Source organism: Drechmeria coniospora, assembly GCF_001625195.1.
Source record: "Drechmeria coniospora strain ARSEF 6962 chromosome Unknown scf7180000000099, whole genome shotgun sequence".
Taxonomy (NCBI): Eukaryota; Fungi; Ascomycota; class Sordariomycetes; order Hypocreales; family Ophiocordycipitaceae; genus Drechmeria; species Drechmeria coniospora.
Window position 1 is genome coordinate 28054 of NW_024467500.1, and position 72089 is coordinate 100142.

Sequence of the window (72089 nt, forward strand, 5' to 3'; positions counted from 1 at the left end):
CTGTATGTTGGGATTCCTTGGATAGGTGTATGTTCGGGCTCTATTTTGTCGAGGCGTTTTTGAATTGGTATAATGGTGTTGTTTAATTGTTCCGTAAGTTAGTTGAACCGATTGGAAAGATCATCATACTGCAGTTATTGCCTTTGAATAATTGCCTTAAGTTCCGATATAATAGGTGTTTTAGTAGCCTGACCTTCCTTGGTGGAATCCATTTTGAAAATACAAACACAATCTAGTTAGTAACTAGATTTTCGGTTTACCTTTCTACTAGTAGTACTAGTAGTTACAATAAGTAGTACTTGTTGTATTAGCAGCTAGATACTGCAGTTAAATTGATTTCCTGGAATTGCTGTAAGTAGTACTTACAGCAGAAGTGCTTTAGGAAGTACAACAAGTAGTACTTGTTGTGTTGGCAGCTGGATGCTGCAGTTGAATCGATTTCCTGGAATTACCGTAAGTAGTACTTACCGCAGAAGTGCGTTAGGAAGTACAACAAGTAGTACTTGTTGTATTGGCAGCTGGATGCTGCAGTTGAATCGATTTCCTGGAATTGCCGTAAGTAGTACTTATCGCAGAAGTGCGTCAGGAAGTACAACAAGTAGTACTTGTTGTATTAGCAGCTGGATGCTGCAGTTGAATCGATTTCCTGGAATTACCGTAAGTAGTACTTACCGCAGAAGTGCGTTAGGAAGTACAATAAGTAGTACTTGTTGTGTTGGCAGCTGGATCGATTGTTCCGGAGGATTTTGGTGTAGTCCTTCCGGGCTTATAACCTCTTAAAATAAAAAAGGGAATTACCTCTTGGAATAAAGGGGTAAAATAGGAAGGGTGTACAGTAGAAGTTCAGTTGCACGGACTATCCAAAATGGATATCAATCGAGGCTGTTAGTAACAGCAGGAAGTGCACCAGTTAGTAACTGGGCAAGGAATACAGATTTAAACAAGTCAAATAGGAGTGCCAAGGGACAATTCAGAAAAGAAAGACTGTTGTATTTCTTGTACTTGCTTGCGCGCGTGCGTGTGTTTTTAGCGTGTGCTTCTTGTGTGTATGTACCTTACTATCTAAGAGTATAGGAAAGGGAGGACTATTTTATACCTAAGAGGTAGTACCTCAATCAGTGCAATATGCACGTATTGGAATTCTGTCTGATTCCATACAATGCATCTCCGAACAATCTGCTTGCATTCAATGCAGCTCCAAATACTCTGGTTAAGTCATACTGCCAGTTGGTTGCAACTAGCAGGGTTGATTAGTATTAGGGTTCGGTTGTAACAGTACAGCAGTAGTACTGCAGTAGTCGAGCGGGCCAGTAGTAGTACTACTGGCAAGCAACTGCTAATTGCAGTTGGGTGGGTCCTCCCGCGCAATAGTAGTACTGTTGGCAGGCAACTACTAGTAGTAGTTGGGAGCGCGTCAATTAACGGCCCGATTAATGATCTTGCTTAGTCGACTAAGTACCACTTTGCACGTAACGTGCAACAGTAGTAAATTGGCTGGGTAGTAGTACTGCTATCAATTGTACCAAGTCGGAGCGAGGAGAATTTGCATAGCAAGTGCAATTCGTCAACTCGATATACTACCTATACGTGCAGTACAGTAGTAGTATATGGGCAAGCAGTAGTACTGCTGCCCGGTATTGCAAATGGCAACACATAGGATAGTATCCTATTTGGGTAGTCTTACTAGTATAAATACCAGTAATTTTAACAGTTACTAGCCTAAGAACTACTAATAACGTAAATAATATAATAGGTATATAAATTACCTATATTGGGCTACTTAAGTCGAAATAAAATATTCCGGGTACTTTAGTAGAACTTCTACTAGGATAGTATATTACAGGACGTAGTATAATATATTTAGAATTACTACTACTACTAAAGCTATAAGAGCTATCTATAAAGATAGGGACTCCTATAATTAATCCCCCCGCTAAACCGTTATTGGAAGTTGTTAAAATTACTGGTATTTATACTAGTAAGACTACCCAAATAGGATACTATCCTATGTGTTGTTATTTGCAACACCGGGCAGCAGTACTACTGCTTGCCCATATACTACCACTGTACTGCACGTACAGGTAGTATATCGAGTTAACGAATTGCACTTGCTATGTAAATTCTCCTCGCTCCGACTTGGTACAATTGATGGCAGTACTACTGCCCAGCCAATTTACTACTATCGCACGTCACGTACAAAGTAGTACTTGGTCGACCAAGCAAGATTATTGATCGGGCCGTCAATTGACGCGCTCCCAACTACTACTAGTAGTTGCCCACCAACAGTACTACTATTGCGCGGGAGGACCCACCCAACTGTAACTAGCAGTTGCTTGCCAGCAGTACTACTACTGGCCCACTCGACTACTGCAGTACTGCTGCTGTACTGTTGCGACCGAACCCTAATACTGATCAACCCTACTAGTTGCAACCAACTTACAGTATAACTCAACCAGAGTATTTAGAGCTGCATTAAATGCAAGCAGATTATTCGGAGATGCATTGTATGGAATCAGACAGAATTCCAACACGTACACATTGCACTAATTGAGGTACTACCTCTTAGGTATAAAATGGTCCTCCCTTTCCTACACTCTTAGATAGTTAGGTATACACACACAAGACGTACGCTGTAAATACACACGCACGCGTGCAAGCAAGCACAAGAAACACAACAGTCTTTCTTTTCTGAATTGTCCCTTGGCACTCCTATTTGACTTATTCAAATCTGTATTCCTTGCCCAGTTACTAACTGGTGCACTTCCTGCTGTTACTAACAGCCTCGATTGATATCCATTTTGGATAGTCCGTGCAACTGAACTTCCACTGCGCACCCTTCCTATTTTACCCCTTTATTCCAAGAGGTAATTCCCCTTTTATTTTAAGAGAAGTAGATATTAATTAACTTTATAACCGACCTACTAGTATAGAACAATAAGGACCCCTAATTCTTAATAGTTATTATAAACCGCCTTTCTAAATTTATTTAACTAAAGGCAATAACTACAATAAGTATAGAGGCTTATATAAAACGGTTTAAGACCTATTAATAGCAATTTAGGGGTTTTCCTACCTAGGTTATAATAAATTAGGGATTAAACTAGCTTAGTATGTTCTAGATATCCCTATACTCCCTTATTGGTATAGAATAACTCTTATTAATATTATACTACCCCTAGACGGATAGGGGTACTAAGAGGGTAAATTAAGAAATTTAAGCTACCCTACGGATCCTAATCTTATTTAAGCAATTTAACTAACCGGCCTACCTAACCGCCTACTAGCTTACCCTAAACAATAAGGAGTCTTTAGTTATAGGAGTTAGCCTAAATAAGCTACTATTAGGCTATAAAATCGGTATAATACTTAGGGTAAAGAATAACTAAGTAAGTATAATAATACCAAAAGGGAGGGCTATTACTTTCCTATAATACCTAAGGGAAGGAATAAAAATTATATAAGCAGCTATTACCTTTATATAATAATACTTATATAAGTCGGTAGTAGCTTTAGGTTACTTAATAAAGAAGTTCTAAGTAGGTAATAAGATTTAGCTTAGCCTTAAATATATTAAAACCAACAGGCTATATAGGAAGCTAAACTAAATAGCTTTTAAGTTTATAGTACTAGCAATACTAATACTACTTATAGTAATACTAAATATTCCTTAGGGCTTATACCCTACCTTCTATATAGACCTTATCGAAAGGGTAGTAAATAACCCCTTACTTAGTTAGGTAGTATAGGATTTAAAGCTAGGCCTACTACTAGTTTAAAATAAGGATAGTACCTTATAAGAGGAATACTAAGTTAAATATATTCTTACAATAAAGGGGGCCTAAGGCTAAAGGGGATAATGCAATACCCTTATAAAATAGCTAGGTTATAAATAACTAACCTAAGAACTAATAGAGGCTTTAGTACAAACGGAAGCCCTAAAGGAATTTATATAGTAATAGGGAGATCCCTATATAAATGGTAGAGCGTAGGTAAGCCGTAAAATAAAACGTAAAATTTTAACTATACTAAAGAAAAAAACTAACCCTAGAGCGCTCCTAATAAGGGCCCGACCTAATACTACTACTATAGATATACGCTAGCTATACTATTTAGACTTATTAGTCTTTATATCCTCCTTACTCTTATTCTTCTTAGTATCCTCCTTAGGGAGGGTCTTAAAACTATTCGTTATGGTACTTAGGTAGGGGCAGGACGTTATTAAGGGGGGCGGGGGTAGGGGTATAAAACGGAAGTACTAAGTAACTTAAGTAATATAAGGGGCGGAGGTAACGGGGTAGCGCAATAGAGTTATATTATTTATATAGGATGGGCGCAACCTACTACTATTATAGGTAATATAGGGAGTAGAGGGGGTAGGATAGTACAATAAGGGGGAACTATCCGTATAAGACTTATATAACTTATAGATATTACAGTATATCTTGGCTAAGGTAGCTACTAACTTAGTACTAATACCCTCCTGCGCCTGCTAATAGCGGGCGAGACTGTATACGTTACTCTAGATGCCCGTTAGGGCTCGGGCTATACCCTAAGTAAATACGCCGAGCTGTACGCTTAGTACGCTACCGGAACGGCTACCGGCCCTAGTTAGGGTTAAGGCATTAGCGGTAAGGACGAGGGTATAGTTTGGGTCGTTATTATTAGCGGTAGTAGGGGGGGAGATAATACCTAGTACGGGGGTAAGGGTATAGGTAGGGCGTATAGGGGCGGGCTTTATTTCGGCTAGGGCTAGGGTGTAAGCCTAAACCCGGCCTAGGGCTAGAAATTCGAGCAAAAGGATAGTATAAGTACCCGGTATAGTTCTAACCTTAGGGTAGGCCTCGACTAGGATATAGACGTTACGCTAAGCGTAAGTATAAAGGTTGCATAGGGCGCAATATAACTAAGGGCGTATAGTAAATAAATACAGTACCTAAATGCATTTAGCGTATATATATATATACGTACGGCAACTAGTACTACGGCCTGGTATATAGTTATTGTAGCCGCTAGTAATAAGGCGATTAACGTAAGGGAAGTATATCCCGTATACCTCCTCTAGAGGTACGAACTCCTTATTGGAGGAATTACCCTCTATTAAGTATTCGCTTAGGGCGTAGCGACGGTCCGACTTATCGGTATAATAGCCGTAATGCGGGCCTAAACTATATCCAGGGGGGGGGGGGGAGTACCTATAGCGGTAGATATAATAGTAGTAGTAGTAGTAACGGAAAGGTAAATAAGTCCTTTATAAGGGAGGAGCAATAGCAGTAAGAGTAGGATTAATAGTTCCTATTATTACTAGCTTATTAGCTAATGGCCCGAAGGATATACAGAACGGCCCTAATAAGGAAGCAGTAACCTACCTTACGGGGAAGGAATAATAGTAATAAAGGAGTAAGCGCAATAGGAGGCAGTAAAGGAATTAATAACAAATTGTACGGTAAGAAGCTAGAAAATAAGTAGGTATAATAATTAAAGGAAAGAGGAATAATAAAGCGTAATAAGAAGGGAACGAAAAGAGCAATACAAAGGGAGTAGTAAGGGGGAAAAGTAAGGTAATACTAAGCGCCTTAGGTACCTAAGGAATACCTAAGGAGGGAACAAAGTAAGGTAAAGTTAGTTACCTTAGGTACTTAGTAAATACCTAGGGAGGGGCTAAGGTAGGGAGGAGTTAGTCGCTCCGGGCAACTATTAAGCTCCTAATAGGGGATAACGCAGGGAGGAGGCTGTATATACTTAGTACCTAACGAATACCTAGGGAAAAAAAAACAAATATTTTTTAGGGGGAACTATAGATTAGGAAGCCAGCCTAGGGAAGGGTAGGTTAGCTATAGCTACAGCTAGACTTTCCTTCGAACAGGTAGAGCGAGATAGTATATTATAGTATTGGGCTTAGCCCGATATAGGAGAACGGAGGGAACCAAGGGACCTACTAAGAGAAACATATACAACTAGAAGCCCTAGTTACTAAGTAGTTTCCTACCCTTTAAGTCTTTTAATAAATATTATTAAGAGTCCTAGAGCAGCCGCCTAGCGACTCCGTAACAAAGTCTTATATAAAGGTATAAAGGGTTTATAGGTAAATAGACTATAAGGAACTAAAGGAATTAAAAGATTAAATTTAAAAAGATTATATTAAGAATAAATAAACTATTCTTTCTTATTACTATACTTATAAATTCTATAAGATTCCTTAATATTTAAATTAATAATAGCTATAACTACTATAGGGCTATTAGTAAAAGAATAGCTTAATACCTATAACTTAAGCTTATTCCTTTTTTAATAAAATAATTACTTTAAATAGCTATTATAATATTTTAGCAAAATATAGGTAATACCCTTACCTACCCTATAATAATTAATATAGTCTATATAATAATTAATATAAATAGCTAAAAGAGCCTAGTATTCCTATATATTATTTTAGGCCTAAGTTAAAATACTATACTAAGTTTATTATAAATAGAATACTAATAGGTTGCCTTAAATATAATAAATTAAACCCTTATAATTAGGGCAATAGGTAACTAAATTATATAAGTAAATAATATTTATTATTTTAATAGGTCCTAAAAGGTATACCTTATATTAGTATAAACCTTTTTATAAAAATAATAGGAAGTACTAATAGTAATAAGCCTATAAGAAATAGTAATAAAACTATAAGAAATAGTACTATAAGTACTTAAAAGTATAAATATAATAATAATAGCTCTACTTATACTTTTAGTAGCCCTTTAGGACTATATTAATCTTTTTAATAAGGGATAAGCTTTAAGCTTATTACTATACTAAGGCTCTTAGGACTATTATATCTAACTATAATAAAATAATAAAGGAGAAATACTATAGCTACTCTAAGGCCTATTATATAATATACTATAAGACTAACTACTTAAAGTCTATAAATAGATTATAAACCTATTAAATAAAGGATAAATATAAGTAAGCTTATTAACTATAATAGTACTAATACTACTTACTAAGAAAAAAAATAAAAGATAAAGGCTATATATAAACTATGAAGCCTTAAATAAGATTATATAATAAAATTACTACTTATTCCTATTAGTTAAAAAAATACTTTACTTACTCTTAGGGGTATATTAGTTTACTAAACTAAATATATAGGTAATATTCTATAAGTTATATATAGTACTAAAGGATAAACTACTTATAGTATTGTATATATAATTCGGCCTATTTAAATAGTTAGTTTACCCCTTTAGCTTAGTTAAAGTACTAGCTTTATTCTAAAAATATATTAATAAAATATTATAGGATAAATTAAAGAAGTAAGTTATAGCCTACCTAAATAATATTTTAATTTATACCTTCAGATTAAAGGCTAATTACCTTATTAAGGTTAGGGAAATCCTTAAGTAACTTTAGCTAACTAGCCTATACCTTAATCTTAAAAGGTATATATTTATAATAATAAAAGTTAAATACCTAGGGTTTATTATTTAAGTAGGTATAAAGGTTAGGCCTAACTTAGTAAAAATTACTATAATTTAAGAGTAGTAACTACCTATTAAGGTAAGGGGGATTAAAAGCTTCCTAGGGTTTATAAACTTTTACTATAAATTTATCCTTAATTTTATAAGTCTTATAGAATTACTTATAGCCCTTATAGGAAAAGGTATACTATTTTACTAAGGACCTAAGGAAAATATAGCCTTTTAATCCCTTAAGTATACCTTTTTATTATATTTAATCTTAGTATAATAAGACCTAAATAGAAAGACTTTAGTAAAGACTAATTACTTAAGTAAGGTATTAAGTAAATACCTCTTATAATTTAATAGTAAGGGGGTCCTATTAAAATACTAGTATTTATACTAGTAAGACTACCCAAATAGGATACTATCCTATTATTACTAGTAGTACTACTACTAGTAAAGATACTATACTATACTGTAAGTATTAGTAAGCATACCGAGTTAACTAATAGTATACAATATACTACTTCTCCGAACTACTACCGGCCAACTTACTACTACAATACAACTTATATACGTAGTAGCCAGTCGACTACAGGAGCCAATTAATTAGAATAATAATTACCGCTCTCCTAGTCGCTACTAGCTATTACCAGCCTACAGTACTACTACAGGTAATTAAACTATTATACAACCGAAACGGCAATTAAACTATTGTACGACTAAATAGGCAATTAAACTATTATACAACCAAACGGGCGATTAAACTATAGTATAACTATATAGCTACAATCTGGACCTATACGGTACTACTCTATAGGTATAAATAGCCGTACTTCCCTTGTACATTAGGTAGAAGAATAATTATATTTATTTATATAATTCGGTACTACTAATTGTATACTGTTGCCTAGTTACTAACTGGTATCCCTTATGCTATTACTAATAGCTTAATTAATTCCCTAATCCGTACAATATATTTCTACTACCCTTACTTCTTACGCATACAAATTGCAAGAGGTTATAAGCCCGGAAGGACTACAATTAATCCTCCGGAATTAATCTATGCAACTAACTAAGTCGCCTACTAGTACTACTAGTAAATCGTCCGGATCGATCTCTGTAACTTACTAAGTTACCTACTAGTACTACTAGTAACAATTAATCGAATCCTATAACTTACTAAGTTACCTACTAGTACAACTAGTAACTCTTAGTCGAATCTGTAACTTACTAAGTTACCTACTAGCACGACTAGTAACTCTTAGTCGAATCTATAACTTACTAAGTTGCCTACTAGTACTACTAGTAATCCTTAGTTACTAAACTATAGCTCTTCTAACTACTAGTACTACTAGTACGTTACCTACCAGTACTACTAGTAACTCTTGGTTACTAAACTACGGCTCTCCTAACCACTAGTACTACTAGTACGTTACCTACCAGTACTACTAGTAACGCTTAGTCTCCAAGCTACGGCTTCTTTCCCTACTAGTACTAATAGTAGGAGACCTAATTGCTAGTACTACTAGCTAGGTAAGCAAGGTAAGATTTAAATCTAGTTACTAACTAGAAAATAGATCCTACTAACTAAGGTTAGAAGATCAACCTATTAGAGATTAAAAAATATCTACGGGTACAATAAATACAGATTAACAAACTATTATAGTAACTTAATATTATTATCCTATAGATATAAGAATAACTAAATATTATTAAGTTAATACTTAGTACTAGTACTACTATTACTAAGACAAAGGATACCTACTCTAACTATACCCTAAATAAAAAGGCATTTTAATTCCCGGAATATATAAAACTTAAAGGTACTAAGAACTATAAGTTATAGGAGCAATCCCTATTAATTTAACTCTAAGCTCTTAACCTAAAAGGCTTTCTAGATAAGCCCTTAATTGCTTTTAGCTTTTTAAGCAGAAATTAGGCCAATTTACTTATATTACTACGGGATAGTTACTTAAAAGAAATCTTAAAATTAACTATATATATTAAAATTCCAGCCAATATTTTCTTACTATTGAAAAAGCATTACTCCAAAGGTTATAAAGCTAAACGCTCCAACCTATATAAGGCCTACTATAACCTTATATTTAAGGGGTATAAAGGAATACTTAATGCATTTAATACCGAATTTAACAATTAACTTACTAGGCTATAACTAGCTAGCGTAACAATTAATCTATTAAATTAAACTAACTGTTACCTTATAATAGTTAAACCTATATTTCTATAATAGGTTGCTATATAGAATAGTACCCTTATATCTTCTCGAGCCCTAGGACTCTAAACGGATATCCTTAACCTATAATATCTTATAGCTAACCTACTACAAGAAAACTCTAGTACTACTAAATTGAATATATTTAGTTACTAGGTATCCTAAGTACCTAAGAAAAAGAAGAAAGGAAATAGATCTACTAGATCCAGTTAACCCAGTTAATCCAAAACAAGCCAATCCAGCTAAACAAGCCAATCCAATAAATCCAACCAATCGACTAAGTAACTAAAGGATACTATTAGTTTCCTGGTTAGTACCTATAGCCTAACAGCTAGCTGTATGGACTTACCTAATTCCTATTAAGAATTAAATACTAATTCTAACTCTATATAAGAATTGGAAATATTACCTAACTTAGGTAATATTAGTATACTATATAGTATTACTAACACTAATATATACTATATAGGCCTATTTTACAATACTAGCTTAACCTACTATTTAGTAAATAATCGGTCTAAGTTTATAACTTTTTAACTAATTGCAAAATCCTAAGCAAAACCAATTACTACTAGAGGTAGCCCAATATACCCTAGTAGATTAGAACTATAGAATTTATAGTATTAATTAATACTAATCTACTAACCTATAGTACTCTTATACTATAAGAGGTACTATATATTCCGAAACTGGAAGTTAATATTATTAGTAGGATATAATACTATGGATTAGGGGGAACGCTTATTAAGCAGTCCCTATATAACTTAAACCGAAAAATATATAGCCTACTTAACTTCTAGAGGTATAGCTTCTTCCTACAATAAGAAGGCCTAGATACGCCCTATCTAAGAAAACTAGACTTAGCCTACTTAAGCTACTATAGTAGCTATAGAATAGTAGTAGAAATTTCCTTGCAGTAACCTTCCTAGGCTAATAAGGCAAAAGACTAGTCGGTACCTAGATCGGTACCCCAGTCGGTACCTAGATCGGTACCTAGGTCGGCACCTAATCGGTACCTAGGTCAGTACCTAGATCGGTACCTAGGTCGGTACCTAGATCGGTACCTAGGTCGGCACCTAGATCGGTACCTAGGTCGGTACCTAAATCGGTACCTAGGTCGGTACCCAGTCCAGTACCGTAACCGGGACCTAGACCAGGACTAGGTCCTAGCCCAACTACTAGTTCGGCTAACCCAAGGGACTTTACTAAGGCTACCCTATACAAAGACCCTATAGAGGACCCAATCCCTATAGAGGCAATAGACCTACTAGTAGTCCATACTGCTAGTACTAAGGAATAGGCTATTCCGACTACTAGTATGGAATTTAGCAACCAGTCTTACCAAAGACTACTATAATAAGTAGGTATCTAGTATATTAGACTAGGATATATTAGTCTGCTACTATTAAAAAAGACTAGTAAGATTACTAGTAAGTTACCTAACTTTTTATCTATTAAGGTTACCGATTTTCAATACCTTACCTATATACGGGCAAAATCTACTAGACGCTAGTTAAGGGATCTAATTAAGGATCTAGACTATATACTTAACTCAATCGAAGGGGATATATTTAGAATTAAACCTATATCCTATAATCCAAAGTCCACTAAATTAATCCTTATCGATTGTAAATCCTAATTCCATTAGGTATATATCCTACCTAATAAGGAAGGACCAATAATTCTCTAGGCTATAAAGAACTTCTTTTAAAGCCTAAAAACATACTATAGCCGTTACCTAAAAAGGATATTTTATAATAGAGGACCTAAAATTAATATACTGCTTTAGGACTAGTTAGGTACTAAAGGAATACTATTCAAAATATCTTGCCTATATACCCCTAAACAAAATAGACTTACCGAACGATTGTTATAGAGTCGCTAGGCGACTGCTCTAGGACTCTTAATAATATTTATTAAAAGACTTTGTTATAGATTTACTAGTACTACTAGTATTTAGTAGTCGGAAATAGTTATTAAGAAATCTATAGAATACTAACCTAAGTACTAGGCATTAGAGTACTTATACTCTAATACCTACTTAGGTATAGAGTATAGAGTTACATACAGTAGTACGTAACTCTATCCTAAGACATAGCTCTATTAGGTAAAGCCTAATATTATAATATACCCCCCTCCTTCCTTAATTCCTCCTATAGTCCGACTAACGCTATACGCCTATAATAGTACCCTTTAGTAATCCAGTAATGCCTATATAGTAACTTACCTAAATTAATTTAAAAAAAATTTTTGAAATAATAAGAAGTTATTATTTCTTTCCTAGTTATAGGTAGTTACTGTTATAGTATCGGGCTTAGCCCGATATAAGAGAATAAAGGGAACTAAGGGACCTACTAGGAGGAATACATACAACTAGAAGCCCTAGTTATTAAGTAGCTTTCCCTCCTTTAAGTCTTTTAATAAATATTATTAAGAGTCCTAAAGTAGTTACTTAGTAACTCCATAATATTTAAAAGACTTTACTTATACCGGTTAGGAGGAAGGAAAAGCCTAACTATTATAAGTTAAAATAAATAAGGGGAAGCCCAAAAAAATTAACCTCCAGTAAGTTATAGAGACCTTTATAGCAAAAGTCTATATAAAGTTTAGCTAAATATACGCCTAAATAGAAATATACTCTATATAAAATTTAGCTCTATAGAAGAATAAGTAGTAATAGGTACAGTAGGACCTAAAGTACTTATTGGCCTAGCCAATAGATACCTTAACAATTAACCTCTAGTAGGAACAAACTAAGGATAAGTTAGGTACACTATAGGCCTATATTAAACGCAAACCGATTCCAGTCGGGGACCCGTATAATAGTAACAAAAGTACCTTTATAGCCTAGAAGTTCTATATAGACCGTAAGCTCTAGGTAGATAGGGACTTTATTAAGTCCGCCTAAGACTAATAGATCTTTATTTAGTAAACCTTTTTAGCTAAAGTCTAGCAATAAGTTATAACGTACTTTAAGGAAGGCTCCTGCATTAGTTACAACCCGTTTTAATTTCTAACGTACCTTAAATCGGCTTATAGTAACCCCTACCGCTAGTAACTAATAGTTATTAAACTAAAGGACATTAGGCAAAGGATATTAAAGTTATTCCTAGCATTCCTTATACGCTTTAAAGAGAAGCTTATACTAGCAAGAGGGATATATTAGACTAGTAAGGTAAAACTTATAAAGCTCTATATTAGGCTAACTAAGAGAATAAGAAACTATATCCTTTAGCAGGGGACTATAATAAATAACTATAATAAAGCGGTTAATATATATAAATAAATTGCATCCGAAATAGAATTACAATATATAGAGGATAAAATTAAGGACTAAGATAGGCCCGGCTAAGGGACGGTTAGGGTAACCCCCTAACCCAATAAGAACAATAATACCCTAATATTAGGGGTTAATACGGCGGGCTCTAGAGCTATAGCTAGGCCTAAAGTAGCTATAACTAAACCAATAATAAAAATAAACTAGGGCTAAGACGGGCCCTAATAGTAAGCAAAATAGGTTATATAGGAAGAGAGAGATAAGCATAGGGCGGCCGGTATATATATCCGCTATAGGGAGAAAGGCTACTATATCCAATAATACCTATAATAAGCTACAATCTTATATACCCTAGGGATAAGTATTTAGGCTACTTAGGGAAAAGAATATATTTATAAGGAATTAAAAACTAAAAAAGAAAAGGGAAATAAAGCGCTTTTAAGCTAAGTCTTATATAAAGGTATAAAGGGTTTATAAATAAGCAGACTATAAGGAACTAAGGGAATTAGGAAATTAAGTTTAAAAAGATTATACTAAGGATAAATAAACTACCCTTCCTTATTACTATACTTATAAATTCTATAAGATTCCTTAATATTTAAATTAATAGTAGCTATAACTACTATAGGGCTATTAGCAAAAGGATAACCTAATACCTATAACTTAAGCTTATCCTTCTTCTAATAAAACAACTACTCTAAACGGCTATTATAATATCTTAGTAAAATATAAACAATACCCTTACCTACCCTATAATAACTAATATAATTTGTACAATAATTAATATAAATAGCTAGAAAAGCCTAGTACTCCTATACGTTATCCTAAGCCTAAGTCGAAATACTATATTAGGTCTACTATAGATAGAATACTAATAGGTTACCCTAAACGCAACAGATCAGACCCTTATAATTAGGGCAGTAGGTAACTAAATTGTATAAGCAAACAATATCCGCCCTTCCAATAGGTCCTAGGAGGTATACCTTATACTAGTATAAACCTTTATACAAAAATAATAGGAAGTACTAGTAGTAATAAGCTTATAAGAAATAGCAATAAAACTATAAGAAATAGTACTATAAGTACCCAAAAGTATAAATACAATAGTAATAGCCCTACCTATTCTTCCGGTAGCCCTCTAAGACTATACTAATCTCTTTAATAAGGAATAGGCCTTAGGCCTACTACTATACTAAGGCTCCTAGAACTAGTATATCTAACTATAATAAAACAATAAGGGAGAAATACTATAGCTACCCTAGGGCCTACTATATAATTTACTATAAGACTAACTACTTAAAGTCCGTAAATAAATTACAAACCTACTAAATAAGGGATAGATATAGGTAAGTTTATTAGTAGTAGTAGTACTAATACTACTTACTAAGAAAGAAAATAAAAAATAAAAGCTATATATAGACTACTAAGCCCTAAATAAAATTATACAATAGGATTACTACTTACTCCTACTAGTTAAAGAAACGCTATACTTACTCTTAGGGGTATACTAGTTTACTAAACTAAACGTATAAGTAGTATTCTATAAGTTATATATAGCGCTAGGAGATAAACCGCTTATAGTATTCCATATATAATTTAGTCTATTCGAATAGTTAGTCTACCCCTTTAGTCTAGCTAAAGCACTAGCTTTATTCTAAAGATATATTAATAGGGTATTGCAGAATAAATTAGGGAAGTAAGTTATAACCTATCTAAACAATATCCTAATCTATACCTTTAGATCGAAGGCTAACTACCTTACTAAGGTTAGGGAAATCCTTAAGTAGCTTTAGGCAGCCGGTCTATACCTAGATCTCAATAAGTATATATTTACAATAATAGAAGTTAAATACCTTAGGTTTATTATCTAAGCAGGCATTAAGGTTAGGCGCAACCTAGCAAAAATCGCTATAATTTAAGAATAGTAACTACCTACTAAGGTAAGGGGGATTAAAAGCTTCCTAGGTTTTGCAAACTTCTACTATAAATTTATTCCTAATTTTACAAGCCTTACAAAACTACTTACAGCCTTTATAGGGAGGGGTATATTATTTTACTAAGGACCTAAAGAAAATATAGCCTTCTAATCCCTTAAGTATACCTTTTCGTTATACCTAATCTTAGTACAATAAGACCTAAATAGGAAGACTCTTATTAAAACCAATTGCTTAGGTAAGGTACTAAGCGGATACCTTTTACAAATTAATAGTAAGGGGGTCCTATAACTAGTAGCCTACTACTTAGCTAAACTTATACTAGTAGAAAGGAATTATATAATCTATAATAAGGAACTCCTAATAGTTATTAACTATCTTAAGGTATAATCGGTAGACCTATAAGGCGTTACGGAACTATTTACTATTCTAACGGACTATAAGAACCTTAAATACTTTACTAAACTATAGGAGATATCGGAACAATAGGTACAGTAGGCGGAAGTCCTTACAAACTTTAATTACTTACTATAGTATAGACTAGGCTTATAAGTACAACGACTAAATATACTCTTATATTAGGAATAGGATAAGGAGGATATATTACGCCTAAAATAAATACTTTAGCCGGTATTAATCTCTATACTATAGAAGGCACCTAAAGGCTAACCCGTATAAGAAGGTCCTAACGCCTAGGACACCTAGGATATAGTAATTACAAATACAAAAACAAATCGAGCAAATACAGGAATAAACTAGGCCTAAACCGGCTATAAAGTACTAAGTGCCTAAGATATAATAGCTATAAATATAGGGGCAGAGTAGGCCTATCTAGAGACAAAAGGGGGATAAAAAGCTATTAATATATCCTAATTACTCTTAGTAGTATAGGGATAGATAAGGAAAAAGATACTATTTTTATAGAATATACTAGCCGGTTAATTACTCTTCCCAAAACCCTACCTATAGGAGTTATAGGACTAGGCGTTATAAAACAATATAATATATAAAGCCTAACAATAAACAGTTACAATAAGCGTACGGAAATTCCTAGTAGAAGCAAAAATAAAAGAACAAATAGCTAATTATACTATTAGTACCTATAGCGCAATATACTATAAGGGACGCCTATAGTTACTAGCCTAGGAACTACTAATAATATAAATAATATAATAAGTATATAAATTACCTATATCGGGCCACCTAAGTTAAAACGGAATATTCTAAGTACTTTAGTAGGACTTCTACTAAAATAGTATATTATAGGATATAATATAGTATATTTAGAATTACTACTACTACTAAAGCCGTAAGAGCTATCTATAGAGATAGAGACTCCTATAACTAATCCCCTTACTAAACTATTATTAGAAGTAAATATCAATCGACTGTATAACTAACCTACTAGTATAAAATAATAAGAACCCCTAATTCTTAATAGTTATTATAGACTACCTCTCTAAATTTATTTAACTAAAGGCAATAACTATAATAATATTACGGAGTCGCTAGGCGACTGCTCTAGGACTCTCAATAATGTTTATTAAAAGACTTAAAGGAGGGAAAACTACCTAACAACTAGGGCTTCTAGTTGTGTGCGTTCCTCCTAGTGGGTCCCTTGGTTCCCTTCGTTCTCCTATATCGGGCTAAGCCCGATACTATAACATACCGTCTCGCTCCACCCGTTCGAAGTAAAGTCTTAGCTGTAGCCGTAGCCAAACCGCCCTTCCCAAGGCTGGTTTTCCCAATCCGTAGCTCCCCCGAATTTTTTTTTTTTTATTTTTTTTTTTCGGGTATTCGTCGGGTGCTTGGTGTGTATAGTCTCCTCCCTGCATCGTCCCCTATTTAGGGTTTGCTGGTTACCCGGGGCAACTAATTCCACCCCGTTCTGTCCCCTCCTTGGGTGTTTACCGGGTGCTTGCCGGGTGCCTAAGGCGCCTGGCGTTACCCTGCTTTTCCCCCTCGCTACTCCCTCTATATTGCCTTCTCCGTTCCCGTTCTGTTGCGCTTCTTGTTCCTCTTTCCTTTAACCATCGTGCCTGCCCGTTTTTCAGCTTCTCGCCGCACGATTATTATTAACTCCTTTGCCGCCTCCTGTTGCGCCTGCTCCCCTATTGCTGTCGTTCCTCCCCCGTAAGGTAGGTTGCTGCTTCCTTGTCGGGGCCGTTCCGTATGTCCTTCGGGCCGTTGGCTGATAAGCTGGTAACGATAGGAACTGTTGATCCCATTCTTGCTGCCGTTGCTCCTCCCTCGTAGAGGACTTGTTTACCTTTTCGTTACCGCCGCCGCTGCTATTATGTCTGCCGCCGCGGGTGCTCCTCCCCCCCCTCCCGGACGCGGTTCGGGCCCTCGTTATGGCCACTATACCGATAAGTCGGACCGCCGTTGCGCCCTGGGCGAATACCTGGTGGAGGGTGACTCCTCCGACGAGGAGTTCGCACCTCCTCCGGAGGTGCGCGGAATATGCCTCCCCTGCGTTAATCGCCTCGTTACTAGCGGCCGTGACGACTGCGTGCCGGGCCGTGGTGCTGGCTGCCGTACGTGCGCGCGCGCGCACGCCAAATGCGTCTAGGTGCCGCATTTGTTCGCCGCGCGCCCTTAATTGCGTCGCGCCCTGCGCGACCTTCGTACTTGCGCCCAGCGCAACGTCTACATCCTGGTCGAGGCCCGCCCTAAGGTCGGGGCCGTACCGGGCGCTTGCGCCGTCCTGTCGCCCGAGTTTCTGGCCCTAGGCCGGGTTTGGGCTTGCACCCTGGCTCTAGCCGAGATGGAGCCTGCTCCCGTGCGCCCCGCCTACACCCTCGCCCCCGTGCCGGGTGTTGTCTCTCCCCCCGCTGCCGCCGACAACAATAACGACCCGAACCGCACCCTCGTCCTCGCCGCCAACGCCTTAACCCCGACTCAAGCGGGTGGCCGTTCCGGCGCTGTGCCGAGTATGCAGCTCGGCGTATTTGCCTAGGGCGTGGCTCGGGCCCTGACGGGCATCCAGAGTGACGTGCGCGGCCTTGCCCGCCGTCAGCAGGCGCAGGAGGGCGTCAGTGCCGAGTTGGTGGCCACTTTGGCCGAGATGCGCCGCGATATCTGCGAGTTGCGCGAGTCTTGCGCTGGCGGTTCCCCCTCGGTGCGCCGTCCCGCCCCCTCTACTCCCCGCGTCGCCCGCAATTGCAGTAGGTCGCGCTCGTCCCGCATAGCCGACGCAACTCTATCGCGCCGCCCCGTCGCCTCCGCCCCTCACATCGCCCAAGTCGCCCGGCGCCTTCGTTTTATGCCCCCGCCCCCGCCCCCCTCGGTTACGTCCCGCCCCCGCCCAAGTGCTGCAATGGATAGTTTCGAGACCCTCCCCGAGGAGGATACCGAGGAGGACAAGAGTAAGGAGGATACAAAGACCAACGAGTCTGAGTAGTACGGCTAGCGTATATCCGTAGTGGTAGTATCGGGTCGGGCCCTTGTCGGGGGCGCTCCGGGGCCGATTCTTTCCTTCGGTATAGTCGAAATTTTACGTCTCGTTTTGCGGCTTGCCTGCGCTCCGCCGTTCGTATAGGGATCTCCCTATTGCTGCATAAATTCCTCTAGGGCTTCCGTTTGTACTAGAGCCTCTATCGGTTCCTAGGTTGGTTGTTCGTAACCTAGCTATTTTACAAGGGTATTGCGTTGTCCCCCTCGGCCTTGGGCCCCCCTTGTAGTAAGGATGCATTCGACTTAGTATTCCTCTTGTAAGGTACCGTCCTCGTCTTGGACTAGTAGTAGGCCTGGCTCCGAATCCCGTACTACTTGACTGGGCAAGGGGTTGTTTGCTGCCCTTTCGATAAGGTCTATATAGAAGGTAGGGTGTAAGCCCTAAGGAACATCTAGTGTTACTGTAAGTGGTGTTAGTACTGCTAGTACCGTAAACTTAGAAGCAACCCAGTCTAGCTTCCTGCATGGCCTATTGGTTTTAATATGTCTGAGGCTAAGCTAGACCTTATCGCCTACCTGGAACTTTTCTGCTGGGCGACCTAAAGCTACTGCTGACTTATGTAAGCGTTGTTGTATAAAGGCAATAGCCGCTTATATAATTTCTATTCCTTCCCTTAGGTATTGTAGGAAAGCAATAGCCCTCCCTTTTGGTATTGTTACGCTTGCCTGGTCGTCCTTTACCCTCGGTATTGTACCGATTTCGTAGCCTAACAATAGCTTGTTTGGGCTAACTCCTGTAACTAAAGACTCCCTATTGTTTAGGGCCAGCTGGTAGGCGGCTAGGTGGGCCGGCTAGTCGAACTGCTTAAACGAGATTAGGATCCTTAGGGTAGCTTGAATTTCCTAATTTGCCCTCTCGGTACTACTATCCGTCTGGGGGTGGTGTGAAGTTAATAGGAGTTACTTTGTACCAATAAGGGAGCATAGGGATGTCCAGAACTTACTAAGCCAGTCTGATCCCCGATCTGTTATAATCTGGGCGGGAAAACCCCTAAATCGCTACCAATAGGTCTTGAACCGTTCCGCACAAGCCTCTGCGCTTATTGTAGTTATTGCCTTAAGTTGGATGAATTTGGAGAGGCGGTCTGTAATAACTATTAAGAATTAGGGGTCCTTGTCGTTCTGTACTAGTAGGTTGGTTATAAAGTCGATCGATATCTGCTTCTAGTAACGGTCTGGCGGGGGGATTGGCTGTAGGAGTTCCTGTCTCTGTAGACGGCTCTTGCGGCTCCGGTAGCAGTAGTAATTCCAAACATACCGCGCTACGTCCTGTAATATACTATCCTAGTGGAAGTCCCGCTAAAGTGCGCGGAATGTTCCGTTACGACTAGGGTGGCCCGATATAGGTAATTCGTATACCTGTTGTATTATTTGCGTTGTTAGTAGTTCCCAGGTAGGTACCTATAGGCGTCCCCTATAGTATATTGCGCTGTAGGTACTAATGGTATAATCGGCCGTTTGTTCTTTTATCTTTGCTTCTGCCGGGAATTTCCGCGCGCCTGTTGCTACTGCTTGTCGTTGAGCTTCGTATATTGTATCGTTTTGTAACGCTTGGTCCTACAATTCCTGTAGGTAGGGTTCCGGGAAGAGCAGTCGGCCGGCTAGCGTATCCTGTAGAAATAGCGTCTCCCTCCCTGTTGGTCCCTGTATTGCTGGGAGCAGTCCCTATACTGCTGGGAGTAGTTAGGATGTATCGATAGCTCCCTGTCCCCCTTCTGTCTCTGGACGGGCCCAGTCCGCCCTTGTGTTTATAGCTATTGTATCTTGGGTACTTAGTACTTTGCAGCCGGCCCGGGCCCGGTCTGTCCCTGTATTCGCCCGATCTGTGCCTGTGTTTGTAATTACTGTATCCTGGGTGTCCTGGGCGTTGGGACCTTCTTGTACGGGTTGGCCTTTAGGCGCCTCCTGTAGTGTAGAGATTGATACCGGCCGAAGTATTTGTCCTAGGCGTAGCGCGTCCTCCTTGTCCTATTCCCGACGCGAGAGTGTATCCGGCCGTTGTACTTGCGAGCCCGGTCTGTACTGTAGCGAGTAATTGAAGTTTGCAAGGACTTCCGCCTATTGTGCCTGTCGTTCCGATATCTCCTGCGGTTTGGTAAAGTATTCGAGGTTCTTATAGTCCGTTAGAATAGTAAATGGTTCCGTAACGCCTTGTAGGTCTGCCGACTATGCCTTAAGACAGTTGATAACTGCTAGGAGTTCCTTATTGTAGATTGTATAATTCCTTTCTGCTAGTGTAAGTTTGGCTAAGTGGTAGGCTACTGGTCGTAGGACCCCCTTGCTGTCGATTTGCAAGAGGCATCCGCCTAGTGCCTTGCCTAAGCAATTGGTCTTAACAAGAGTCTTCCTGTCTGGGTCCTATTGTACTAGGATCGGGTATAACGAAAAGGTACGCTTAAGGGATTGGAAGGCTATATCTTCTTCGGGTCCCTAGCGAAATAGTATACCCCTCCCTGTAAGGGCTGTAAGTGGTTCTGTAAGGCTTGCAAAATTGGGAATAAATTTGCGGTAGAAGTTTGCGAAGCCTAGGAAGCTCCTAATCCCCCTTACCTTGGTAGGTAGTTACTATTCTTAAATTGCAGCGATTTTCGCTGGGTTAGGCCTAACCTCGACGCCTGCTTGGATAATAAACCCAAGGTATTTAACTTCTGTTGTTGCGAATGCGTACTTATTGAGATCCAGGTAAAGACCGGCTGCCCGGAGCCGCTTGAGGATTTCCCTAACCTTAGTAATGTAGTCGGCCTTCGATCCGGAGGTATAAATTAGGATATCGTCTAGATAGGCTGTAACCTACTCCCCTAATTTGTCCTGTAATACCCCGTTGATGTATCTCTGGAATGAAGCCGGTGCTCCGGCTAGGCCGAAGGGATAGACTAACTATTCGAATAGACCAAATTGTATGCGGAATACCGTAAGCGGTTCGTCTCCTGGCGCTATACGTAACTTGTGGAATGCTACTCGTACGTTTAGTTTGGTAAACTAACGTACCCCTGAGAGTAAGCGGAGCGTTTCTTTAACCAGCGGGAGTGGGTAATGGTCCTGTTGTGTAATCTTGTTTAGGGCCCGGTAGTCTATATATAGCCTTTATCCTCCGTTTTCTTTCTTAGTAAGTAGTATTAGTGCTGCCGCTGCTAACGAACTTGCCCGTATCCATCCCTTATCCAGTAGGTCTGTAATTTGCTTGCGGACTTTGAGTAGTTGGTCTCGTGGCATATTGTACAGTGGACCCCAGGGTAGTTGCGGCGTTTCTCCCTTGTTGTTTTGTTATAGTCGGATGTAGTGGTCTTGGGAGCCCCGGTGTAGTAGTAGGCCTAAGGCCTGTTCCTTATCGAAAAGGTTAGCGTAGTCCTAAAGGGCTACCGGGAGAGTAGGTAGGGCTATTGTTGTTGTATTTATGCTTCCGGGTGCTTGTAGTACTGTTTCTTGTAGTTTTGTTGCTATTTCTCGCAAGCTTGTTACTACTAGTACTCCCTGTTGTTTCCGTAAAAAGGTTTGTACTAGCGTAAGGTGTACCTCCTGGGATCCGTCGGGAGGGCGGATGTCGTTTGCTTGTACGATTTGGTTACCTACCGCCCCGATTGTAAGAGTCCGATCTGTTGCGTTTAGGGTTACCCGTCGGTGTTCTATCTATGGTAGGCCTAGAATAGCGTCTCGACTTAGGCCTGGGATAACGTATAGTAGTACTGGACTCTTCTAGCTATCTATATCGATTGTCGTACGGACTATATTGGTTATTGTAGGGTAGGCGAGGGTGTTGCCTGTATTCCGCCGAGATGTTGTAATAGCCGTTTGGAGTAGCCGTTTTGTTAGGAGAGGGATAAGCTCGAGTTGCAGGCATTAGGCTATCCTTTTGCTAATGGCCCTATAGCAGTTGCAGCTACTATCGATTTAAACATTAAGGAACCTTATAGAATTTACAAGTGTAGTAATAAGAAAGGGTGGTCTATCTATCCTTGGTGTAATCTTTTTAAACTTAGTCTCCCAATTCCCTTGGTTCCTTGTAGTCCGCTTGCCTATAAACCCTTGGTGCCTCCGAGCGAGACTTAGCTTGGAGGCGCCTTGTTTCCCTCCTTTTCCTCGGTCTCTAATTCCTTGCGAATATATTCTTCCCCCCAAGCGGCCTAAATGCTTGTCCCTAGGGTATGTGGGATTGCGGCTTGTTGTGGGTATTATTGGATGTAGTGGCCTCCCTCCCCGCAGCGGATATATATACCGGCCGCCCTACGCCTGTCTCTCTCTTCCCGTGTAACCTATTTCGCTTGCTGTTGGGGCCCGCCTTGGCCTCGGTTCGTTTTTGTTGTCGGTCTGGTTGTAGCCGCCCTGGGCCCGGCCGTGGCCCTAGAGCCTGCCGTATTGACCCCTGATATTGGGGTGTTGCCGTCCTTGTCGGGTCGGGGGGTCGCCCTGGCCGTCCCCTGGCCGGGCCCGCCCCGGTCCCTGATTTTATCCTCTATGCGTTGCAATTCCATTTCGGACGCAATTCGTTTATATGCGTCGACCGCCTCGTCGTAGTCGTTTATTATAGTCCCCCGCCAGAGGATACAGTCCCTCATTCTCTTAGTTAGCCCAATACGGAGCTTTATAAGTTTTACCTCGTTAGGCTAATGCATTCCTCCTGCTAGTGTAAGCTTTTCTTCGAAGCGTATAAGGAACGCTAGGAACGACTCCGACGTCCCTTGCCTAATGTCCTCTAGTTCGACAACCGCTAGTCGCTGGCGGTAAGGGTCGCTGTAAGCCGATTCGAGGTACGTTAGGAATTGGAACGGGTCGTAACCGATGCGGGAGCCTTCTTTGAAGTACGTTGTAACTTATTGCTGGACTTTGGCCGAGAGGTTTTGCTAAACGAAGATCCATTGGTCTTAGGCGGACCCGATAAAGTCCTTATCCACTTAGAGCTTGCGGTCTATGCAGAACTTCCAGGCTGCAAAGGTGCCCTTGTTGCCGTCGTACGGGTCCCCGACCGGAATCGGTTTGCGTTTGATACGGGCCCGTGGTATGCCCGACTCGTCCCCGGTCCGCTCCTGTTGGGGGTCGATTGTTGAGGTGTCCATTGGCTGGGCCGACGAATGCCCTAGGTCCTACTGTACCTGTTGCTGCCTATTCTTCTGCAGAGCTGAGATTTGTACAGAGTACGTTTCCATTTGGGCGTGCATTCGGCCAAACTCCGTGTGGACTTTTGCCATAAAGTCCTCTATGACTTGCTGGAGGTTAATTTCTTCGGGCTTCCCCTTATCCATTTTGACTTACGATAGTTAGGCTTTTCCTTCCTCCTAACCGGTATAAGTAAAGTCTTTTAAATGTTACGGAGTTGCTAGGCGACTGCTCTAGGACTCTTAATGATGTTTATTAAAAGACTTAAAGGAGGGAAAACTACCTAACAACTAGGGCTTCTAGTTGTGTGCGTTCCTCCTAGTGGGTCCCTTGGTTCCCTTCGTTCTCCTATATCGGGCTAAGCCCGATACCATAACAAATAAGTATAAAGGCTTATGCAAAACGGTTTAAGACCTATTAGTAGTAATTTAGGGGTTTTCCTACCTAAATTATAATAGATCGAGGATTAAACTAGCTTAGTAAGTTTTAAATATCCCTATACTCCCTTATTAGTATAAAATAACTCTTATTAACGTTTTACTACCCCTAAACGGATAGGGGTACTAAAAGGGTAAATTAGGAAATTTAAGCTACCCTACAGATCCTAATCTTATTTAAGCAATTTAACTAGCCGGCCTACCTAGCCGCCTACCAGCTTACCCTAAATAATAGGGAGTCTTTAGTTATAGGAGTTAGCCTAAACAAACTATTATTAGGCTATAAAATTAATATAATACCTAAGGTAAAGGATAACTAAGTAAGCGTAATAATACCAAAAGGGAGGGCTATTACTTTCCTACAATACCTAAGGGAAGGAATAGAAATTATATAAGCAGCTATTACTTTTATACAATAACGCTTATATAAGTTAGTAATAGCTTTAGGTCGCCTAGCAGAAAAGTTCTAAGTAAGTAATAAGGTCTAGCTTAGCCTTAGATATATTAAACCTAATAAGCTATACAAAAAGCTAGACTAAGTAGCTTTTAAGTTTATAGTACTAATAGTACTAATACTACTTATAGTAATACTAAATATTCCTTAGGGCTTATACCCTACCTTCTATATAGACCTTATCGAAAGGGCAGCAAACGACCCCTTACCTAATTAAGTAGTATGGGATTTAAAGCTAGGCCTACTATTAGTCTAAGATAAAAATAGTACCTTACAAAAGGAATACTAAGTTAAACGCATCCTTATAATAAGGGGGGCCTAAGGCTAAGGGGGATAATATAATACCCTTATAAAATAATTAGGTTATAAATAACTAACCTAGGAATTAATAAAGGCTTTAGTATAAACGGAAGCCCTAAAGGAATTTACGTAATAATAGGAAGATCCCTATATAAACAGTAGAGTATAAGTAAGCTATAAAATAAAACGTAAAATTTTAACTATACTAAAGGAAAAAACTAACCCTAAAGCACCCCCAATAAGGGCCTAACCTAATACTACTACTACGGATATATACTAACCGTACTACTTAGACTTATTAGTCTCTATATCCTTCTTACTCTTATCCTCCTTAGTATCCTCCTTAGGGAGGGTCTTAAAACTATCCGTTATAGTACTTAGGTAGGGGTAGGATATAACTAAGGGTAGTAAGGGTAGAGGTATAAAACGAAAGCGCTAAGTAACTTAAGTAATATAAGGGGTAAAGGCAATAGGGTAACGCAACGGAAATGCACTATCTATATAAAATAAGTACAACCTACTACTATTACGGGTAATATAGGGAGTAAAGGGGGTAGAATAGTATACTAAGGGGGAACCGTTTATATAAGACTTACGCAACTTATAAATATTACAGTATATTTCGGCTAAGGTAGCTACTAACTTAGCACTAACGCCCTCCTATACCTACTAACAGTAGGTAAGGCTATATATATTACTCTAGATACCCGTTAGGGCCCAAGCTACGCCCTAGGTAAATATACCAAGCTATATACTCGGTATAGTACTAAAACGGCTATCTACTTAAGTCGGGGTTAAGGCGTTAGCAGTAAGGATAAAGGTACAGTTCGGGTCGTTATTATTATCGGCAGTAGTAAGGGGAGAAGCAACACCCGGTATAAGGGTAAGGGTATAGGCAGGGCATATAAGGGCAGGCTCTATCTCGGCTAAAGCTAAAGTACAGGCCTAAACCCGGCCTAGGGCTAGAAATTTAGGCAAGAGGATAGTATAAGCGCCCAGTACAGTTCCGACCTTAGGGCAGGCCTTAACCAGAATATAAACATTACACTAAGCGCAAGCATAAAGGTCGCACAAGGCGCAATATAGCTAAGGGCATATAGTAAATAAATACAGTACCTAAACGCATTTAGTATACGTATATATATACATACAGCAACTAGCACTACGGCCCAGCACGCAATTATTACAGTTACTAATAATAAGGCGGTTAACGCAAGGGAGGTATATTCCGTATATCTCCTCTAAAGGTATAAACTCCTTATTAAAGGAATCGCCCTCCACTAAGTATTTACCTAAGGCGTAGTAACGGTCCAACTTATCGGTATAATAGCCGTAATACAGGCCTAAACTACATCCAAAGGGGGGGGGGGAAGTACCTATAGCAATAGATATAATAGTAATAGCAGTAGTAACAAAAAGGTAAATAAGTCCTCTATAAGGGAGGAGCAATAGCAATAAGAGTAAGATTAATAGTTTCTATTGTTACTAGCTTATTAGCTAACGGCCCAAAGGATACAAAACGGCCCTAATATAAAAGCAGTAACCTACCTTATAGGGGAGAAATAATAGTAATAAAGGAGTAAGCGCAATAGGAAATAGTAAAGGAGTTAATAATAAATCGTATAGTAAGAAGCTAAAAGAATAAGTAAGTACAATAGTTAAGGAAAGAGGAATAATAAAATATAATAGGAAGGGAACAAAAAGGGTAATATAGAGGGAGCGGTAAGGGGGAAAAGTAAGGTAACGCTAGGTACCTTAGGTACCTAAGGAATACCTAGGGAATACCTAAAAAGGGGATAGAGCGGGGTAGGGTTAATTACCCTAAGTAACCAGCAAACTCTAAACAGGGAACAATACAGGGGGGAGACTATATACGTTAAGCACCTAATAAATACCTAGAAAAAAAAATTAAGGGAGCTATGGATTAGGAAAACTAGCCTAAGGAAGGGCGGTTCGGCTACGGCTATAGCTAAACTTCACTTCGAACAGGTAGAGTAAGACAGTATATTATAGTATTGGGCTTAGCCCGATATAGGAAAATAAAGGGAACTAAGGGACTTACTAAAAGGAACGCATATAACTAGAAGCCCTAGTTATTAAGTAGCTTTCCCTCCTTTAAGTCTTTTAATAAACATTATTAAGAGTCCTAAAGCAGTCGCCTAGCAACTCCATAACAGTTACCGGGTGCATTTATTAGTACTTCTGTAGTTAAGGTATTGTTATAGCCCTATTGTACTGCCCTACTATATTCCTTATATATTTATCAGGTTATTATTTCTTCCTATTTATAGGTAGTTACCAGGCGCTTATATTAATACTTCTATAGCTAAGGTTCTATTATAGGCCTATTGTACTGCCCTTTTGTATTTCTTATATATTTATTGCAAGTAAGTTATATTTTTCCTCTTTTCTCCTTTATAATTACTACTTTCCTTAATACCGCTATTATAATTTCTTACCTCCTCCTATACTCCTACCTTCCTTACTATACGTACTGTACTAGGGTTCCTACTACTGCTTATTGCTAATTGCTTATATTAGTTTATTATACTTATTTATCCCTTACTGTATTGCTATATCTACTACTACTAATACTCCTCCTTCCCCCCCAATAATAATAATAGCCCTAGACGTAGCTATACTTTGGATAAGTTATTAGCCGTTTAGTTAATAGGCGGTTTTACTATTTAGGGAAACTCCTTAGATAAAGAGTATAACGTCCCTACCGCTAAGGCTTAGATATATTTACCCTATATCGAACGTTTAGTCCGTACTAGCGCTACCTACTATAAATATAGTAGCGGTAATAGTTATACTACTTATGCTTTAGCTTAATATAAGTACAAATAGATTCTATACCTACTAATACTATATCTATACCTTTACTATATTATCTATAAGCTTATTTGTACTTCTACTAAAGGTAACTATATTGTTTCGGCCGCCTGTATTAAGACGGCCGAATTGCCTGGCTACTGTATTTACCTTTCTGCCTTATTTCGCTAGCTTAGTAATACCTAGCGTAAGCTTTATAATACTATAAGGACGACTCCTGCCAATATTATTCCTACTACTCCCCTTACCCCCGCCGGTAGTACTACCCGCAGTACTACCGCTATAGTACTACTATTAACTTCCAGCAACCCTATAGGTACCTTAGTACTTACCTTATAGGCCCTAACGCTATTGCACAGTAGCAATATATAGTAGTAGCAGCTATAGATACTAATATATAGTTTTGCTAGCGCTATATAAGGCTTGCGTAACTATTAGGGCGCATAGGACGCCTACCTTAATAGTTTTAAGCTAGTATAGCAATAGTAGTCGGGCCTTATAGCCGCAATTTACAAGGAGCTAGTTACTACCTACCGTACCTATAAGGTAAGCGTATTGCATTTACCTTACCCCCCCCCGTTAGGGACCTTAATCACCCTCCTCTCCTTATTGCACTACTACTAATTGCTTTAGCCCGTCTCGCCTTACTACCGCCTTACCCTCTACCGCCCCTAGTAGTACTTATACTGTAATACATATGGGGAGGTGTACCTATATGGACAATAGACCAGTTAACCGTTCGACCAAATGGCCAAACTGTTAAAAGATCCGCCAGTATCCGCACTTAGTGCGGGTACTGTACCTCACATTCGCTTATAAGGCCTATACGCCTGTAGCGCGCCTTACAACTATCCCCTCTCCTAACAATGCGGTCCCTCGCATTGCTAGGTACCTTAGTTGGCCGATGTTAAGGGTCTAACGAATGCGAACCCCTAGGTTCTTAGGCAAATAAGCCGCGGCCCGGCTAGCGCGCCTATACCTTCCTCGTTCCTATAAGCCTAACGTAGAGCCCGTTGCTGTAGAGTTCTTTTTGGTATTGTAGCAGCGCTCTGGCTCAAACCTACAACCCTCGCTTATATGCGCACGCGACCCAGAAGACCTACTAAGTGCAGATACAATTATAATACATATAGGGAGGTGTGCCCATATAGACAATAGACCAGTTAACCGTTCGACCAAATGGCCAAACTGTCAAAAGATCCGCCAGTATCCGCACTTAGTACGGGTACTGCACTTCACATTCGCTTATAAGGCCTATACGCCTGTAGCGCGCCTTACATATACTTACTACATCTTATTTACGGACAGCCTCCTAGCGCTAACTTAACCCCTTTACCTTTTGTCCTTAGTTAAGGATAACTTAAGTAAGCTACTACCCCCCCCCTAGCCGTTAAGAGCCTAATACTTACGTACTATAGCGCTAGAATTTCATTTTATTATAGTACTTTAATTTAGGGCTAGAAATTTATTAGGGCCGGTTTAGGTCCTTTATCTTAAGACGTTCCAATTTAGGACGGAGGAGTTATTTACGCCCCTTTCGGGCTAAGTAAATACAAGCCGTATTAATACTATTATTATAGGGAGACTAGTCCGTTATAGGTAAGTATACTACCCTATTTTTCCTTATAGTCTACTAGTACTTTAGTCTCCTATAGGTTTTCTAGTAGTTCCTATATAGGTTAATTATACTTAGCCTATTTAACTAGAATATTACAGTACTTACCTTACCCTTATATATTCTTTATAGCTAAGATTTCCTTTACAATATATTTATCCTATAGTACTTTATCCGTATCCTCTACTAATAGTAGCCTTAGTTTAGTATTTATTAGTACTTAACTAGGTAGTAGATCTATTGCGGCCCGCTTTACTAAGTCTATATAAAAGGTAGAGTATATACCTTAAGGGATATTTAGTATAATAGTTAGGGGGGTTAGTATAGCTATAACTATATACCTTACTATTATTTAGTTTAGTTTCTTAAATAGGCGTAAAGACTTTATATAGTATAGGCTTAACTATACCTTATCCCCTACCTAGAACTACTTTACCGGGCATTAGTAAGAATTTAATTCTTCCTCTAGGTATTACTATATAAATACAATTACTGCTTAGGTTAGCTTAGTACCTTTGCGTAGGTACTATATAAACGCTACTACCTACCCCTTACCTATAGTTATACTTAGGGTAGGGGCTTTTACCTATTGTATTGCATTAACCTTATATCGTAATAGAAGGTTATTCGGACTTATACCTATAATAAAAGAGTCTCTACTATTTAGCGCTAGCTAGTATACCGCTAAATAGTCCGGCTAGTTAAACTAATTAAATACTATAAAGGTACATAAGAAGGTAATAAATATAATTATAAACTATAACTAAGTTATTATAATTTATAGCTATAAGTACTACTACTTATACTTAAAAGAGTTAGTAAATATAAGCTAATTTTAGGGAGCTAAAAGCTATATACTTAAGAGTAAGTAGTATATTACTTATTATACTATTAGTAATAGGAGGACTAAACTATAGAATAAGTATAGTTAGTTAAAAAAACCTAGGGCTCTTTTAGTTTAAACTACTTATAGGTAATAATTATAGTATAAAAATATACTATATACTAAAGGTAAGAATTCTATACTATAATACTATAGAAGGGTTATACTTAAATATAGAATTAGTATTAATAAGAAGTTACTAGCTCTTTAGCTCTTCCTATAAAAGGGCTATCCTTAGAGACTAATCTTATACCTTTAACCTTATCCGTATTATTTAGCGGAGCCTAACCTTTCTTAGTATTATTCCTAAGACTAGCCCTCTTAACTATACTAGCCCTATTTATAGTAGAACTCCTACTACCTATAGGTAGGCTATATTTTAAGTAAAAGGCTACTAATTTAGCTTTACCTACTAACTCCTTAAATAAGAGGAGAGGGGAAAAAGAAAGGAAAAAGAAAAATAAAAGGAAAAAAAAAACTAAATAAACTTAAGGGAAAGGTAAAAGGGGAGTAAAGAGGAATATAAAGCTACTATAGGCTACTTACCTTTATTAACCTATTAAGGAGTTAGTATATTATTAATACTACCTATATTACTATTATTATTTCTTAAAATAAAAGGGGAATTACCTCTTGGAATAAAGGGGTAAAATAGGAAGGGTGCGCAGTGGAAGTTTAGTTGCACGGACTATCCAAAATAAATATTAATCGAGGCTATTAGTAATAGCAGGAAGGGCACCAGTTAGTAACTGGGCAGGGAATACAGATTTGAATAAGTTAAATAGTAGTGCTAAGGGACGATTTAGAAAAGAAAGACTGTTGTATTTCTTGTACTTTACTTGCGCGCGTGCATATGTTTTTAGCGTGTGCATCTTATATATTCTCTTAACTATCTAAGAGTGTAGGAAAGGGAGGACTATTTTATATCTAAGAGGTAGTACCTTAATTAGTACAATGTATACGTATTGGAATTCTGTCTAATTCTATATAATGTATCTCCGAACAATCTGCTTGTATTTAATGCAGCTCTAAATACTCTGGTTGAGTTATACTGCTAGTTGGTTGCAACTAGCAGGGTTAATTAGTATTAGGGTTCGGTCGCGATAGTACAGCAGTAGTACTGCAGTAGTTAAGCGGGCCAGTAGTAGTACTACTGGTAAGTAACTGCTAGTTGCAGTTAGGTAGGTCCTTCCGCGCAATAGTAGTACTGTTGGTAGGTAACTACTAGTAGTAGTTGGGAGCGCATTAATTAACGGCCCGATTAATAATCTTGCTTGGTCGACCAAGTACTACTTTGTACGTAACGTGCGATAGTAGTAAATTGGCTGGGTAGTAGTACTGCTATTAATTGTACTAAGTCGGAGCGAGGAGAATTTGCATAGTAAGTGCAATTCGTTAACTCAATATACTACCTATACGTATAGTACAGTAGTAGTATATAGGCAAGTAGTAGTACTGCTGCCCGGTATTGCAAATAGTAATATATAGGATAGTATCCTATTTGGGTAGTCTTACTAGTATAAATACTAGTAATTTTAATACCCCCTCTATTTAGCTAGTAAGAGTACTGCTAAATAGGAATCCTTTAAAGACCTAGTAGGCCAAGGTATTGTTGGAAGAGATTAGTAGTAAGGGCCTTAGTAAGACCGTCGGTAGGTATTGACTTAGTATCCAGATAGCTAATTTTAGCCAAGCCGCTTGTTGCTTCTTACCGAATATACCGAAACTTTAGTAAGGTATATTTAGTACGAGAGTGCTAATTTGGGTTGTTGGCGTTAGAGATAGATCTATTGTTATCGTACAGGAATAGAATGGGTTTTTAAAGAGTTTTACCTATTTCTGTAAATAGACCGTCCAGCTATTTGAGTTCCCGAATTGCTTCTAATAGGGTATCGGATTCTACCTCTATAGTTAAAAGAGTAATTGTACTTACCCTTTTTGACTTCCAGTAGATTGGTCTACCTACTAGGGTAAAGAGGTACCTATAGGTAGACTTAGAGGAATCTAAGTTACCTGCAAAGTTGCTGTCTGAAAATCCAGATAGGCTAGGTACTGGGGACTTAGACTAATAGTAAACAGCTAAGTCTATAGTTCCTTTTAGATATCGAAGAAGGTTCTTACCAATTAATAGTTAGAGACTAGTAGCCTAATGCATATACCGAGATAGCTATTGGATTGCAAAGGCTATATCTGGTCGGGTTAATAGTATTAGGTATATTAGGGTTCTAACTATCTGTTGGTATACTAATTAATCGGTTGTAGGTAAGGGAGGAAGAGGTATTGTTGTAGCTTGTTTAAGTACACCTAGCTGTAACGGTATTGCTACCGCCTTAGCCCCCTCTAGCCTAAATTGCAATAGTGCTTCTTTAATATACCCCTTTTGACTAAGGGTAATACCCTTGGTCGTTTGGCTAATCTGTATGCCTAAGAAGAACGCAGTCTGCCTGCAATCTTTAATTGGGTAAACCTTGTATAGTTTTTGTTTTAACTTGTTAATGTACATAAGGTTCGGCCCAATAAGCAAATAGTTGTTAATATAGCTAACTATATAGGTACTAGTAGTACTACTATAGTAGACAGCTGGATCGGATATAAGAGGTCGATATCCGTATTAATAGAGCAGTTTGGAAAGTGCATCTTGCTACTCTTTAGGTTCTTATTTAAGACTATAGAGTGCTTTCTTTAAAAGAATGCCTTGTTTAACTGCTAGGTTGTAGCCTAGCTTAGCTAGTTGCTTACCTATATTATTAGTCTTGTTAAGACTAATAAATACTTCCAGTCCATTAGGTATTTTAAGGAAATTAACTTTAGGTAGCTTACTGTTAAGGAAAGTACCAATAAAGTCGATTTGTTTAATGTACTAATTGTTCTGGGCAGTAAGAGCTAGTAGTATCCTCTAGGTAGGTGGAATACTTATAGCTGTAAAGGTCTCTAGGTAGTTAAGACCTTCGATCTGTATAAATCCTTTGGCTACTAAACGTACCTTAAATTTAATAGGATTGTTTTACTAGTCCTTTTTAACTTATAGGATAAGACGGCTTTTAAGGAGTCGTCTACTAGTTAGTATTTCTTAAAGTGGGATAAAATAGAATACCCCTACTAGGATAAGTTGCTGAAATTTAGAGAATATAGTACTTATCTACTGGTCTTTATTATCGGATTTAAGTACCTGCTTCCAGCTAGTAATCTTACTACTAACTAGTAGTTGCTTTGCCTTAGCTTAATAGCATAGGTTCTTAATCTAGTATACTAGGTTGAAATCCACTAAATTAGAATTGTCTTCTAATTTAGGTTCATCTGGAAGAGAGGTATCTGGTAGATCCTCTGTTGGTTGGGCTAGGACCCCCTCTGTAGTACTAGTCCTAGTAGGACTAGTCGGTCCGTTGGCCTCTTGCAACCTACTAGTCCTACTAGGACTAGTAGGTCTACTAGTCCTACTAGGACTAGTAGGTCTACTGGTCCTAGTAGGGCTAGTAGCCCCCTCTGTCTCCCTAGGTGTTAGGGGACTGGAGTTGCTTTGCGAGATAGTAGTAGTTGAATCTACTATCTCAATTTCCCCCTCTGACTCTAGTCCTTTAATACTAGGACTTAGTAGTCGGGGAAGCCCTTAGGAGATAGGGCCAATACCTTCTAGGATTTTTAGGAAGGTAGTTTTTGTAACCGACCTCCTAGAAGGTATATATATAAGGTATGTTTTTGAACCTAGCGTGGCTAGTAGCCTTGCTGGTTTTGTTCGGGATGCCAGTTTGGTACTTTGAATCCGTTTCTGATAAGGAATTAGGACTTTGCAATATGCACTAATAGCCTTATAGGCCGTAAGATTTAGTGGTATTTTTAGTCCCTGTAATTCCTGCTTTAGTAATTGGTAGGGACTTAAATTCCGGTTCGAAATTGCAGTATAGTTAATAAGATTAACTATAGTAGGAAGAACGGTAGACTAAAGGAAAAATAGAAGACCTGCCTAGATTATTGTTGTACGTAGTCGGTTTAGGATAACTCGTATAGACCGTTTGGTAAGTCCGTTCTGTTCGGGCGTATACGGGCAAGATGTATCGAATAGAATTCCTTTCTTACCCAACTAAGTCTGGAGCAATATGTTAATTTCTGTACCCTTGTCGAAAAATAACTATTTTGGGTAATAGTTATACTATCGTTTAAGGCTTTTAAAGAGATTCCGAATAGCCTAGAGAATAGTTAATCCCTCCTTGTTAGGTAAGATTAATACCCAACGGAAGCGGGATTTTCGATTAATTAGTATAAGACCTACAGACTTACGATTATAGGATACTGGTCGAATCCCAAATATATTACCTGTAATTGAATTAAGAACGTGGTCTGGATCGTTAATGGGATCCCTAGACTAGCGTTTAGTGGATTTGGCCTGAATATAGGTAAGGTATTAGAAATCGGCAGCCTGAATAGTCGAAAAGTCAGGCAACCCAGTAGTAATACTACTGGTCTTTTTCAAGAGTGGGAGACTAATGTATTCTAGTCGAATGTACTAAATGCCCGCTTGTTGTAATAGTCTTTAGTAAGACTGGTTATTGGATTCCGAATAAGTAGTTAGAAGAACTTATTCCCTAAGACTAGCAGTTGGGACTACTAGTTGGTCTGTTGCCTCTATAGGGATTGGGTCTTCTATAGGGTCTTTGAACAGGGTAGCCTTAGTAAGGTCCCTTGGTATAGCCGAACTAACAGTTGGGCTAGGTACCGATCTGGGTACCGACCGAGGTACTATAGAAGGTGCCGACCGAGGTACTGGGGAAGGTGCCGACCGAGGCACCGATAAAGGTACCGACCGAGGTACCGTTGAAGGTGCCGACCGAGGCACCGATGAAGGTACCGACCGAGGCACCGATAAAGGTGCCGACTAATCCTCTGCTTTGGTAGCCCAGGGGGGGGGGGTTGGGAGGGAATTTCGACTGTAATTCCATAGCTACTGTAGTAGCTAGAGTGGGAAGTATTTAATTTCGTTAGATAGGGCGTTTGTTGACCTTACTGTTGTAGGAAGAAGCCGTATTTCTGAAAGTTAAGGAGTCCGCATAACTATCGATTTAAGTTGTATAGATGTTCCTTAATAAGTATTCCTCTAGACGTATAGTAGCGAATTCTACTAATAATACTAACCTCCAATTTCGGAATGTATAGTGCTTCTTGTAAAACAAGAGTACCGTAGACAAATGGATTGGTGCAAATTAGTACATTAAATTCAGTACAGCCAATACCTTTGGGATAAATTGGACTACCTCCTGTTGTAATTGGTTTTGCTTGGGATTTTGCAATAGGTCGGAAAGTCGTAAACTTAAGCCGGTTGTTAACCAAATGATAGGTTGAGCCAGTATCGTAAAGTAGGCCCATTCGGTACGTATCGTTATTATTAATACGATATGTTATACTAATATTCCCTAAATCGGGTAATAGTACCAATTCTTGTTCGGAATTAGAGTTAGTATCTGATTCCTAATAGGAATTAGGTAACCCTATATAGCCAGTTGATAGGCTATAGTTACCAGTTAGAAAACTAGTAGTACCCTTATTTAGTATATAGTTTTTGGTTCAATTGTATTGTTTGGGTCGGTTGGGTCGATTGGGTGAATTGGGTTAATTGGGTTGGTTGGGTCGATTGGGTCGGTTGGGTCGGTTGGGTCGACTAGGTTTAGTAGACCTATTGTCTGGTGTTTTGGGTAGTTGAGTTATCCTGTAACTGAATGCTTGGAAACTAGGACTATTAGGATTTTAATGTTCTTCTAGTAAGTTAGTCTAAAAGTATTGCAGGTTGAGGGATACTGTATTAATCCCTAAGATAGTATTGGTTTGGAGATTATTGCGTTATATTGCAGCCCATTGTAAGAAAACAGGACCAATAGTTATAAGGTATCGATTTGCCTGATCCAAAGGGTTAATACTTACTCTAGTAAGTTAAAGTCGGGTAAGGCAGCTGTTGAATTCTAAATTAAACGCCTTAAGTATTCCTTTGTACCCTTTAAGTGTAAGGTTATAGTAGGAATTATAGAGATTGCAATATTGGGCTGCCTGGCCCTTTAAGTACTGTTGTTTTAGCAATAGATAGGCATTTGTTAGGTTGTAAATCTATGCAATTAATACTTGCAGGCCCTTAGAATAGCTATCCCGAAGTAGTATAAGTAGGGAGTATTGATTGTAATGTAAGTAACTAATAGCAATTAATAGGTTTTTTAGAAATTCCTCTAGGCGAAGGGAACTAAGTTGGATGGAAAGTAATTGTTCCTATAAGTTAAAGTTCTTGGTATCTTTGAGCTTAGCATACTCTGGGAATAAGAATACCTTCTTAAATAGCTCAATATTGGAGCTTAAATCAGTTACCTTAGTAGTAGTAGTACTACTACTATATGTTGGGATTCCTTGGATAGGTGTATGTTCGGGCTCTATTTTGTTGAGGCGTTTTTGAATTAGTATAATAGTATTGTTTAATTGTTCCGTAAGTTAGTTAAACCGATTGGAAAGATTATTATACTGTAGTTGTTGCCTTTAAATGATTGCCTTAAGTTCCGACATAATAGGTATTTTAGTAGCCTGACCTTCCTTAGTGGAATCCATTTTGAAAACACAGATACAATCTAGTTATTAACTAGATTTTTGGTTTACCTTTCTACTAGTAGTACTAGTAGTTGCAACAAGTAGTACTTATTGTATTGGCAGCTGGATGCTGCAGTTAAATTAATTTCCTGGAATTACCGTAAGTAGTACTTACAGCAGAAGTGCTTTAGGAAGTACAACAAGTAGTACTTATTGTATTGGTAGCTAGGTCGATTGTTCCGGAGGATTTTAGTGTAGTCCTTCCGGGCTTATAACCTCTTAAAATAAAAGGGGAATTACCTCTTGGAATAAAGGGGTAAAATAGGAAGGGTGCGCAGTAGAAGTTCAGTTGCACGGACTATCCAAAATGGATATCAATCGAGGCTGTTAGTAATAGCAGGAAGGGCACTAGTTAGTAACTGGGTAGGGAATACAGATTTAAACAAGTTAAATAGTAGTACTAAGGGACGATTTAGAAAAGAAAGACTATTATGTTTCTTGTGCTTTACTTACGCGCGTATATATGTTTTTAGCGTATGCATCTTGTGTGTTCTCCTAACTATCTAAGAGTGTAGGAAAGGGAGGACTATTTTATACCTAAGAGGTAGTACCTCAATTAGTGCAATATGCACGTGTTGGAATTCTATCTAATTCTATACAATGCATCTCCGAATAATCTACTTGCATTTAATGCAGCTCCAAATACTCTGGTTGAGTCATACTGCCAGTTGGTTGCAACTAGCAGGGTTAATTAGTATTAGGGTTCGGTCGCGACAGTACAGCAGTAGTACTGCAGTAGTCGAGCGGGCCAGTAGTAGTACTACTAGCAAGCAACTGCTAGTTGCAGTTGGGTGGGTCCTTCCGCGCAACAGTAGTACTGTTAGCGGGCAACTACTAGTAGTAGTTGGGAGCGCGTTAATTAACGGCCCGATTAATAATCTTGCTTAGTCGACCAAGTACTACTTTGCACGTAACGTGCGACAGTAGTAAATTGGCTGGGCAGTAGTACTGCCATCAATTGTACCAAGTCGGAGCAAGGAGAATTTGCATAGCAAGTACAATTCGTCAACTCGATATACTACCTGTACGTGCAGTACAGTGGTAGTATATAGGCAAGCAGTAGTACTGCTGCCCGGTGTTGCAAATAGCAACATATAGGATAGTATCCTATTTGGGTAGTCTTACTAATATAAATACCAGTAGTTTTAACATTATTATGCAAGGAAGCCCTAGCCCTAGCCCTATTAGTAGAAGGGAATATAAAATAAAACTTACCTAAGGGAATTCTATTCTAAAGTTATAAGAAAGCCCTCCTCTATATAAACTAATACTAGGCCTCCCTATACTAATAACTAAAGCTATTAGTCCTAAGAGAGGCTAAGGTCCCGCTTAGTATAGAATGCTTATAAAAAGGAGTTATACTAAGCATTAAGAGGATATTATTATTACTATTATTATTATTATTATTATTATTATTATTATTATTATTATTATTATTATTATTATTATTATTATTATTATTATTATTATTATTATTATTATTATTATTATTATTATTATTATTATTATTATTATTATTATTATTATTATTGTTAAATACTACTAAAGAGCTATTAAATTATTATAGTAGTAGTTTTAAAAAAGAAAGAAAAAGAAAAAGAAAGTTAATAAAAATACAATAAGATATATATATTAAAGTAATAGCCTTAGGCTAAAATCCCTAGGGTATTAAAACCTAAGGCTATATTAGGTACGGTATAGTAATAGGTATAAATACAATAAGTACTATAGCAACCGATTAACGGCCTAAGGTAGTACTAACCGGTAAGTATACTATAATAATAATTAAGTATAAGAGACGTAATAGTAATTAAATTAATAAGCTAAAGGTAAAGGATAACTAAACTAATATTAGGAATAATACAATAAGGTAAGTCTATTTAATTTAAATTAAATAATATTAGCTAAATAGTCTCCAAAATAGTACTAAGACGGTCCCTATAGGAGGGGGGATAATTATAAGGCTAGGCGTATAGATAAAGCCTAAGTAAATAGGGGCATATAAGTAAAGCCTAAGTAGATAGGAAGGTAGAGTAGCCTAAAAGTAGGGTATACTCCAGCCATAAAAGGAACATAAGCCCAAAAACTTAAGAAGGGCTAAGCTTTAGTCTTAAATACTACTTAATTTCTAAAAGAAGGCTTACTTACTTACTGTTATAGTATCGGGCTTAGCCCAATATATAAGAACGGAGGGAACTAAGGGACCCACTAAGAAGTACACATACAACTAGAAGCCTAGTTGCTAAGTAGTTTCCCTCCTTTAAGTCTTTTAATAAACATTATTAAGAGTCCTAGAGCAATCGCCTAGCGACTCCATAATACTTACCTAACTATCGTCAACCGATCCGCACATTACAACTACTCTAATGCCTTATAGAGTTAGAGTTCTACAGATTTCTTAACAACTATTTCCGACTACTAAATACTAGTAGTACTAGTAACTCTATAATATAATAATCCTTTTAGTAAAGGTTTATATAAAATTTAACTAAATATAGGCCTAAATAAAACTTTACTTAATATAGATTTTAGCTATATAGTAAAAAGAGTATTAATAAATATAATAAGAATTAAAGCTTTTATTACTTTTATAAATAACTATATTAATAATTAATACTATATAAAAATAAACTAAAAATACAGTAAATATACTTTAAGCTTTAGTTAAATATAAACTAATTATAATTAAAGAATTATATAATAATAATAATAGTACTTTTATTGTTTAATAAATTTATTTAAACTATAATCTTTAAGTAAATAAAGATTTTATTAACTTAACTTAAAATTAATAAATCTTTATATCGTAAAACCTTATAATAAAAATAAAATAATAAGTTATTCTATTAGTACTTTCTTTTATATATACCATTTAGATATATTTATTATTCCTCTTATCTTATATTATTTAGTTAGGCTTAACCTAATACTATAATAATACATAAGGAGTTGCTTATATTAATAGATTAATTAATAGTTAAGCTAAGTAATTAAAAATATTAAATGATCTACTAGAACTCGTACTTTGCATAAGTATTGTACCTTATATTTACTTATAGGTCCTACGCCTATAGTACGCCTTATAACTAGAACTTATATATAAATAATAAGTTATTATATTTATACTTAATATATATATATATTCTTTATATTAATTGTAATAAGATATGCATGGAATGATTTCTGAAGTACAGTACTGACTGAGTTTAATATTGCAGGAAAAAGTATTAACTACTATTAGTGGGTTTTTATATACATAGAGTACATGTTAGGACCCGACGGAGTACTCCGTGCGGAGTAATTACTGTACTGAGTCATAGGTATAAGTATACAATACTTCCGTAGCTGTACAAGACCATCCTTAAATTAAGTAGGTGTACTGCAAGTATTACTGCTCCGAAATCGCTAAAGGTACCTCCCGAGCCCCCGACGCCAAGTTGTCCTTTGAGTACGGAGTACTGATACATGAGCTTTTCTTCTCTTTACAGGGACAGGGTTCGATTGAGTCCGCAACTAACGACGGCGCCTTGCCTTGCACTCAATGCATCTCATAGATTCTCGCTCTTGCCTAATCTCGAGAGTCTCACATGGCACAAGATCGTTTCATAAATGAATTTCTAGAGAACTCCGTACTGCGCCGCAAGGTAGAGCTCGTCATTGCGTCAGGTTGTGCCGTGGCATGCCCTGGCGAGAAACTCTTCCGAAACAACCATAAGAGCCAGCAACTGACCAGTGGCGACGCCGGACTCTTGCCGGGTACAAACAAGGCATAGATATCGCATGCTGCGGCGAAAACAGTCGCGCCGTACGAGAGTTCTCGCAGAACTAGCAACCAAGACATCTGCCCTGTTTCGTCATGAGCGCCCCCCCTCCTGGAGGCCGAAATGGACTCCCTAAGACCTCGAAGCCAAATCCTCTACGCCCCATGCGAAAGCGACCTGCCCGCCCTCTAGCTGCGTCGTCAAAGAGAGCGCCTGCTTCAAATCCCAACGAAACGTCAATCCCAAATCAGTCGCGGGCGCAAGCAAAGTTGGTGGAATCCAGGCCAAATGTTGATGAACTACGCAAGCAGTACAACGGTTGGTCGGAGCCTCCACCACAATACCTGTATAACGACATTCCTATCATGACAACGAAGAAAGCCTTGCTTGACGGGATCCGCTATCACCTGATGAAGTTTGCCCACTCCAAAGTTGATGAGGTCAAGCCTGTCGACCCGACAGACCAAGATACCTTCACCCGGCCGGTAACACTGCACCGACGAGATGCCCGACAGCCACCACCTGGCAGGGCTACAAAAGATGAGGTTTCGGACCCGAGCGTTGTGGACGAGAAGGAGCAAGAACGGCTGGCGCAGATCAAAGCTGAGCGCGAGGCTCAGCGTGCCATTGACCAGGCCAAGATCGCCCCGGTCGCAAAGGACAACAACCCCAAACGACCCAAGAAACAAAAAGACGAAAAAACTATGTTTAACAGGGCACCTAAGTCATCCGCTGCAAAGAAGGAGGCTGACCTTCGTTATGAGGAGGCGTTGCCGTGGCACCTAGAAGATGCGGACGGGAAAAATATATGGGTTGGAAGCTATGTTGCCGCCCTTTCTGAAGCAAATGTCGCCTTCATGATTGATAAATCGGTCTTTCGCATGGTGCCTCTGGAGAAATGGTACAAGTTCACATCGAAACCACCGTTCCGAGCCCTCACCATCGATCAAGCCGAGGCCTACATGAACCGAAAGGTCGACGTCGGTCGGTGGGTGATGAAGGATGAAGAGAGAAAGGCTGGTCAGAGTGACATGGAGGCAACGCGTCAATTGTTTTACGGTCGTGGTCAAATGATCAAGACGGAAAGTGACACGTTCCGTGCTGCGTCTCGGCTGGAAAAAATTGACCACGACGAATTGGACGTATCAGGCGATGAGTTCCAGGATGACGACGAAGCACCTTATGTTGACCGCAATGATGATGAGGACGTCAAGGAATCTAAGGAACGGATTCGCCGTGAGCAGCTTGGCGCGAACCTGTTTGGCGACGGTGACGAACAGGAGGTCGACAAGGAATTGCAGGAGCAATTGCGCGAAGTACTGGAACGACAGAAGTATGGAAAATCCACGAAGAAAGCTTTAATAAAACGGGACCGCGAAGACATATACGAAAGCGACGACTCGGAGGAAAACCCCTGGAGCAGTTCTGTAAGATATCCTTCGGATTTGTGCAAGACGAAATCTAACCATCTTCCAGTCCGAAGATGAATCCAGCGATGACGACGACGAAGAGGGGAAAATTGAAAACAGGAAAGACGCCGACAGCAAAGATATCCCGGCCGAGGCAAAAGAAAAATCCAAAACAGGGGTTGTTAAGACACCCCTGCACAAGCAGAAGCAGGGTGACGTCGTGAAGACGGCGAAGTCTTTGAAACGTGCCGGCTCTCCTACGTTATCTGAATCAAGTGGTAACGAATCGTCTCGGAAGAAGTTGAAGAAGACTGCCACTGCGGCTCTGAGCAGCAGGGCGGGTACGCCACTCTCACAAGCAAACCCAACCCGTCTCCCAAAGATTTGGGGTGCTGGATCTGGGAGTGATGGCGAAGCAACTGGTGGAGAAATATCGGACGGTGGCGGTCCGCGGAAGAAAGTTAATTTAGTTGCTGGCAGTGGGAATCGTACTCCCGCAGCCTCGCGAGCAGGAAGCCCGAACCCATCCCAAGGAGGTACGTTGAGCCCATTGGCCGGAGTTGGTGCTGCATGGTCAAAACTTTCCATTCTCCTGGGATGACGTACACTGACATGATTTTGGTAGGTGCTTTACCTCCATCTCAACTTGGTGGAGGAATCGAATCCTGGGAAATTCTTGAGAAGATCCCAAACGAGGGTATCGCCATCGGTGACCTGATCAAGCCTTTCCAGGGTCGTGTTGGTGACAGGCCTGGGTTAATGCCAAAGAGCGAATGGATTCAGCTAGTGAAGCAGCTGTGTGATTATGGCCCTGACAAACGTCTTCGACGAAGAAAGTGAGAAGGAGGGTGCCCACATTCCTGGTCATTGGCGTTGGCGATTGTTCCAAGGACGATTTCGAGAATTGAATAAGACTGCCTTCATTTGCATTAGAAATGTCACCATTCACTCTTACCTTCGATAATATATTGTGGTCCAATTTGATGCATGTTCAATCGCGTGTATGTAGTTAATGATCACAACGGTGAAATACACGCACTACTGCCATTGACAACAAAACACCCCGCCGCCATGTACGATAAACACAGCTGCCATTGACGAGGGCCTGTCTGACCGCTTGAGTCAATAGAGGCGGGAGGCATCACTCTGCTGAATACTATCGAATCTACCCATCCATCTGCCATGAGTATTCAAGACCTTTGTTTCGTTCCAGTTTGCGCAACGCTCTGAATCGGTCCGCCTCGAAGCCAATGCCCCGATGAACGCCATCCCACCGGTATCCTGCCTGTATTCCGTATCGATTTGAAGGACTTGCGCCAACATAGGTCGGTCTCTGAACCAAAGACTTCTCGTTTACACCCTGGGAAACCCCTTCTCGACTTATGAACTGCGTCATGGGGTCGTTCCATCGCTTCTGCTCCCTGAGAGCTTGATTCATGTCCAAATCCCCTGCGGTTCTGGTAAAAGACATCAGCTTCGCATTTCTGAGCTCCTCCTTGCGTTCTGATGCCTGGCCTTGCTGTAATTCTCCCTTTAGATTTTCTCGGGCCTGGAATTCTTTCTGTTGTGCCTCGACGGCCGCCCGCCGTGCGTCGGCCCTTTTCATGGACACATCAATTCTTCTCCCCGTAGCGTCGCGGTAGACAGTTTCCTCCTCCTTTGCGTGTCTCTGGTGCTTCTCGAAATCTTCGACCTCTTCGAGTTGACGTCGCTTCAGCTGCGACGATACTGCACTTGCTGACTGTAGGCCAGCATGCGTTCCGTCGCTCATCTTGATGATGTTGTCACCGCCTTCGCGGACGGGGCCTTCATCATCAGCTCTGGCTGTTATATTTTCTACAACTGCCGTGGAAAGTATGATATTTGCAGCCGCGCCATTATCTCTGTCTGCTGCTGTGACAACAGTCTCGCCACCAACCCTCTTCCAGCCGCCGCTTGTCTTGGACGTTCGAAACTCGGCGGCTATCCCGATTCCCACAGTCGTGGGATCATCATCCGCCTTACAATGAAATTCGGCACCGGTCCAGGTGAGGTTGCTGTCATCCGTGATTAGAAGCTTAGGTGACGTTGTGGTGCGCTTGCGTTTGTGTTTAGAAGTCGGCTTTGGATCGGCGACGAGGTATCGAGAGGCAAGATAGTTCGACAGGTCTGATGGCATGTCCACAGGTGGTAGGTGCCTTGCTTATTTGGCCCGGCTGGGAATTGTAGCAGTCTGAATTTGCGAGCTTGCCCAACAGCTATGGACTTCGGAAAGTTGGAAGCATTGCTTAATAGTTATGCAACAGGTGCCAGAGCTTTTAGAACACTGAGGTTGGCACCTGCTCCCGAGATAGTACGACGGTTATTGGCCAGGAGGCTGTAAGTATGTGGGTATGATGGAAACAACATTCGGAGATAAAGCCGATCTAGGCCGAGTGGAGCGGTACCCAAGCCATAAAAGCTCTAATAGAAGTGCCATGAAGTTAAAAATGGGAGGATTTAAGAGGAGCCTTATAAACTAATAAGAAAATAAATACCAGTTTAAATCTATTAATATTATATATGAAATTTTCTTAACAGTACTTTGTATAATAACTGTAAAATACTAGGATTTATACTAGTAAGACTACCTAAATAGAATACTATTCTATTATTACTACTACTAGTAGTACTACTACTAGCTAAAATACTATACTATACTATAAGTATAAGTAAGTATATTAAGTTACCTAATAATATCTAATATACTACTTCTCTATACTACATCTTAAAGCAACTAGTAACAGTACTACTACTATATAACTTATACAAGTAGTAACTAGTCGACTAATGCGTTTGGTGGCCGTGAATCGATTTTTTTGTTTTCCCATACAAATGAATTTTGCGGAAAATGCAGATCGGCCCACGAGCTGCGTCTGGCGTGGTCGGGCCACCGATGGAGTCGGTGGGTATGTGAGAGCAGTCGGTTCGATTGGGCGCCAGGGGACAACCCGGGGGAATAAATGTACCATATCTTGAGGCGCCTGCGACGTGGCCCTTTGAACAGGCTTGTAGGCTTCGGTCTGGCTCGCGAGGGGATCACTCTAGACGCCGGCCTCTGAAATCGGTCGCTCCGGCGTCACGACGTAATGGGGAAGGCGGGGTAGGTGGCAATAGTGGGCAGATTTTCGTATGGCAGCCCTTCCTTGCGCAACGGAAGCAAACCCCCACCCGCTTCCGGCGGCTGAGTTCTGCGGCTGAGATATACTGGGCTCGTTTTCCGCGGAGGAGTTCGTTACCCTCGGCAAGGTTGGCCTGTTGGATACGGGCGGGCTCGGTAAGGTCAGCTTGCTGGATAGTAGGCTTTACCTCTCCAGTATTGTAGCTAGTAGGGCGGTGAAACGGGTGATATGTAAGGAGCTCGAGACGGCTGGCAACAATACCGACTTGGCGGGTAAAGGAATGGAAGTCATCGCGTGAGAGGTCAGTAATAGGGATCAGTACATGGCGGAGGTCGTCGCGGAGAGCGTTCTCAAGGAATTGGATTTTAACGACCTCGGGCCAGTTGGAACCGCCAGCTTCAAGTAACGTATTCTCGAAAGTAGGAAGGAACTTTGCGAATGTAACGGCTTGGCGGAGCTGGGATAGCTCTTTAAGGGCTTTCTCAGCTCGATTCGGGTCGCCGTAGATCTGCTCTAACCTCTGGAGGATCCTTTGGTAGTTAAAATTACCCGTCTTATGCTCACACTCTATCCAGGCGGCCAGCATCTTCTTAGCATTTGGTCCTAGTCGGCCGAAAACATAGAAGAATTGAGCTTTATCGTTGCCAATAGAGGCACCTTCGAGTTCAATTTTGGCCTGAATTTCTAGTGACCAGGAAGAGAAGAGGACTGGGTCGCCATCGAATAAGGTTGGGTGTAGCGCGGGGTGGGCAGTAGGAGCCGTAGTAGTAGGAGGCATTGGTTCTTGGGTAGAGGCAGGAGAAGTTTTACCTATACCTTCAAGCTGTTGAAGGCATGCTTGGAGTAAAGCAATAATCTCAAGTAAAGCTGGGTCAGAGCTTAAAGTAGAACTGCCCAGTTGTTCTGAGGGTGGCGTTGAGTTGAGGCTTTGGGCAATAGCCGAACGAGTAGTACGGTTAGTTGAGCCTAACATTCTGTCAGACTTAGTTAGGGCTTAGCCGAATAATTATCTTAGGGGCAGGCCAATAGAGTTCGAAAATAATGTCACGATGCAGACTAGCAGGAAGGCAGTATGTGCAAAGACTGTAGAATTTTCGAACAAAAGGGGAAATGAACAATGAGTATAGGATTGGGAGAAGCTATATACATAGGGTGGTTGCCGTACATTACGTAATACGTAATACGGAGTGTAGGGTAGGCAAGAAAAGACATCGGTATACAATATCGTTACATTAAGTATATATACATACTTACTTATTGTATTTTAATATCAGTTATAATATTTATTATATTTATTTCTGCTATATATATTTTATTAAACTTTTTAGAAATAATTTTAATAATTTTAATTCATATATACAAGTATAGTTATTTTTAAGACATTGTTACGGAGTTGCTAGGCGACTGCTCTAGGACTCTTAATGATATTTATTAAAAGACTTAAAGGAGGGAAAACTACTTAACAGTTAGGGCTTCTAGTTTATGTACGTTCCTCCAGTAGGTCCGTTGGTCCCTCTATCTTGTGTCTTATATTGGGCTAAGCCCGATACCATAACAAATATGCTTTTTATTATGTAGTATTATTTAGTATTATTTAGTTTGTATATTAGTACTAGTTAATCTAGAACTATTACAAGTAGTTATATATAGTAATATGTATTATTTTACTTTGTTTACTTTGTTTCCTATAGTATAACTTGCATAAATAATAAGCTATATTGGTTATGCAGAAATATAAATTGACACGAGTTGTTAAAATATTCAGAGTACCCTCAGACGCAATGGGTTCACTAGAGAGTGTATAACAAGGTAATGCTAGTAACGGGTAGCTAGCTGTAATAATACTCCGCAAGGACGTAGTCAATGAGTGCATTGATCCCTAGAGAGGCCCCCTCTTCCTGCGTCTGGGGAGCTCTCCTAGCTGATATGCTGTAAGTAGTCCCCTTCCTTCAAGTAGTCCAGTGTCCAGTCACGTGATCGATATTCGTAACATTATGTCTCCTGCCAACAAATATGCTTTTGAACTACTTACTCATACTACTAAGTTTTGTTGCTGTCAAAAATTCAAGTCTTCAACTTGGAAAAAAAACCCCTGAGTACAGAGGTGGGTTACCTGGGTGCTTCAATGGTGGCCCATATTCATTATTCAGCAAGTCCACATTGAACTGTCACGTTCACTTATGAATCACGTCGCCTTCTAGCTTTATCAGCTATCCGTCATAGGTCGTACACGATCTTGGTTTTTCAGAACGTGGGCGGATTTGCCTTCCTTCTTACCTCACCCGTCGAAACATTTTTTGTAATAGGCGACGGGCCCTCTCCCTGTCTTCTCTACCTCGATTTTATTTCATAATGTCATCTCAAGTTGCCAAAGCAGCACGCCGAGTGACGCATGGTCTTCACGGTGTCGTCGTGTCTGCTGGGCTCATGCACAAGACCGTCAAGGTTCGGGTCGGTGGCCAGCTGTGGAATAAGGTTGTCAAAAAGGTATACTCATCTGCGTCTACTCTCTCATCACCAAGAAACCACGTAACTGAATACAAGCCTCCCTAGTGTTTTGCGGACCCCAAAGATTACCTTGTTCACGACCCAAATTCTTCACTTCGGAATGGTGATGTAGTCTCAATTGTCCCCGGATGGCCCACCTCTCGGCACAAACGACATGTTGTCAAGCACATCATAGCCCCATTTGGCATCCCGATTGCCCAGCGACCACTCGTACCCACTTTGGAGGAAAGGATCGCGGCGAGAGAGGCTAAAAAGGAATCAAAAGACGAGAGAAGAGCTCTTAAGAGATGTACGCGGAATAATGGAGATGGCAGGAGGGTTATGGAAGGCCAGTCGGTGCTGGGCCGTTAGGAGCAAGGGCAACACGGCGGCAAATGCCCCTTCGCAGCCTCATGTGGCGCCGATCAATCGTGGAGCTGTCTTTCTTCGTAATCCATCCAAGAAATTCTCGCGGACTAATGCTAATGGTTTCGCTGTGCTGACTGGTTCATCAATCGCGGGTTGACAGTTTTTGTGATATCTCAATGGGTATTTGTCACCTACCTATGTGGTTGTGCTGATATCGGTATAGGATTAAACTGTATGGCATTCGCTCAACAAAATACTGCATGTTACTGTATACTGTATAATTCGATTCCCTGCGCTAGCCAGAGTTCATCTAGGAGTGAAGGAAATCCCACCATTCGCCCAAAACTTGTGCGTATCTAAAGCGGGTGCAATTGAATCGTATCCCCCCCCTCCCCGCCAGTCTCGGGGGGGTGCTCTATGTGGGAGCGACACCCGCTTTAGCCACCTCGCTCCCCGAACTCCCTAGCCCATTCGTCGTACTCTTTCAGCCCATCCTTGCCAACACTCGGACGGATCGTACCCAGGCTTGACTTGAAGTCTGCCAGCATGATGGGCCGAATGTCATCCATAGTCATATGTAAAAGCGCCTCGCCAAGTGATCGTAGTGGACCCATAGCTGCATCCTTTGCCAACGCGGTGATATCTGACCCCGAAAAGCCTTTCGGATATTCCATCAGTATAAAAATGCATCAGACAATATGTGTGGAGTATGAACACCAACCTTCTGTCATTGCTACCAGTTGTGTGACATCCGAGGATGATAGATCATGTTTTTGCTGGCTCAATAGAGTCCGCAGCTGTGTCTCCCGGGTATGAGGCTCTGGCAAAGGTATGTACTGGCGACGGACAAAGCGTCTTCTGGCAGCTTCATCAATTGACCAAGGGAGATTTGTGGCTGCCAGTACTAAGACCCTGTTGGCATCGCCACGCTCCTTGTCACCCTCTTTGATTTCTCGCCCGGCAGCTGCTCGTTGCAGGTCACTCCACTGAATGAGGAACTCCGTCTTGATTCTTCTCGTAGCTTCATGCTCACCCGATCCCGATCTTTGAGATAGTAACGAATCAATCTCATCGACGAATATAATACTCGGCGCCAACACTCGCGCGAGGCCGAAGAGGGCTCGGACAAGCTTCTCTGATTCTCCCAGGTATTTGCTCGTTAGGCTGCTTGCTGAGATGGAAAAGAATGTTGACTTGGATTCTGTGGCCACGGCGCGAGCGAGCATCGTCTTGCCGGTTCCGGGCGGGCCAAAGAGGAGCATTCCCCGAGCAGGCTCACGGAGCCCCATAAAAAGATCTGGACGTAAGAACGGGTACACCACAGTCTCCCGTAAAGCATTCTTCGCAATCTCCAAGCCGGCGATATCTTCCCAGTAAACCTCATCTCCATGGACAACCATATCGTTAAGTATCTGCTTCGCGGCGACTTCATCAACACCCGGCGGCAAGTGATTCAGGATATATTCCATCTTCCTTTCGCGGGGTTTGCCAGTTGAGTGGTCCTCCCCGGGAGGTGAGACGCCTTGGGAGTTCACCGCCAACGCAGGCTCTCCTTGCTTTTCCAGCTCGCATATTTTTGACAAGTCCACGTCATCGTCAGAGGTACTCGATAAACATTCCCGCCCCGGAATCCGCTGACGTCGCCTATGTGTGCGGCTGGGATGCGGGCCGACAATGACGGGCGGTGCCGGTTGTGTCGGCTGCCTTGCAACGGCTTTTCTTCGCACAGTGTCTGCTGCGAGCTTTCTTCCACCTTTCTCTCCCGACTCAGCGGGTGCCACCAGGTCATTCCGTTGAACATCTCTTGATAGTCTCAATGCGGGCGGGCCTAGAGCGGGAATTGTCCTTACCAATGTTGAATGGCTTGCTGGTTGAGTTTCTGACGACGGCGTTTCTTGCTGCCACGAGGAGCTTAATGCGCTGGATGCTGCACTGACAGAAAGTAGGGAAGGTCGCGAATATCGATGGTCGTCTGAATTTCCCTCAATAATCGCAGACTGCGGCCTGTTTGGAATATAATCGGGCTCGCGGGGTACGATAAGGCGTCTTGAATGGCTGTCCCATTCGTGCTGAGGCGTCGAGATCTTGGACAATTGATCCGGTGACACTTTGGGAGGTGTAGCCGAGGAATCCTCACTCTCAGCTGCTAAAGGTGTTTTGAAATGCTGGTCTCGACAACCGAGATTGCTCCACGCCAATGTGGCGGCTTGGCTTGGACCGTCGGATGTGCATTTGGGGGGCTTCCTAGCCGGTCTCAATGCCTTGTCATCAGCTCGTCCGGAACGAAGCGTGGTCTTCATTGTGCGCTTCTCTTGGCTTGAAGGACTAGATGCCTTTTCACGCCTCGAATGCGCTTTAGGCGACATGGACCGCGGCGGACGGTTTCCTGAGGAGTTACGTTCAAGCCCCAACCTAACCCCCCCACTTGTGACAACTGGGTTCTCGGGAGTCGTGCGCGAGGGAAGCGCGGGCCGAGTCGGGAGGAACGGGCGCGATAGTTGTGAGTATGTAACGGCAGGGATAGTGCCTAATCCAATGCAACCCTTGGTCCTACCAGTTGCTTCGCTCTTGGGCTCCGATATCCCGGAATGGTTATTCGGAGACGTAGGTGATTCATCCTGTAGCGACACACGCAGTGCCTCCAGCAGGTCAATTCGCTCCTTGCACTGCAACTCCAGCTGCTTTAGAGCATCTACTAGGGCCCTTTCCGTATCTGTTTGAGGCTCGTATCCCGGGGCGGACTTGATGGCATGATGTTCGTAAATATTGTCAAGAGCCGCTTTCCAATGACGCGCTGCCTCAGGCTCATTTCCCTGCCCCGCCCCCTCGCCATTAGCAAGTGGATTCAATCGATGCAATCTGAGCTGGGGAATAAAAACCTGGCTCTCGTAGTAGACGGCGGTTGAGCAGCTCAGATAGCTGTCGTCATAAGTCTTTTGGAGAACAGTGAAGGCTTTGTTACGCAACATTGCATCGGGATCAAATACATATCAGCCCAGTTGATATGAAACGCACCGGTCAGTGGCCCAGGTGCGTTATGTTCGATAATTCTTGGGGTATGAGTTCATAAGTGTACTGTGAGGAACGAGAGGACCAGGAGGGAGGTCACTAGCGCTGTGTCACTCGACAACCCCATGTCAGGAGCGACTCACATACTGGAACTACAAACAGACCCATGTGTGCCGCAGTTTATGGGGGTAAGAAAAATGCACGAAACGAACCACATTCCGGCAGTAAAGGCCAGGGCTATATATATTTTCTACTTACAAAAGAAGTAGGGGAGATAATGAATAAGACATTACATAATAATTATATACAACTTTTAAGAGAATAATATAACTATTTGTATAATTTAATATAATTAACTTAATAAATATAAATAAAAAACTATATATAGTATTATAAATACTATAAAGTATTATAATATTAGGCTTTGCCTAATAGAGCTACGTCCTAGGATAGAGTTACGTACTATTGTATATAACTCGTACCCTATAACTAAGTAGGCATTAGAGTATAAGTACTTTAATACTTAGTAAAGTTAGAGTTCTATAGATTTCTGAATAACTATTTCTAACTACTAAATACTGTTAAAATACTAGGATTTATACTAGTAAGACTACCCAAATAGGATACTATCCTATTATTGCTACTACCAGTAGCAACTGTCAGAAGTACTACTGCTGGCAGATATACTATACTATACTGAGAGTATAAGTAAGTATACAGAGCTGACTAATAGTATACAACATACTATTTCTCTAAACTATTGTCAAAGATACTTGCCTAATTAGGTATAGTACAGAATGCTCTAGAACATTCTAGAATATTCTAGAATATTCCATACCCCACTTATGGAATGTACTGGAACTCCTTGGAATAAGTCGGAATGTTGCTTACCCTACTTATGGAATGTACTGGAACTCCTTGGAATAAGTCGGAATGTTGCTTACCCTACTTATGGAATAAGGTGGAACCTTATGGAATAAGCTGGAACAGTCTCTACTATATTTCTACACCTATATAAGGCAGTAGCCATTCCCTTAGAATAGTTTCTCTTTTGAAATAATCGCATTCGTTTGTATAATTTGGTACTACCAAGTTTGCACTCTTATCCAGTTACTAACTGGTTCCCCTTATGCTGTTACTAACAGCTTGATTGATTCCCTGGTCCGTGCGATATACTTCCACTACCCCTCCTCTTGTGCACCCAAATTGCAAGAAATACTAGTAGTACTAGTAACTCTATAACATAAAGTTACTAAGTAGCTGCTTTAGGAATCTTAATAATATTTATTACAAGACTTACTATAGAGAAGATATAGGTTAGGGTTTTTTTATATCTTATATACCTATTATAATATTAAGCTTTACCTAATAAAACTATATCCTAGGATAGAGTTATATACTATTATACTTAACTTATACCCTATAATTAAGTAGGTATTAGAGTATAAGTACTCTAATACCTTATAATTAGAGTTAGAGCTCTATAGGTTTCTTAATAATTATTTCTAACTACTAAATACTAGTAGTTATTAAGGAGTTACTAGGTAATTACTCTAGGGCTCTTAATAATATTTATTAAAAGACTTAAAGAAGGGAAAACTACTTAGTAATTAGGACTTTTAGTTATATGCGTTCCTTTTAGTAGGTCCTTTAGTTCTCTTTATTCTCCTATATTAGGCTAAGCCTAATACTATAATATATTGTCTTACTTTATCTATTTAAAGTAAAGTCTAACTATAGCTAAAGCTAAACTACCCTTCCTTAGGCTAGCTTCCTAATTTATAGCTCCCCTTATTTTTTTTTTTGTTTTAGGTATTTATTAAGTACTTAATATATATAGCCTCCTTCCTATATTATTCCCTATTAGGAGTTTATTAGTTACCTAGGGTAACTAATTTTACTTTACCTTAGCCCCTCTTTAGGTACTCCTTAGATACCTAAGGCGTTTAGTATTACTTTACTTTTCCCTATATATTAACCTTTTTATTCCCTTCTTATTATACTTTATTATTTTTCTTTTCTTTAACTATTATACTTATTTATTTCTCTAGCTTCTTACTATATATTTTATTATTAATTCTTTTACTACCTCCTATTATACTTACTTATTATAGTATTGGGCTTAGCTTAAGATAGGAGAACGGAGGGAACTAAGGAACCTACTAGGAGGAATATATATAACTAGAAGCCTTAGTTACTAAGTAGTTTTCCCTCCTTTAAGTCTTTTAATAAATATTATTAAGAGTCCTAAAGTAATTACTTAATAACTTTATAATATTTAAAAGACTTTACTTATACTAGTTAGGAGGAAGGAAAAGCCTAACTATTATAAGTTAAAATAAATAAGGGGAAGCCTAAAGAAATTAACCTTTAGTAAGTTATAAAGGACTTTATAGTAAAAGTCTATATAAAGTTTAGCTAAATATATACCTAAATAGAAATATACTCTATTTAAATCTTAGCTCTATAGAAAAATAAGTAGTAATAGGTATAGTAGGACCTAAAGTACTTATTGGCCTAGCTAATAAATACCTTAATAATTAACTTTTAATAGGAACGGACTAGGAATAAGTTAGGTATACTATAAGCCTATATTAAATATAAACTAATCCTAGTTAGGGACCTATATAATAATAATAAGAGTATCTTTATAGCCTAAAAGTTCTATATTAACTGTAAGCTTTAGGTAAATAGGGACTTTATTAAGTCCGCCTAGAACTAATAGATCTTTATTTAATAAAACCTCTTAACTAAAGTCTAGCAATAAGTTATAATATACTTTAAGGAAGGCTCCTATATTAGTTATAACCTATTTTAATTTCTAATATACCTTAAATCGGCTTATAGTAACTCCTACTATTAGTACCTAATAGTTATTAAACTAAAGGATATTAGGTAAGGGATATTAGAGTTATTTTTAGTATTCCTTATATACTTTAAAGAGAAGCTTATACTAATAGGAGGAATATATTAGCCTAGTAAGGTAAAACTTATAAAGCTCTATATTAGGCTAACTAAATGAATAAGGAACTATATCCTTTAGTAAGGGACTATAGTAAATAATTATAATAAAGCAATTAATATATATAAATAAATTATATTTAAAATAGAATTATAATATATAGAGGATAAAATTAAGGACTAAAGCAGGCCTAACTAGGGGATAGTTAGAATAACTCCCTAACTTAATAAGAATAGTAATACCTTAATATTAAGAGTTAATATAGCGGGCTTTAGGGCTATAGTTAGGCCTAAAGCAGCTATAATTAGGCTAATAATAAAAATAAATTAAGGCTAAGGCAGGCCCTAATAGTAAGTAAAATAGGTTATATAGGAAGAGAGAAATAAGTATAAGGCAGCCGGTATATATATTTACTATAAGGAGGAAGGCTACTATATTTAATAATACCTATAATAAGCTATAATTCTATATACCCTAAGGATAAGTATTTAGGCTACTTAAGGAGAAAAATATATTTATAAAGAACTAAAGACTAAGGAAAAGGAAGGAAATAAAGTACCTTTAAGCTAAGTCTTATATAAAGGTATAAAGAGTTTATAGGTAAATAGACTATAAGGAACTAAAGGAATTAAAAAACTAAGTTTAAAAAGATTATACTAAAAATAAATAAATTATTCTTTTTTATTACTATACTTATAAATTCTATAAAATTCCTTAATATTTAAATTAATAGTAACTATAGCTACTATAGGGCTATTAGAAAAGGATAGCCTAATACTTTAACTTAAGCTTATTCCTTTTTTAATAAAACGGCTACTTTAAATAGCTATTATAATATTTTAGTAAAATTGTTATAGTATCGGGCTTAGCCCAATATAGGAGAACAAAGGGAACTAAGGGACCTACTAGGAGGAATACATATAACTAAAAGCCCTAGTTATTAGGTAGTTTTCCCTCCTTTAAGTCTTTTAATAAATATTATTAAGAGTCCTAGAGCAGTTACTTAGTAACTCTATAATATTTAAAAGACTTTACTTATACTAGTTAGGAGGAAGGAAAAGCCTAACTATTATAAGTTAAAATAGATAAGGGGAAACCTAAAGAAATTAACCTTTAGTAAGTTATAGAGGACTTTATAGCAAAAGTCTATATAAAGTTTAGCTAAATATATACTTAAATAGAAATATACTCTGTTTAAATTTTAGCTCTATAGAAGAATAGGCAGTAATAGGTATAGCAGGACCTAGAGTACTTATCGGCCTAGCCAATAGATACCTTAACAACCGACCCCTAGTAGGAACGGACTAAGGACGAGTCGGGTATACTACGGGCCTATATTAAACGTAAACCGATTCCGGTCGGGGACCTGTATAACGGTAATAAGAATACCTTTATAGCCTAGAAGTTCTATATAGACTGCAAGCTCCGGGTAGATAGGGACTTTATTAGGTCCGCCTAGGACTAATAGATCTTTGTTTAGCAAAACCTCTCGGCTAAAGTCTAGCAATAAGTTATAATGTACTTTAAGGAAGGCTCCTGCATTAGTTACGATCCGTTTTAATTTCTAACGTACCTTAAATCGGCTTATAGTAACCCCTACCGCTAGTAACTAGAGGTTATCGAACTGGAGGATATTAGGCAAAGGACGTTAGAGTTATTCCTAGCGTTCCTTATATACTTTAAAGAAAAGCTTATACTAGCAGGAGGGATATATTAGCCTAATAAGGTAAAACTTATAAAGCTCTATATTAAACTAACTAAGAGAATAAGGGACTATATCCTCTAGCGGGGGACTATAATAAATAACTATAATAAGGCGGTTAATGTATATAAACGAATTGTATCTAAAATAGAATTGCAACGTATAGAGGATAAAATTAAGAACTAGGGTAGGCCCGGCTAGGGGATAACTAAAGTAACCCCCCGACCCAATAAGGACGGTAATACCCTAATGTTAGGGGTTAATACGGCGGGCTCTAGGGCTACGGCCGGGCCTAAAGCGGCTACGACTAGACCAATAACGAAAACAAACTAAAGCTAAGGCGGGCCCTAATAGTAGGCGAAATAGGTTATACAGGAAAAGAGAAATAAGTATAGGGCGGCCAATATATATATCCGCTATAGGGAGGGAGGTTACTATATCCAATAATACCTATAATAAGCCGTAATCCTATATACCCTAGGGATAAGTATTTAGGCTGCTTAGGGAGAAGAATATATCCGTAAGGAATTAAAGACTAAAGAAGAAAAGGAAAATAAAGTACCTTTAAGCTAAGTCTTATATAGAGGTATAAAGGGTTTATAGGTAAGCGGACTATAAGGAACTAGGGGAATTTAGAAACTAAATTCAAAAAGATTATACTAAGGATAAATAAACTACCCTTTCTTATTACTATACTTATAAATTCTATAAGATTCCTTAATATTTAAATTAATAGTAGCTATAACTGCTATAGGGCTATTAGCAAAAGGATAGCCTAACGCCTATAACTTAAGCTTATCCCTCTTCTAATAAAACGGCTACTTTAAATAGCTATTATAACTTCTCGGCAGAATATAGGCAATACCCTTGCCTACCCTATAATAACTAATATAGTCCGTACAATAATCGATATAAATAGCTAGGAGAGCCTAGTACTCCTATACATTATCTTAGGCTTAAGTCGAGACGCTATATTAGGTCTACTATAGATAGAATACTAATAGGTTACCCTAAATGCAATAAATTAAACCCTTATAATCGGGGCGGTAGGTAACTAAATTATATAAGCAAACAATATCCGCCCTCCCGATAGGTCCTAGGAGGTATACCTTACGCTAGTATAAACCTTTTTACAGAAATAATAGGGAGTACTAGTAGTAATAAGCTTATGAAAAATAGCAATAAAGCTATAAAAAATAGCACTATAAGTACCCGGAAGTATAAATATAATAGCAATAGCCCTACCTACTCTCTCGGTAGCCCTTTAGGACTATATTAATCTCTTTAATAAGGAATAGGCCTTAGGCCTACTACTATACTAGGGTTCCTAGGACTACTATATCTAACTATAACAAAACGATAAGGGAGAAATACTATAGCTACCCTAAGGCCTACTATACAATTTACTATAAGACTAACTACTTAAAGTCCGCAAACAAATTATAGACCTACTGGATAAGGGATAAATATAGGTAAGTTCGTTAGTAGTAGTAGTACTAATACTACTTACTAAGAAAGAAAACAAAGGATAAAGGCTATATATAAACTACTGGGCCCTAAATAAGATTATATAATAGGATTACTACCTACTCCCGCTAGTTAAAGAAACACTATACTTACTCTTAGGGGTACGCTAGTTTACTAAACTAAACGTATAAGTAGTATTCTATAAGTTACGTATAGCGCTAGGAGATAAACCGCTTATAGTATTCTGTATACGATTTAGTCTATTCGAATAGTTAGTCTACCCCTTCGGTTTAGCTAAAGTACTAGCTTTATTCTAAAGATATATTAATAGGGTATTATAGGATAAATTAAGGGAGTAGGTTATAGCCTATTTAGATAATATTCTAATCTATACCTCTAGATCGAAGGCCGACTACCTTACTAAGGTTAGGGAAATCCTTAAGCAGCTTCGGGCAGCCAGTCTATACCTAAATCTCAATAAGTATATATTTGCAATAATAAAAGTTAAATACCTTAGGTTTATTATCCAAGCAGGCGTTAAGGTTAGGCCCAACCTAGCAAAAATCGCTACAATTTAAGAATAGTAACTACCTACTAAAGTAAGGGGAATTAAGAGCTTCCTAGGTTTTGCAAACTTCTACTATAAATTTATTCCTAATTTCGCAAGCCTTACGGAACTACTTACAGCCCTTATAGGGAGGGGTATACTATTTTGCTAGGGACCTAAAGAAAACGTAGCCTTCTAATCCCTTAAGCAGGCCTTTTCGTTATACCCAATCCTAGTATAATAGGACCTAGATAGGAAGACTCTCGTTAAGACCAATTACTTAGGTAAGGTACTAGGCGGATACCTTTTGTAAATTAATAGTAAGGGGGTCCTATAACTAATAGCCTACTACTTAACCAAACTTATACTAGTAGAAAGGAATTATACAATCTACAATAAGGAACTCCTAGTAGTTATTAGCTACCTTAAGGTATAGTCGGTAGACCTATAAGGCGTTACGGAACTATTTACTATTCTAACGGACTATAAGAACCTTAAATACTTTACTAAACTATAGGAAATATTAAAACAATAGGTACAATAGGCAGAAGTCCTTATAAATTTTAATTACTTACTATAGTATAGACTAGGCTTATAAGTATAACGGCCAGATACGCTCTTGCATTAGGAATAGGACAAGAAGAACATACTACGCCTAGGATAAATACTTTAGCCAGTATTAATCTCTATACTACAGGAGGCGCCTAAAGGCCAACCCGTACAAGAAGGTCCTAACGCCTAGGATACCTAGGATATAGTAATTATAAATACAGGAATAAATTAGGTAAATATAAGGATAAACTAAGCCTAGGCCGGCTATAAAGTACTAAGCGCCTAAAATACAATAGCTATAAATATAAGGGCGGACTAGGCCCGTCTAGAGACAGAAGGGGGATAAGGAGCTATTAATATATCCTAACTGCTCCTAGTAGGATAGGGATAAATAGGGAAGGAAATACTATTTCTATAGGATATACTAACCGGCCAACTACTCTTCCCAAAACCCTACCTATAGGAATTATAGGACTAAGCGTTACAAAACAATATAATATACAAAGCCCAATAATAAGTAGTTATAATAAGCATACGGAAATTCCCGGTAGAAGCAAAGACAAAAGAATAAACGGCTAATTATACTATTAATACCTATAGCGTAACATACTATAGGGAACGCCTATAGTTACTAGCCTAGGAACTACTAATAACGTAAATAATACAATAGGTATATAAATTACCTATATCGGGCTACTTAAGTCGAAACGGAATATTCTAAGTACTTTAGCAGGACTTCTACTAAAATAGTATATTGCAGGACGTAGTACGGTATATTTAGAATTACTACTACTACTAAAGCTGCAAGAGCTATCTATAGAGATAGGGACTCCTATAACTAATCCCCCTACTAGACCGTTATTAGAAGTAGATATTAATTAACTTTATAACCGACCTACTAATATAGAACGATAAGGACCCCCAATTCTTAATAGTTATTATAAACCGCCTCTCTAAGTTTATTTAACTAAAGGCAATAACTATAATAAGTACAAAGGCTTATACGGAACGGTTTAAGACCTATTAGTAGTAATTTAGGGGTTTTCCTACTTAGATTATAACGGATTAGGGATTAAACTAACTTAGTAAGTTCTAAATATCCCTATATACCCTTATTGGTATAGAATAACTCTTATTAACTTTATACTACCCCTAAACGGATAGGGGTATCGAAAGGGTAAATTAGGAAATTTAAGCTACCCTATGGATCCTAATCTCGTTTAAGCAATTCGACTAACCGGCCTACCTAACCGCCTACTAGCTTACCCTAAATAATAGGGAGTCTTTAGTTATAGGAGTTAGCCCAAACAAACTACTATTAGGCTATAAAATCAATACAATACCTAGGGTAAAGGACAACTAAGTAAGTATAACAATACTAAAAAGGAGGGCAGTTACTTTCCTATAATACCTAAGGGAAGGAACAAAAATTATATAAGTAGCTATTACCTTTATATAATAATATTTACATAAGTTAGCAGTAGCTATAGGTCGCCTAGTAGAAAAGTTCTAGGTAGGTAATAAGGTCTAGCTTAGCCTTAGATATATTAAAACCAACAGGCTATATAGGAAGCTAGACTAAGTAGCTTCTAAGTTTATAGTACTAATAGTACTAATACTACTTACAGTAATATTAAATATTCCTTAGGGCTTACACCTAACCTTCTATATAGACCTTATCAAAAGGGCAGTAAATAACCCCTTACCCAGTTAGGTAGTATAGGATTTAAAGCTAGGCCTACTATTAGTCTAAGATAAGAACGGTACCTTATAAAAGGAATACTAAGTTAAACGCATCCTTACAATAAGGGGGGCCTAAGGCCAAAGGGGATAATATAATACCCTTATAAAATAGCTAGGTTATAAATAACTAACCTAGGAACTAATAGAGGCTCTAGTACAAACGGAAGCCCTAAAGGAATTTATACAGTAATAGGGGGATCCCTATACAAACGGTAGAGCGCAAGTAAGCTATAAAATAAAATATAAAATTTTAACTATACTAAAAGGAAAAACTAACCCTAGAGCGCCCCCAACAAGGGCCTAACCTAATACTACTACTATAGATATACGCTAGCCGTACTACTTAAACTTATTGGTCTCTATATCCTTTTTACTCTTATCCTCCTTAGTATCCTCCTTAGGGAGGGTCTCGAAACTATCCATTATAGTACTTAGGCAGGGGTAGAACGTAACCAAGGGGGACGGGGGCGGGGGTATAAAACGGAGGCGCTAGGTAACTTAGGCAATATAAGGGGCGGAAGCAATAGGGTAGAGCAATAGAGATACACTATCTATACAAGATAAGCGCAACCTACTACTATTACAGGTAATACAAGGAGTAAAAGGGGCGGAATAGTATACTAAAGGGGAACCGTCTGCATAAGACTTACGCAACTTACAGATATTACAGTATATTTCGGCTAAAGTAGCTACTAACTTAATACTAACGCCCTCCTACGCCTACTAACGGCGGGTAAGTCTATATATATTACTCTAGATACCCGTTAGGGCCCGAGCTACGCCCTAGGTAAATACACCAAGCTGTATACTCAATATAGTACCGGTACGGCCACCCGCTTAAGTCGGGGTTAAGGCGTTAGCGATAAGGATAAGGGTATAGTTTAGGTCGTTATCGTTATCGGTAGCAGTAGGGGGAAAGGTAACACCCAGTACAAGGGCAAGGGTATAGGTAGGGCGTACAGGGGTAGGCTCCATCTCGGCTAGAGCTAGGGTATAGGCCTAAACCTAGCCTAGGGCTAGAAATTCAAGCAAAAGGACAGCGCAAGCGCCCGGTACGGTTCCGACCTTAGGGCAGGCCTCGACCAGGATATAGATATTGCGCTAAGCGTAAGCACAAAGGTCGCGCAAGGCGCAATACAGCTAAGGGCGTACAGCAAATAAATACAGTACCTAAACGCATTTAGCGTATATATACGTATACGCACAGCAACTAGCACTACGGCCCGGCACGTAGTTATTGCGGCCGCTAGTAATAAGGCGGTTAACGCAAGGGAGGTATATTTTGCGTACCTCCTCCGGAGGTATAAACTCCTTATCGAAGGAATCGCCCTCTACTAAGTATTCGCCTAGGGCGCAGTAACGGTCCGACTTATTAGTATAATAGCTATAATACAGGCCCAAACCGCATCCGGGGGGGGGGGGAGGAGTACCTATAGCAGTAGATATAATAGCAATAGCGGTAGTAATAAAAAGGTAAATAAGTCCTCTATAAGGGAGGAGCAACAACAGCAAGAGGGGGATTAATAGTTCCTATTATTACTAGCTTATTAACTAACGGCCCGAAGGATATATAGAACGGACCCAATAAGGAAGCAGCAACCTACCTAACGGGGGAGGAACGTTAGCAATAAAGGAGTAAGCGCAACAGGAAGCAGTAAAGGAGTTAACAATAATTATACGGTAAGAAGCTAGAAAACAAGTAAGTACAATAGTTAAAGGAAGAGGAATAATAAAGTACAACAGGAAGGGAACAAAAAGAGTAATATAGAGGGAGTAGCAAAAGGGAAAAGCAAAGTAACGCTAGGCGCCTTAGGCACCCGATAAGTACCCGGAGAATACCTAAGGAGGGGACAGAGCAGGATAGAATTAGTCGCCCCAGGTAACTAGTAAACTCCAAACAGGGGACAATACAGGGAGGAGACAGTATACGCTAAGTACCTAACGAATACCCAGAAAAAATTTTTTTCGGAGGAGCTACAGATTAGGAAAACCAGCCTTAGGAAGGACGGGTTAGCTATAGCTACAGCTAGACCTCACTTTAAACAAGTAGAGCGAGACAGTATATTATAGTATTAGGCTTAGCCCAATACAGGAGAACAAAGGGAACCAAGGGACCCACTAGGAGGAACGCATACAACTAGAAGCCCTAGTTATTAAGTAGTTTTCCCTCCTTTAAGTCTTTTAATAAACATCATTAAGAGTCCTAGAGCAGTTACCTAGCGACTCCATAACAAAAATATAGGTAATACCCTTACCTACCCTATAATAACTAATATAGTCCGTATAATAATTAATATAAATAGCTAGAAGAGCTTAGTACTCCTATATATTATCCTAGGCCTAAGTCGAAATACTATACTAAGTCTACTATAAATAGAATACTAATAGGTTACCTTAAATATAATAAATTAAACCCTTATAATTAGGGCAGTAGGTAACTAAATTATATAAGTAAATAATATTTACCCTTTTAATAAGTCCTAGGAAGTATACCTTATATTAGTATAAACCTTTTTATAAAAGCAATAAGAAGTACTAATAGTAATAAGCTTATAAGAAATAGTAATAAAACTATAAAAAATAGTACTATAAGTACCTAAAAGTATAAATATAATAGTAATAGCCCTACCTACTTTTTCGGTAGCCCTCTAGAACTATACTAATCTCTTTAATAAGGAATAGGCCTTAGGCCTACTATTATACTAAGGCTCTTAGGACTACTATATCTAACTATAATAAAACAATAAGGAAGAAATACTATAGTTACCCTAAGGCCTACTATATAATATACTATAAGACTAACTACTTAAAGTCTATAAATAGATTATAGACCTATTAGATAAGGAATAAATATAAGTAAGCTTATTAATAGTAATAGTACTAATACTACTTATTAAGAAAGAAAATAAAGAATAAAGGCTATATATAAACTACTAGGCCCTAAATAAAATTATATAATAGAATTACTACTTATTCTTACTAATTAAAGAAATACTTTACTTATTCTTAGTAGTATATTAGTTTACTAAACTAAATATATAAATAGTATTCTATAAGTTATATATAGTACTAAGAGATAAACTACTTATAACATTCTATATATAATTTAGCCTATTTAAATAGTTAGTTTATCCTTTTGGTTTAGCTAAAGTATTAGTCTTATTCTAAAGATATATTAATAGGGTATTATAGAATAAATTAAGGGAGTAAGTTATAGCCTATCTAAATAATATTCTAGTTTATACCTTTAGATTAAAGGCTAACTACTTTACTAAGGTTAAGGAAATCCTTAAGTAGTTTTAGGTAGCCGGCCTATACCTAGATCTTAATAAGTATATATTTATAATAATAAAAGTTAAATACCTTAGGTTTATTATTTAAGTAGGCATTAAGGTTAGGCCTAACTTAGTAAAAATTACTATAATTTAAGAATAATAACTACCTATTAAGGTAAAGAGGATCTAAAGCTTTTTAGGTTTTATAAACTTTTACTATAAATTTATTTTTAATTTTATAAGCCTTATAGAACTACTTAAAGCCTTTATAGGGAGGGGTATATTATTTTGCTAAGGACCTAAAGAAAATATAGCCTTTTAATCCCTTAAGTATACCTTTTTATTATACTTAATCCTAATATAATAGGATTTAGATAGGAAAACCCTTATTAAGACTAATTACTTAAGTAAGGTACTAAACGGATACCTTTTATAAATTAATAGTAAGGGGGTCCTATAACTAATAGCCTACTACTTAGCTAAACTTATACTAGTAGGAAGGAATTATATAATCTATAATAAGGAACTCCTAGTAGTTATTAGCTATCTTAAAGTATAGTTAGTAAACCTATAAAGCGTTATAGAACTATTTACTATTCTAACTATTATAATATTAGGCTTTGCCTAATAGAGCTATGTCCTAGGATAGAGTTACGTACTACTATATGTAACTTGTATCCTATAACTAAGCAGGCATTAGAGTATAAGTACTTTAATGCCTAGTACCTTAAGTTAGTATTCCGTAGATTTCTTAATAACTATTTCCGACTACTAAATACTAATAGTACTAGTAACTCTATAATATTTAAAGAATCTCCCTTCGTTACGGTAAGCAATAGGCTGCAGACTATTAAACAATAGATTAATAGGATAACAATACACTATTTAGTAAATAAAATACTACCGCTAGTTAACTACTACCCGACTGGTTTATAGAAATCTAGTAGTTATACTAGCAAATTGCTACGGTAATACAATACTAAGCGTCCTAAGAGGCGTAGCCCGGTACTATACCGGGATCGGTATGGACCCCCTTAACTATTAATAGCCTAGCGATACTTCCCTAAGTCTAACGTAAACCAATACTAATAGGGGTACTATATAATAGAGATAAGACTACGTTTATAGCCTAGAAGATACTTATAGCCTATAAGCTAGTTACTAACTGTAAGTTTATTGGTACTAATAAGGACTAGTAGATATTCGTCTAGTAGTACTTAGCGCCTAAGATTTAGTCCTATGTTATAGCCTTCTTCGAAGCAGGGCCATTATACTAGTATAACCCGTTATAATTCTTAGCTTACCTTAAATCCGTTTTTGCCGACCCTTATTGGATAGAAATAGTATAAACTAAGCTCGAATAACTAGAGTAAGTAAGCAATAAGGTATTTACCTTATTCTATATATACTTCGAATAAAAGTTAGTATTAGTTAGGGGAATAAATTAGCCTAACGAAATTAAACTCATTAAGCTATATTACGTACTTAATAAGACTATACAGGATAGTAGTATTAGGTACAATATCCTATAAGATAGTTATAAGGTAGCTATTAATATTTACTATAGTATTACGGTAGATATTAAATCGTACTACTTAAAGGAGAAATACTAAAATTACTATAGCTACATAATAGCCCTAACAAAACCTATAATAAATAAGGACAGTAATATATAGATAATAGGTATTAATACAATAACTATAGGGCGCTATTACCTAGTAACCTAAGGAATAAGGACTAGTTTAGGGTAGTCTTTAAGCTAGTATATAACTTAGGTCTCCTACAGTATAATTAATATATATAAGAAGGAGGGTACTTATTTATACTATAGATTTAAGTAGTACTTTATTAAGGACTATAAATTACAGCCTATAGTATAACTAATATAAAATCTATCTATTTATTAAGTAGATATAGAGAGGGAGAATATATAGGAGGAATCCTTAGATTAGTTTTTAGAAAATAAAGTACCCTTAAATTAAGTCTTATATAGGAGTAAGATAGTATAGATAAGGACTAAATAGGAGGACTAAGCGTTAAAGGGAGTAATTTTAGGATATTAAGGTATAGTAAGATAGGCTACTATTCCTTATCCTAATATTTATAAATTCTACCTAATTCTTAGATATTTAAATCGATTATAGTTATAATTATTATAGTATAATTAGTAAACGTATAGCTTAAAGTCTACGCCTTAAGCTTATTCTACTACCGGTATGGTATTAGTTAAAGATAGCTATAGTAGTAATATACCGCTAGGGTAGCCTAATAGAGGTATATCTATATATCTTATATATAGTATAAGTTGTACTTAATATAAATAGCTAGAAGTCTTTAGTAGTACTATATATAGTACTAGGCCTTAGCCGAAATATAATACTAGGCCTACTATAAATAGAATACTATAGTATTAACCTATATATAGCCGAATGCTGCCTTATAATTAAAGCAATAGGGGGCTAGGTAGTATAAGCAGTAGATATATAGTTATAGTATAGTAGCTATAACCTTAAGATTATAACTATTTTGTCTATTATGGCCGAACTAAAGAGCTAAGTAATAGTTACTAGCTTAATAAAGATCTTAGTAGTACTTTACTAAATAGTACTAAGTCTTAAAATGAAAAGGGGAAATACCTCTTGGAATAAAGGGGTAAAATAGGAAGGGTGCGCAGTAGAAGTTCAGTTGCACGGACTATCCAAAATGGATATCAATCGATGCTGTTAGTAACAGCAGGAAGTGCACCAGTTAGTAACTGGGCAGGGAATACAGATTTGAACAAGTCAAATAGTAGTGCCAAGGGACAATTCAGAAAAGAAAGACTGTTGTGTTTCTTGTGCTTGCTTGCGCGCGTGCGTGTGTTCAGCGTACGTCTTGTGTGTGTATTGTACCTAACTATCTAAGAGTGTAGGAAAGGGAGGACCATTTTATACCTAAGAGGTAGTACCTCAATCAGTGCAATGTGCACGTGTTGGAATTCTGTCTGATTCCATACAATGCATCTCCGAACAATCTGCTTGCATTCAATGCAGCTCCAAATACTCTAGTTGAGTCATACTGCAAGTTGGTTGCAACTAGTAGGGTTGATCAGTATTAGGGTTCGGTCGCGACAGTATAGCAGCAGTGCTGCAGTAGTCGAGTGGGCCAGTAGTAGTACTGCTGGCAAGCAACTGCTAGTTGCAGTTGGGTGGGTCCTTCCGCGCAACAGTAGTACTGTTGGCGGGCAACTACTAGTAGTAGTTGGGAGCGCGTCAATTGACGGCCCGATCAATGATCTTGCTTGGTTGACCAAGTACCACTTTGCACGTGACGTGCGATAGTAGTAAATTGGCTGGGCAGTAGTACTGCTATTAATTGTACCAAGTCGGAGCGAGGAGAATTTGCATAGCAAGTGCAATTCGTTAACTCGATATACTACCTGTACGTGCAGTACAGTGGTAGTATATGGGCAAACAGTAGTACTGCTGCCCGGTGTTGCAAATGGCAACACATAGGATAGTATCCTATTTGGGTAGTCTTACTAGTATAAATACCAGTAATTTTAACACCCCCTCTATTTAGCTAGTAAGGATACTGCTAAATAGGAATCCTTTGAAGACCTAGTAGGCCAAGGTATCGTTGGAAGAGATCAGCAGTAAGGGCCTTAGTAAGACCGTCGGCAGGCATTGACTTGGTATCGAGATAGCTGATTTTAGCCAAGCCGCTTGTTGCTTCTTGCCGAATGTACCGAAACTTCAGTAAGGTGTGTTTGGTACGAGAGTGCTGATTTGGGTTGTTGGCATTGGAGATGGATCTATTGTTATCATACAGAAGTGGAATAGGTTTTTGAAGACTTTTACCCATTTCTGTAAACAGACCATCCAGCCATTTGAGTTCCCGAATTGCTTCCAGTAGGGCATCCAATTCTGCCTCTACAGTTGAAAGAGCAATTGTACTTACCCTTTTTGACTTCCAGCAGATTGGTCCACCTGCTAGGGTGAAGAGGTACCCATAGGTAGACTTAGAGGAATCTAAGTTACCTGCAAAGTCGCTGTCTGAAAATCCAGACAGGCTGGGTACTGGGGACTTAGACCAATAGCAAACAGCTAGGTCTATAGTTCCTTTCAGATATCGAAGAAGGTTCTTACCGGTTGATAGTTGGAGACTAGTAGCCTGATGCATATACCGAGATAGCCATTGGATTGCAAAGGCTATATCTGGTCGGGTCAATAGCATCAGGTACATTAGGGTCCCAACTATCTGTTGGTATACCAATTGATCGGTTGTAGGTAAGGGAGGAAGAGGTGTTGTTGTGGCTTGTTTGAGTACACCTGGCTGTAACGGTATTGCTACCGCCTTAGCCCCCTCTAGCCCAAATCGCAATAGTGCTTCTTCGATATACCCCTTTTGACTAAGGGTAATACCCTTGGTCGTTCGGCTGATCTATACGCCTAAGAAGAACGCAGCCTGCCCGCAATCTTTAATTGGGTAAACCTTGTGTAGTTTTTGTTTCAACTTGTTAATGTATACAAGGTTCGGCCCAATAAGCAAACAGTCGTCAACATGGCAAACTATATAGGTACTGGCAGTACCATTATAGTAGACAGCTGGATCGGATATAAGAGGTCGATATCCGTATTGATGGAGCAGTTTGGAAAGTGCATCTTGCCACTCTCTAGGTCCTTGTTTAAGACCATAGAGTGCTTTCTTCAAAAGAATGCCTTGTTTGACTGCTGGGTTGTAGCCTAGCTTGGCTAGTTGCTTACCTATGTTATTAGTCTTGTTGAGACTAATAAATGCTTCCAGTCCATCAGGCATTTCAAGGAAATTAACTTCAGGTAGCTCGCTGTTGAGGAAAGTACCAATGAAGTCGATTTGTTCAATGTACCAATTGTTCTGGGCAGCAAGAGCTAGTAGTATCCTCCAGGTAGGTGGAATGCTTGTAGCTGCAAAGGTCTCTAGGTAGTTAAGACCTTCAATCTGCATAAATCCTTTGGCTACTAAACGTGCCTTGAATTTAATGGGATTGTTTTGCTGGTCCTTTTTGACTCGTAGGACAAGACGGCTTTTGAGGAGTCGTCTACCAGTTAGTATTTCTTGAAGTGGGATAAAATGGAATACCCCTGCCAGGATAAGTTGCTGAAATTCAGAGAATATAGCACTTATCCACTGGTCTTTGTTGTCTGATTTAAGTACCTGCTTCCAGCTAGTAGGCTCGCTACTAACTAGTAGTTGCTTTGCCTTAGCTTGGTAGCATAGGTTCTTAATCCAGCATGCCAGGTTGAAATCCACTGAATTAGAATTGTCTTCTAATTCAGGTTCATCTGGAAGAGAGGTATCTGGTAGATCCTCTGTTGGTTGGGCTAGGACCCCCTCTGTAGTACTAGTCCTAGTAGGACTAGTCGGTCCGTTGGCCTCTTGCAACCTACTAGTCCTAGTAGAACTAGTCGGTCCGTTGGCCTCTTGCAACCTGCTAGTCCTAGTAGGACTAGTCGGTTCGTTGGCCAGTTGCAACCTACTAGTCCTAGTAGGACTAGTCGGTCCGTTGGCCAGTTGCAACCTACTAGTCCTAGTAGGACTAGTCGGTCCGTTGGCCAGTTGCAACCTACTAGTCCTACCAGGACTAGTAGGTCTACTGGTCCTAGTAGGACCAGTAGCCCCCTCTGTCTCCCTAGGTGTTAGGGGACTGGAGTTGCTTTGCGAGATAGTAGTAGTTGAATCTACTATCTCAATTTCCCCCTCTAACTCTAGTCCTTCAACACTAGGACTTAGTAGTCGGGGAAGCCCTTGGGAGATAGGGCCAATACCTTCTAGGATTTTTAGGAAGGTAGTTTTTGTAACCGACCTCCTAGAAGGCACATACACAAGGTATGTTTTTGAACCTAGCGTGGCTAGTAGCCTTGCTGGTTCTGTTCGGGATGCCAGTTTGGCACTTTGAATCCGTTTCTGATGAGGAATTAGGACTTCGCAATGTGCACCAATAGCCTTATAGGCCGTGAGATTTGGTGGCATTTTCAGTCCCTGTAATTCCTGTTTCAGTAATTGGTAGGGACTTAAATCCCGGTTCGAAATTGCAGTATAGTTAACAAGATTAACTATAGCAGGAAGAACGGCAGACCAGAGGAAAAGTGGAAGGCCTGCCCAGATTATTGTTGCACGTAGTCGGTCTAGGATGACTCGTATGGACCGTTCGGCAAGTCCGTTCTGTTCGGGCGTATACGGGCAAGATGTGTCGAATAGAATTCCTTTCTTACCCAACCAAGTCTGGAGCAATGTATTGATTTCTGTACCCTCGTCGAAAAATAACTGTTTTGGGTAATAGTTGTACTGTCGTTTTAGGCTTTTGAAGAGATTCCGAATAGCCTGGAGAACAGTTGATCCCTCCTTGTTGGGTAAGATCAATACCCAACGGAAGCGGGATTTTCGATCAATTAGTATAAGACCCACAGACTTACGATCATAGGATACTGGTCGAATCCCAAATGTATTACCCGCAATTGAATTAAGAACTTGGTCTGGATCGTCGATGGGATCCCTAGACTGGCGTCTAGTGGATTTGGCCTGAATACAGGCAAGGCATTGGAAATCGGCAGCCTGAATAGTCGAAAAGTCAGGCAGTCCAGTAGTAATACTACTGGTCTTTTTCAAGAGTGGGAGACTGATGTGTCCCAGTCGAATGTGCCAAATGCCCGCTTGTTGCAATAGTCTTTGGTAAGACTGGTTGTTGGATTCCGAACAAGTAGTTGGAAGAACTTGTTCCCCAAGACTAGTAGTTGGGACTACTAGTTGGTCTGTTGCCTCTATAGGAATTGGGTCTTCTATAGGGTCTTTGAACAGGGTAGCCTTAGTAAGGTCCCTTGGTGTAGCCGAACTGACAGTTGGGCTAGGTACCGATCTGGGTGCCGACCGAGGCACCGGGGAAGGTGCCGACCGAGGTACTGGGGAAGGTGCCGACCGAGGCACTGGGGAAGGTGCCGACCGAGGCACTGGGGAAGGTGCCGACCGAGGCACTGGGGAAGGTGCCGACCGAGGCACTGGGGAAGGTGCCGACCGAGGCACTGGGGAAGGTGCCGACCGAGGCACCGTTGAAGGTGCCGACCAATCCTCTGCTTCGGTAGCCCAGGGGGGGGGTTGGGAGGGAATTTCGACTGTAATTCCGTAGCTACTGTAGTAGCTAGAGTGGGAAGTATCTGATTTCGTTAGATAGGGCGTTTGTTGACCTTGCTGTTGTAGGAAGAAGCCGTATTTCTGGAAGTTGAGGAGTCCACATAACTGTCGATTTGAGTTGTACAGATGTTCCTTAATGAGTGTTCCTCTAGACGCATAGTGGCGAATTCTACTAACAATACTGACCTCCAATTTCGGAATGTACAGTGCTTCTTGTAAAACAAGAGTACCGTAGACAGATGGATTGGTGCGAATTAGTATAGTAAATTCAGTACAGCCAATACCTTTGGGATAAATTGGACTACCTCCTGTTGTAATTGGTTTTGCTTGGGATTTCGCAATGGGTCGGAAAGTCGTAAACTTAAGCCGGTTGTTGACTAAATGACAGGTTAAGCCAGTATCGTAAAGTAGGCCCATTCGGTACGTATCGTCGTTATCAACACGATATGTTATACCAATATTACCCAAATCGGGTAACAGTACTAATTCTTGTTCGGAATCAGAGTCGGTATCTGATTCCTGACAGGAATCAGGTAACCCCATACAGCCAGTTGATAGGCTGTAGTTACCAGTCAGAAAACTAGTAGTACCCTTGTCTGGTGTGTGGTTTTTGGTTCGATTGTATCGTTTGGGTCGGTTGGGTCGATTGGGTGAATTGGGTTGATTGGGTTGGTTGGGTCGGTTGTCGGGTGATTTGGGTCGATTGGGTCGATTGGTTCGGTTGGGTCGGTTGGGTTGACTAGGTCTAGTAGACCTATTGTCTGGTGTTTTGGATAGTTGAGTTATCCTGTGACTGAATGCTTGGAAACTGGGACTATCAGGATTTTGATGTTCTTCCAGTAAGTTAGTCTGAAGATATTGCAGGTTGAGGGATGTTGTATTAATCCCTAAGACGGCATTGGTTTGGAGATTGTTGCATTATATTGCAGCCCATTGTGAGAAAACAGGACCAACAGTTGTAAGATATCGATTTGCCTGATCCAAAGGGTCAATACTTACTCCAGTAAGTTAAAGTCGGGTAAGGTAGCTGTTGAATTCTGAATTAAACGCCTTAAGTATTCCTTTGTACCCTTTGAGTGTAAGGTTGTGGTAGGAATCGTAGAGATTGCAACGTTGGGCTGCCTGGCCCTTTGAGTACTGTTGTTTTAGCGATAGATAGGCATCTGTTGGGTTGTGAATCCATGCAATTGATGCTTGCGGGCCCTTAGAACAGCTATCCCGAAGTAGTATGAGCAGGGAGCATTGATTGTGATGTGAGTAACTAATAGCAATTGATGGGTTTTTCAGAAATTCCTCCAGACGAAGGGAACCAAGTTGGATGGAAAGTGATTGTTCCCATAAGTCAAAGTTCTTGGTATCTTTGAGCTTAGCATACTCTGGGAATAAGAATACCTTCTTGGATAGCTCAATATTGGAGCTTAAATCAGTTACTTTAGTAGTAGTAGTACTACTACTGTGTGTTGGGATTCCTTGGATAGGGGTGTGTTCGGGCTCTATTTTGTCGAGGCGTTTTTGAATTGGTATGATAGTGTTGTTTAATTGTTCCGTAAGTTGGTTGAACCGATTGGAAAGATCATCATACTGCAGTTGTTGCCTTTGAATGATTGCCTTAAGTTCCGATATGATGGGTGTTTTAGTAGCCTGACCTTCCTTGGTGGAATCCATTTTGAAAACACAGACACAATCTAGTTAGTAACTAGATTTTCGGTTTACCTTTCTACTAGTAGTACTAGTAGTTACAACAAGTAGTACTTGTTGTATTAGCAGCTGGATGCTGCAGTTGAATTGATTTCCTGGAATTGCCGTAAGTAGTACTTACAGCAGAAGTGCTTCAGGAAGTACAACAAGTAGTACTTATTGTGTTGGCAGCTGGATGCTGCAGTTGAATCGATTTCCTGGAATTGCCGTAAGTAGTACTTACCGCAGAAGTGCGTTAGGA

At 39.2% G+C, this 72089-nt stretch overlaps 6 protein-coding genes across 6 annotated transcripts; 2 read left to right on the forward strand and 4 right to left on the reverse strand.

Moving 5' to 3' along the window:
- Positions 1-17191: 17191 nt before the first annotated feature.
- On the forward strand, positions 17192-18298 carry DCS_08287 (uncharacterized protein; the record flags this gene model as incomplete). The annotated part of the gene is made up of 3 exons (XM_040805562.1): positions 17192-17347; positions 17537-17842; positions 17885-18298. The coding sequence occupies 3 exons, from the start codon at positions 17192-17194 to the stop codon at positions 18296-18298; spliced, it is 876 nt and encodes a 291-aa protein (XP_040653288.1).
- Positions 18299-23240: 4942 nt separating this feature from the next.
- DCS_08288 (uncharacterized protein) lies at positions 23241-23588 on the reverse strand (the record flags this gene model as incomplete). The annotated part of the gene is made up of 2 exons (XM_040805563.1): positions 23241-23372; positions 23439-23588. 2 exons carry the CDS (start codon positions 23586-23588, stop codon positions 23241-23243), a joined length of 282 nt encoding a protein of 93 aa, XP_040653289.1.
- Positions 23589-40437: 16849 nt separating this feature from the next.
- On the forward strand, positions 40438-42591 carry DCS_08289 (transcription initiation factor IIF subunit alpha; the record flags this gene model as incomplete). The annotated part of the gene is made up of 3 exons (XM_040805564.1): positions 40438-41769; positions 41819-42287; positions 42377-42591. 3 exons carry the CDS (start codon positions 40438-40440, stop codon positions 42589-42591), a joined length of 2016 nt encoding a protein of 671 aa, XP_040653290.1.
- Positions 42592-42916: 325 nt separating this feature from the next.
- On the reverse strand, positions 42917-43909 carry DCS_08290 (Bud13; the record flags this gene model as incomplete). The annotated part of the gene is made up of 1 exon (XM_040805565.1): positions 42917-43909. The coding sequence occupies one exon, from the start codon at positions 43907-43909 to the stop codon at positions 42917-42919; it is 993 nt and encodes a 330-aa protein (XP_040653291.1).
- Positions 43910-44808: 899 nt separating this feature from the next.
- Positions 44809-45864, reverse strand: DCS_08291 (uncharacterized protein; the record flags this gene model as incomplete). The annotated part of the gene is made up of 1 exon (XM_040805566.1): positions 44809-45864. One exon carries the CDS (start codon positions 45862-45864, stop codon positions 44809-44811), a length of 1056 nt encoding a protein of 351 aa, XP_040653292.1.
- A 2320-nt stretch (positions 45865-48184) lies between these two features.
- On the reverse strand, positions 48185-50716 carry DCS_08292 (AAA family ATPase; the record flags this gene model as incomplete). Its single annotated transcript, XM_040805567.1, has 2 exons — positions 48185-48405; positions 48469-50716. 2 exons carry the CDS (start codon positions 50714-50716, stop codon positions 48185-48187), a joined length of 2469 nt encoding a protein of 822 aa, XP_040653293.1.
- Between the last annotated feature and the right edge of the window lie 21373 nt (positions 50717-72089).